The sequence below is a fragment of the Urocitellus parryii genome, chromosome 1 (genome assembly GCF_045843805.1).
Source record: "Urocitellus parryii isolate mUroPar1 chromosome 1, mUroPar1.hap1, whole genome shotgun sequence".
Taxonomy (NCBI): domain Eukaryota; kingdom Metazoa; phylum Chordata; class Mammalia; order Rodentia; family Sciuridae; genus Urocitellus; species Urocitellus parryii.
The window spans coordinates 144,753,144-144,825,232 of NC_135531.1; the positions used below are offsets into that span (position 1 = coordinate 144,753,144).

The 72,089-nt window shown below is 36.0% G+C and overlaps 1 protein-coding gene across 2 annotated transcripts; it reads right to left on the reverse strand.

Moving 5' to 3' along the window:
• Positions 1 to 17,712: 17,712 nt before the first annotated feature.
• On the reverse strand, positions 17,713 to 53,881 carry Sox30 (SRY-box transcription factor 30). Of its 2 annotated transcripts, XM_026388285.2 has the most exons (5): positions 52,873 to 53,881; positions 51,325 to 51,564; positions 49,945 to 50,124; positions 41,353 to 41,845; positions 17,713 to 18,150 (listed from the first exon to the last, which is right to left on the reverse strand). In XM_026388285.2, the coding sequence occupies exons 1-5, from the start codon at positions 53,879 to 53,881 to the stop codon at positions 17,769 to 17,771; spliced, it is 2,304 nt and encodes a 767-aa protein (XP_026244070.2). In that variant the 3' UTR covers positions 17,713 to 17,768. The 2 variants fall into 2 exon arrangements, with proteins under 2 accessions (XP_026244070.2, XP_026244072.1); XM_026388287.1 differs by lacking the exon at positions 41,353 to 41,845 and having other exon boundaries at positions 18,032 to 18,150.
• Positions 53,882 to 72,089: the final 18,208 nt, after the last annotated feature.

A 72,089-nucleotide genomic window follows, 5' to 3' on the forward strand; every position in this document is an offset into this window, starting at 1 on the left:
GCAGCCTGAACTTAGTTTATCCAGAGGATGCTTAGGGAAGTGGTGTTTGGGAGATCTGTGGTGCAAGCAGGCTTGAGGTGGCCAAAGTGTGATTTCCTGCTGTAGAGTTTGGAAATTATAGCAAACATTGCCATACTACCCTGAGAAGTGCCTAATAAGTGCCTGAGGGTGTACCTAGCAATTTTGTGAGTGAAACAGGAACAATGAAGATTGTACCCAGGGGAATTCAAGTCACAAGAACAAAGGGGAGCCCAATGTGCTTTTCCTTTCAGGCTGAAGTGGGCCAGAAATCTGAACAGGCAGGTGTGAATACACTCAGGGACTAAGCCCAGGGAAGGTTGTGTGCTCAGCAGCACAGCATGTGCAGAATGAGCTTCCCTGCCTGAGGAAGAATTCTTGGGAAGCTCCTGACAGAGATCTGCAACTGCGGGGCCCTAAGGAAAGGCTGATCTAATCTCTGCAGAGCAGATACAAGTCCCGTGAGGCCTGATTAGACCTAAGCTGGAGCTGCAGAACTCCCTTCATAGAACTACGCAGCAGTCCCACCCCAGGAGTGCAGGGATCTGGTCAGGCAAAGGTCCAGTTCTATCCTGTCTTATACTGGTGAGAAGGGTCACTGAGTGCTATTTCAACCAGCTTTGGTTTTAGGTCATTCCAACTGGCAGCTTAGTGAACCACACAAAAAGAAAAAGGGTTAACAACCCCCAACCCTGGCCTTTTCCCTCCCTCTTTTTCTATAACCCAGGAAGAAATGGAAAGGACAACTGGGTATAGGCAGTGACCATCCATTCTCATAGACTGTTTTGAATACTTCAGTGGAGATGATGCTTTGATTTTTCATTAAAAATATTTTTTCTGTGTGTGTGTGTGTGTGTGTGTTCTTGTTGTGATAATTGATTTGCAGATACACACACACATTGTCTCATATATATTTGTTTTTTGCTAATTTTTAGCATTTTTAAAAATAGTTATTTTTCCTTGCCTTGTCTTTTTAAGGGTTAAGGTTTTGAGTTTGTTATTTTTGTTTTGTTATTATTTACTCGTTTCTCGTTTTCTACTTTCTTCTCCTGCTAACAACCAAATCCTCCTGTTCTTATCTCTCCCTTTAATTTGTTCTTCCTATTTTTTCTCCTCTTTTATAACCATCACTTGCTACGTTTCTTCTGCATTCTCTCTGTGAACTTTTTGAACATTCTAAACTCTCTTCTACCTTCCTATCACATTTTCTTTTCTCTTAATAAACTGTATTTTTACCACCTATTTGATTTATGTAACTCCTACCCCCACCATACATGTTGTTGCATTTATTATTGCTGGGGATCATATAGTTGACATCTACTATTAGGTTTAATGCCAGACCTAGTTTGCAGTTATTTATTTGTTTTGCTGTTGGCAATTTTTGAACCCACCATTCCTCTCTTTGTGGTAATTGGTATTGTAAATATCATAGTAGGCACAGCACATTTAGTTTAATGCTGTATATTGTTTGCATCAGTTATTACTATTGGTTGTTTTCCCCTTTTCTGTAAGGTGCTGGGAATCTACTGGAACACTAAAGTCCACAGGGTAGAGATTCTGCTGCTGAACTAATCTCAATCACAAGATAGCACACTCTGTTACACACACACAAATTAACAACACTCAAACTTCAGCTATACTTTGAAACAAAGAATAGAAAGTACAAAAAGCCAAACTAATGAACAGGTCCCAACAGGAATGGCTAGGAGTACACCATCAGGTCCCACACACAGACATCCACTTCTATAACAAAAACAGAGATGATTAACACAAAGTCGTTGTATACCACACCTATGAGGGCATCTCAATTTAGATCACTTTAGGATTTAGATTACTTTGGCAAGAGAAGTTCATGCCCTAAAAAAAGACCCAAATATAAGAGTGGAAGAGAAATCCATTCTAACATATGCCAAAAAAACCAACAATAGAATACATAGAATATGAAAATACAAGGTAATGTGGCTAAGCCCAGTAGTGCATGCCTGTAATTCCAAAAACTCAGGAGGCAGAGGAGGGCAGTATTAGAAGTTCAAGGCCAGCCTGAACAACTTAGCAAGGCTAAGTTTAAAATTTTTTTTAATGTAAGCTAACAAGATTTTAAATTTTTTTTAATGTAAAATTTTTTTTAATGTAAGCTAACAAGATGCCTCTTAAAATTCACAATTCACCAGCAACTGATTCGAAAGATATTGAAGTGAATAAGATACCAGAAAAGAGTTAAAAAGTATAATTATAAAAATTATTATTAGGGGCTGAGGCTGTAGCTCAGTGGTTAAAGTACTTACCTCGTATGTGTGAGGCACTGGGTTAAATCCTCAGCACCACATAAAAATAAAAATAAAACATACTTTGTGCTTATCTACAACTAAATAAACATTTTTAAAATGATTATTAAAAAATTCCAAGAAAACACAGAAAAACAACTGAGTGAATGAGAAATTCAATAAGGAAATAGAGATATTGAAAAAGACCCAAACAGAAATCTTAGAAATGAAAGATACAATAAGTCAAGTAACAGATTCAATTGAACATCTCCAAGTAGATCATGATAAAGACAGAATCTCAGAGCTGGAAGACAAAGAGAACAGCCTTGACCATTCAGCCACTATTAAAATAAAATATCTAACCATAATCAGAACACATAAAAGCTCTGGGACAGTAAGAGAGCAAACTTAAGAATTATTGCAATTGAAGAGTGTTGTGAGATGAAAAGCTAATGGAATTGACAACCTCTTCAGGGAAATAATACCAAAAATTCCAAACCTTGAGAAGGAGCTGAACATCCAGATAACAGAAAACATTCAGAACCACCAATAGACAAGATCAAAAAAGAACCTCTCCATGACACATTAAATAAAATCCCTAACTTACAGAATAAGAATAGAATTTTAAAAGCCCCAAGAGAAAAATATCAGGTCACAATCAGAATTCTGATTTCTCAGTATAAACTCTAATAGCCAAAAGGGTTTTGAATAATGTGTTCCAAGACCTGAAAGAAATTAACTGTCAACCAAGATTGCTATATCCAGTGAAACTATCCTTCAAAACCAAAGAAATAAAAATCTTACAAGACAAGCAGAAGCTAAAAAGAACTCATGACTACTGATCTAACACTACAGAACTTACTTGAAGAAATACTCCACAGAGAAGAAATCAAAAACAAACCCCAGAGCTCACAAATGAACAAATCTCATCTGAATAATAGCTAAGCAAATGAGAAATAGGACCAAATTAAACATTAGAAATGAAACAAAATGGCAGAAATTAATAAACATCTCTCTATAGTAACATTGAATGTAAATGATCTCAACTCTTCAATTAAAAGACATAGGCTGGCAGAATGAATTAAGAAACAAGACACAACTATATGTTGTTTTGTAAAAGGCTCATCTTATATAGCCTCAGGCTGAACATGAAAGGGTGAAAATTGATACACCTTGAGACTAGATCCCTAAACAAGCAGGAGTAGCTACTCTCACATCCAACAAAGCAGATTTCAAGCCAAAGTTAATCGGAAGAGACAAAGAAGGTCACTTTATACTGGTACGAAGAAAAATCCAACAAAAAGATATAATGATAGTAAATATTTATGCCCCAAACATTGGTATACCTAATTACATAAAAGAAACAGTCCTGAAATTAAAGACTCAGAGAAACACCAGTATAATAATACTGGGTGATTTCTGCCACTTTCACCAATACAAGGTCATTCAGACATAAACTCAGCAAAGACTTTTGGAACCTGAAAAATATTGTAAGTCAATACAATTTCTTCTTAGCAGATCATGGAACCTTCTCCAAAATAGACCACCTTTAGGACACAAAGCAGCTCTTAGACAATATAAAAATTTGATATAATTCCTTTCATCTTATCATATTATACTGGAATGAAATGAGAAATTAACAAAAAACCCTACAGAAACTACATAAACACATGGAGATTAAACTATATTTTTGAATGATGAATGTCTTATAGAAGAAATCAGGGGAGAAATTTTAAAAATGTGTAGAATCAAATGAGAATAGTGATATGCCACTGAGACACTATGAAGGAAGTTCTAAGGGGAAAGTTTTGAACTGTAAGTGCCTTTATAAGAAAATCAGGAAGATCTCAAATAAGCAATCTAATGATGCATTTCAAAAACCAATTCCAAATCCAGTAGAAGAAAGAAAATAATCAAGATCAGAGCCTTATTTATTCTGTTTCATTACAAAAGATCAATAAAATTAAAAGTTTGCTCTTTGAAAAGATAAGCAGGATTGAAAAATGGAGCCAAACTAACAAAAAGAAAAAGAGAGAAGTCCCAAATTTATAAAACAAAAATGATTAAAAGGAGAAATCACCACAGACAACACAAAAATAGAGGATTGTTAGGAACTATTTTAAAAACTTATGCTCTGGGCTAGGGATGTGGCTCAAGCAGTAGTGCGCTCACCTGACATGCACGGGGCTCTGGGTTCGATCTTCAACACCACATAAAAATAAAAAATAAAGATATTGTGTCCACCTAAAAGAAAGTAAAAAATAAATATTAAAAAAACTTATGCTCCAAAATATTGGAAAACCTATAAGAAATAGATATGTTTCTGGACACAAACAACCTGCCAAAATAGAATCAAGAGTACATTGAATATTTAAACAGACCAATATGTAGTACTGAGATATGAGCAGTAATAAGAAGTCTTCCAACAAGGGAAATTCCTGGACCAGAAGGATTCTCACCTGAAGTCTACCAGATCTTTAAAGGATAAATAAAACTAATGCTTCTCAAATTATTTCATGGAATAGAAAAGGTTGGAACACTTCCAAATTTATTTTATGAAGCCAGTATACATCCATACCTAAACCAGATAAGGTCACATCAAGGAAAGAAAACTACAGACCAAAATCTCCCTCATGAACTTAGATGCAGAAATCCTCAATAAAATATTATCAAACCATATTCAACAGTGTATAAGAAGATTGTACATCATTACCAAGTTGTTTTTATATCAGGGTCACAAAGATGTTTTAACATATGCAAATCAATAAATGTAATCATCACATAAATAGAATTAAGGACAAAAATCACTTAGCTATCTCAATAGATGCAGAGAAAGCCTTTGACAAGATTCAGCACCCATTCATGGAAAAAACTAGGGATAAAACCTACTTCATAAGGGTTATATACAAAACATCCAAAGCCAACCTCATAGTGACTGGGGAAAAACTGAAAATGTTCCCCTTAAAATCTGGAACAAGGAGGCTGGGGTTGTGGCTCAGTAGTGAGGCATTCACCTAAGCACATGTGAGGCACTGGGTTCCATCCTCAGCACCTCAAAAATAAATTAATTAATTAATAAAGATATTGTGTCCAACTGCAACTAAAAAAAATTTAAATTCTGGAACAAGACAAGGATGTCTCACCACTGATATTTAGTATAGTAGTAGAAATTCTAGCCAGAGCTATTAGGCAAAAGAAGAAAGTAAAATAGATGAAAGTAGGAAGGAAGAAACCAAATCATCACTGTTAGCAGATGATATGATCCCATATGATCCCCACCAGGAGACTTATAGGGTGTTATGGGTTAGATGTGGTGCTCCCCAAAAGCTCACATATGAGACAATGCAAGAAGGCTTGGAGAAGAAATTATTGGGTTATAGCCTTAACCTAATCTGTGGTCAATTCCCAATGGGATTAACTGTGTGGTAACTGGAGGCAGGTGGGGTGTGGCTGGAGGAAGTGGTTAATTGAGGCCTGTCTTGGGGGTATATATTTGTGTCTGGCCAATGGAGTCAGCCTCCACCTCATCCCTGTCCCTCTGCTTTCTGATCACCATGTGAGCTGCTTCCCTCTGCCACACTCTTCTGCCACCATGTCCTGCCATACCTTGAGCCCCAAGGAATGGAGTCTGCTGTCTATGGGTTGAGACCTCTGAAACCATGAGCCCCCAAATAAATCTTTCCTACTCTACAGTTGTTCTGTCAGATTCTTTAGTCACAGCAGTGAAAAGGCTGACTAAAACATAGGGCTAATAATCAAATTCAGCAAAGCAGTTTACAAAATCAACAGGTTTCCTATATACCAACAATGAAACTGCTGAGAAGGAAATCAGGACAACAATTCTGTTCACAATAGGCTCAAAAAAAGAGAGAAAAAATGCTAGGAATAAACCTACCAAAGAGGTGAAACATCTCCACCATTAGAACTAAGGAACAAATGAAGAAGACATCAAAAGATGGAAAGATGACATTTGTCCATAAATAAGTAGAACTGGAGAATATCATGCTAAGTGAAATAAGCCAATCACAAAAAATAAAGTCCAAATGTTTTCTCTGATATTCTCTGATATTCTCCCTCCCTTCTTTTCATTCCCCTTTGTTTAATCCAAAGTACTGCTATTCTTCCATACTGACAGTTAGGGGGGCAGGTATGGAAGAATAGCAGTACTTTGGATTAAACAAAGGGGAATTAAAAGAAGGGAGGGAGAATGGGAATAGAAAAAATAGTAGAATAAATCAGACACTACTGACCTATGTGCATATATGATTACAACCAATGTAATTCTATATCATGTACAACCAGAAGAATGAGAAGTTATACTCTATATATGTATAATATGCCAAAATACCTTCTACTATCATGTATAACTAATAAGAACAAATTTTTAAAAAAGGTGTAAAGATCTTCCATATTCATGGATAGGCAGAATTAATATTGCTGAAATGGTCATACTACCAAAAGCAATACACAAATTCAATGCAATCCCCATCAAAATACCAATGACATTTTTCACAGAGCTAGAAAAAGAAATTCCTAAAATTCATTTGGAATAATGAAAGACCCAGAATAACCAAAGCAATTCTAATTAAAAAACAGCAATGCTGGAGACTTTAAAGTACACTCCAGAGGTATAGTAACAAAAACTGCATGGTACTGGCATAAAAGCAGACATATAGACCAGTGGTACAGAATAGAAGACAGAGACAAAGACACATGGATAACAGTCATCTGATCCTTAACAAAGGCACCAAAAACATCCATTAGAGGAAAGGGACAGCCTTTTAAACAAATAGTGATGGAAAAACTGTTATTCATATACAGAACAATAAGACTGGACTCTCCTCTCCCACCCTGAACAACAACAACAACAAAAATCAACTCAAAATAGATCATAGACTGAGGAATTAGACCAGAAGTTTTGCAACTTCTAGAAGAAAACAGAGTCAACACTCCAGCATGTGAGCAGAGGCAACAACTTTCTGAATAGGATCCGTAAAGCTTGGAAATAAAGCCAAGAATTAATGAGTGAGATGGCATCAAATTAAAAAGCTCTGCACACCAAAGGACGAAATTAATAACGTGAAGAGAGAACCTACACAATGGAAGAAAACCTTTGCTAGCTTCTCTTCTGACAGAGGTTTAATATCTAAAATATATTAAAAACCCCAAACACTTAACAACAACAACAAAAATGACCTGATTATTAAATGGGTAAATGCCATCTGAAAAGAAGAAATACAAATAGCCAATAAATATATGAAAAAATGTTCAACATCATTAGCAATTAGGGAAATACAAATCAAAACCCACTGAGACTTCATCTCACACTTGGAAAAGGGCAGTCATCAAAAATACAAACAATAATGAGTTAAGGAGAGAATATGGAGAAAAAGAAACACTTTTACTCTTTTGGTGGGGTTGTAAGTTAGTACAACTACTGTAAAAATAAGTATGGAGGTTCCTCAAAAGACTAGAAATGGAACCATTATAAGACTCAGTTATACTACTCCTCAGTATTTTTCCTAAAAAACTAAAGTCAGAATACTACGGTATATACATGTGTATCCATGTATAACAAGTCACAATAACCAGACTGTGAATCCAGCCATCCAGCCTAGGTGTCCATCAACACATGAACGGATAAATAAAATGTGATATATTTACACACACACATATATATAATGTAGTTTTATTAAGCCATAAACAAAATGAAATTATGTCATTTGTAGGAAAATGGATGGAACTTGAGACCAATATGTTAAGTGAAATAAGTCAGATTCAGAAGGCCAAGGCTCATCTGTTTTTCTCATATGTGGGAGCTAGAAGGGAAAAAGGAAAAGAAAGGGGGTGGTTTCATGAATATTGGAGAGAGATTAGTAGAGTAGAGGAAAGGTACCAGAAGAGAGGAGGTGAAGCAGAGAGGAGAGTGAAGGAAAAAGGAAATCCTGGGGAAGCTGCATTTGTTCTATTTTGTGCATGTAGGAATATGTAACAAAGAATCCCACAATTGTGTACAACTATAATGCACCAATTAAAAAATGAGAGAATCATTTTTCATGAGGAAAACAAAGTAGCCCCAGCCTACACACTTAGGAAAATCCTTGTGAAGGCTCTGACTGGCAGCACAGCCAGCCCTGAATCAGTGTGACCAGGGGCACTGTTGTGATCAGCTACACCAGAAATACCTGACTGCAAAGGATCCCCCAAAGGAACACATGGGGTGAGGGTGGTTGTCACAAGTAGATGGAAAACGTAGGAGGGCTCTGTCATATATGGCTGGAATTGGGAACATGGGGATGTTCCTTTCAACTTGGAGCTAGATTTGTGTTTTCCTCCATCCTAAGCTAGCTCAGGCTCTGGTCAGGATGCCCATACCTGACGGAAGAAAGGACTTCATCTGATTCAGTTTAAATGGATTTTACTCCAGGATTGTTTGTCAGTCATAGCGACGTGGTAGAGTAGGAAGAGCGCCAGGTTTGGAGGCAGACTGACTTGAGTTTGTTTCTCAGTGTTTCTATCACTTGTTGGGTGGCCTTGGATAAGTCGATTCATCCCTTAAAGTCTTCATTTTTTTTTCCTTTGTTAAACACAATACTTATTTAGAAGCTTGTTGGGAGGACTAAGTGAGATAATCACATGAAATAGCAGATATGGTAGTACCCAGTTGCTGAGACTAGCCTTGAATTTGTGATCTTCCTGTCTGCCTCCCGAGTCACTGGGATGACAGGTATATGCCACCACACCCAGCTCTCTCTGGTGGAACATAGTAGGTGCTCAGCAAAGTAGAGCATCTATCAATTAATTCAACAAATATTTTTATTGAGCATGTAACACACTGGCAGAAGCAGTACTAGGTGTTAGAGATAATGTATCAAGCAAGAGATGCAACATTCCTGTTCTCTTGGAGCTTCTAGCAGTGAGGTTTGTAGGAAGAAAATAAGCAAGTAAACTAACCATATATTTAAAGAAGGTAATAAGTGCTTTGAAAAAAGTAAAATTATTTCTATGTTTATATTTATTATTAGTGTAAAGCCCCTCTACCAGGGATTTTGAAACCTCCTTTTCAATCTTTCTCCACTTCTATGTGATGTGAACTGTCCTCAAGAGAGATCAACAGTTACCTCAAACTTGAGTGTAGTAAGACATTTAACCATTTTTCCTTAAGGTGCCACAGAGAAGATAGAGGAAAGGAAAATGGAATGTTGTCAGGAGGAAAATCCGGTGCTATCCCAGAGCTTGCTCAATGCCATTTTTATGAATCCTTGCCTGGTGGGTTTTCAGATCACTTGGGAAGTCTTTAAGAGTTAGATTCCCAGGTCCCATCTTCAAGTATTTAAATTCCAGCAGTCCAGAGTTTGTCTTTCTTTCCTTTCTTCCTTCTTTTATTTTTTTATTCTTTATTCTTCCTATCTTTCTTTTTTTTAAAAAAAAATTTCCTGGTAATTCTCAGGCAATCAGACATAGGAAGCTTGCCCACCAGTCTATGAATTGTTGTAGCCAGTGAGGCTGGTAATACAAACTGTTATTCTGTTGAACAACATATTTCTTTTTCTAGTTTATAGAATAAGACATTGATCTTGGCTGGTCACCAACGATCTTAAAATTGGCAGGAGATAAAAAAAAATAAGGGTGCTGTGGGAACAAGAAGCAGGAGCAATTAACTCAGTCTTCAAGGGTTAGAGAACACTTTCTAGAGGAGAAGAATCTAAATTTGGAATTTGATTCCTCTATATGTGATGGAGAATACAAAATTATTGTGGATTACTGTAGATAGATATATATTATATCTAATATAGTCTTAAGGAAAGCAATCCAGTCCTGATTTGGGGCTTCCCTCTTCTTTTCTACCATCTTCAGTGGAAGGTCTATGTGTTCCAAGATAGCTGCTCAGATTCCAGCCATCACTTTCATATTTCTGCCAATAGAAAAGATATAGGAGCAAAGAAGGGCTTAACCTCTCCATTTAAGAATTTTTTTTGAAAGTTGAACATGAAGTTTCCATTGTTATCTTACAGTCCAGAACTTAGGCATTTGGCCACACTTTTCTTTAAGAGACAAGTCTTTATTCAAAATAGCCATGTATGTAAGTAAAAATACAGGGTTCTGCTAAGAAAAAAAGGAAATAAAAGGTGCCATTGGGAGACAACTAGAAAATCTCTGCGATTTGGAAAATGATAGGCAATTAGACAAAAGACATCAGAAAAAGATTTTCCAGAAAGAACTGGTGTGGCCCTCGGTCAGAGGGACACATGTAGCACTCTTCTTTCCACTTACTCTCCTCATAATGCTTATTGTGGTCCGGAGCCCACCTGGCATGAGCCTGCTTGCCCTAGCTAGATCCAGAATGCCTTTAGCCCAACTCAAACAGCAAAATGCATCATAATCCCCAGAATGATGACTGCTTAGAGAAAACCCCTCCTTTTGGTCTGTCAGTATGAGAGCTCACTCGGAGCTCATTGTTGAAATTTGTTAGGATCGATTACTGACGCCAATTTAGAAGGCCCTATAATCTCAACTCTTCCAAATGACACATCTGTTAGAGAATAATATGCAAACATGAAAGGTGATCAATTTGAAGGCATAAAGTAGGATAAACAGCTCATAATGAAATAGATAAAATGAAAATTTGTGCATGTGTTGTGATTACAATCATGTGAAAATGTGTATGTGTGTGGACAAATATTAGAAAGAACATCAAAAAAATAGAAATAATTACTGAATTTGGATTAAAGGCTTTTTTTCTCCTCCAAAAATTCTCTTTAATGTAGCTATATTGTTTTCAAAACAAAATTTGAAAATATTACATGGTGTCACTGATAGACGTGCATGACAATCATGTGATGAGCTTAATATGCAGTTTACACACCTGTAATCCCTTAGCTGGGGAGGCTGAGGCAGGAGGATTTGAATTCAAAGCCAGCCTCAGAAAATTAGCAAGGCCCTAAGCAACTCAGCAAGACCCTGTCTCTAAATTTTAAAAAATACAAAAAGGGTTGGAATGTGGCTAATGTTGTAAAGCACCCCTGGGTTCAATCCCCGGTACCAAAAAAAAAAAAAAAAATGCAGTTTACCACTAAAGAAAGAGTGCAATTACCAGGCTCCAGTTCAAGAGATCAAGTGTACACATCGGAGAATGATTACTTTTTACATAAGCATCTGGGCTCAACTTGTTGGAGGTAGTTTACTGAAAAACACTTACATGATGTCTCACAGACACCTGAAAATGGGTGGGACAATATCTGTGCCAAAGTAACTCAGCTTTGAGTTGTGCTAAAGGCTCTAGACTCATATCCCTCTATAATTATTGGGGAAACTAAAAAAGTTCAAATCAAAGACTCCATGTTAATGAAAACACACCCTTCTCCCTGGTTTGGAAAGTGAAACGTCACTAAAAGGCACAGCTAGGATCATTTTTCTCTTAGTTTTCCAAGTAAACTTGAAATTGTCTGGTGAAAGCACCCTAGTATTAATTGTTATGAATCTCCACACATCCTGTGTCTTATCCCATATCTTTCTAATGGGCTCTCCTACAAGTTCAGCCATGATCTGCCTTCAAAAGTGAGACTTGCCAATTTCAAACTCCATGTGGGGTGGAATAATTTCGAAAGCCAGCTCTGTAGGTGATTCAATATTCATTTTACTCATTAGGGTGACCAATTCACCCTAGTTGACACAGAAGTTTCCCAATTTTAGCACTGAAAAGTCCGTTGTCCAGGAACCCTCTGCTCTTCAGTCCCTGGCATAGTGGGATCAGGAAGATTGGTAGTCTTATACCTTTTCATATCCTATAACCTGTGTACTTTCAAAAGCAGCTCAGACTTTCTTTGGCTTAGAAATAAACTCACTGACTGGGTAATTACTTGTAGCTTAAAAAAAAACATTCTACAGGAGGGATTGTCAGCCCCACAGTGCCCCAGGACACAGTCAAAACCAGCTTTCTAATGATCTTCCTTTGAAAAAGAATATGTGTTAGATGCAGGACATTCTTTTTAGAAAGAAGACATTTCCCTGAAGTGCTCTCAGAGGAGGAGATATAAAGGTGTAGAGCAAGAACCCTTCCCCATTTGCCAGCCCCCTTTCCCAATAACCATTCAGTAGTGAAATTTTTATTAAGCTTGATATGTTAAACTCATCACAAAGCAGAGGGATAAGGTTGGATCATGCAATCAGAACCCAAAACAAAGGGTGTGAAAGTTTTCAATTAAGTAGAATTAGATAAAAGGTGCTTTCTCCTTTTGTAATTATTTTTAGATAAGTATTGGGATGCCTTTGGAATTTCTCTTAAATCCATAAAACTTAAGATTAAGAAAGCTAAAAAAGGATGTGTTTCAGCAGAATCTGTTTTAAATGCAGAATTAAAACATTTCAGTTACTCTGCCCACATCAGAATTAGACTACTTGAAAATACTGCAAGCAGTTCACAGAATCCCCAGAAATTCACTTCAAAATCAGTTCCAAACTACAACTTTCAAAAGCAGCTCAGGCTTTCTTTGGCTCAGATATAAACCCATTGACAGCTGGTTGGCACTGTCAACCAGTGAAAAATATACTGTGTACGCATTTAGCACTTTTGCCTACTTGAATTCTTCGGTGCAATATCAACTTTCATTAAAAAGCCAGTTTAATAGCCAACAGCAACTGACAACAATTTTTAGTTTCAGTTCTTTAATCTCTTAAGATCATTACATACTTAATTTAAAAAAGTTTATTCAGCTACTGTTTTCTTTCAGTAAAGGATTTGAGGTAACCAATGCAGAAAACCATATGTAAAGTCAACAATTTTTAAAACAAAGCCACCATATATTACTTACTGTATTAGCATTTTCCAAAGTGTATTCCATGAGATGTTAGTAGGCATTGTTAAAAAGAAAACAAACAAGGGTGGGGGTCTCATGCACTGGGAAACACAGAGACAAGCAGAGGTCTTTACAGCTATACTTTTGAGACATTACAATGGAGATGAATGTTAACATTCTCCAAGGTAGCAGGGTATGGTATGAGTTTCCAAAACTTATTTGACCAGATTTTGTCAGAATATCTGAATGGCTTGGGTTCTAACTAACACACATGGAGAAACACATCTCTTGCCTTTCTAAGTCTGATAACTCAGCTCCTTGAAAGTTGGAACTAAACATATTTTCAATCTATTTGCTGTCAAACTGGTTATTTTTATTTGCAAATGACTAGAACAGTTATGTCAAAAGCATGGAACAGTTTGAGTGACATCCTAAACATATTGACATTGCAACATACTTTGAAAGGGAAACTATTCTTATAACAAATATCTTGAACTCCAATTCATAATAAGAACAAACAAGGCAATGAGACCTGTTACAATGTACTTGTGGCTTCCAGATCAGAACATTTTCCCTTTGATGACTTGGAGAGGCAGATCAATTATTGCCAAAGGGGCAGGGCTTTGTTTAGTCTGTAGTTCTTTAGTCAGTGATTTGAAGAGCTATAAGGTGCCGAAGCCAAGTGCCAATGACTCGGCTTGGCACAGAATCACGAGCCACCACACAGCTCTGTAGGTTCAAACAGCAATTCTTTATTCCGGATCTCACACCAGCCTCCACACACGTTCAGGGGCAGTCTCGTTCTGCCGCACACTTCACCTACTCCACGAGGCTTTTTCCAAAATCCCATTTGAATCTCACGAGAACTCAACGGGAACAAGCAACAGGAACACCCTAATCCCAGCAGCAATAATCTTCAACCTCAACTTCCCTAAAACCCATATTCTTAAACCGGGAAACGCCTTAAACCGGGAACACCCTAAGCCCAAGGACCGGGATACTTCCTCAAACCTGCAGGATACTTCCTCAAACCTGGATCCACCCTCGATCACCTTGAGCAGGGTCATCTTTCTCAAACACACAAGCAAGGTCGCAGCAAATTTCCAAGGCAAGTCCATTTAACATGGGGTACACTGGCAAGGATTACGATGCGTCAATACCTACTTGGTAATGGCCCTCAGCATCTCCCCCCTTCTGATTAATTAAACAACAAGCAATGTGGCTTAGGACCGTGCCTGGTAGGTTGTCCAATTCAACATGTGGTTCTTACCCGTCATGGGAGAGCTGACCTTTGGGCGTCAACTTCCTGTCTTAGGTTGAATCCACTGCAACCAGATCAACCCGTCACTGACTACCGGTCCAGCATTCAGCCATGCTTGTGGATAGGCCTAAGCACCAGTGGGGGGGTGAGGTTCTTGCCTCACCTCTGTTGGCCCCCAAATTTTAGACCATCACTAGTAGAAGGGAGGAAGACACAGAAATGCCAAGACACCAAGCCAATTGACGGCTCCTTTGGAAAAATTGCGTCACTGGTGACACCATCAGCAAAGATGCCAGTGTTACCACAATTAACATGGGGTGCGCTGGCAAGGAAATTGCATCACTGGTGACACCATCAGCAAAAATATGCCAGCAGTACCACAATTCGCTGCACCAGACGATAGTTCACAATGCATGCAACTGATATATAGTCCAGGCAAGTTCTGCAGGCAGTTCAAAGTGGAAGAGTCTATCAATATGTCCATTTCCTCCCAAAGTAAATCAAGTCCTTGATTGAGCATTACTTGTTGAGTTATATTCATTGATGCATCAGTTTATACAGTTTACTGTGATCATAGAAGCTGTAGTTTGGTTTTCTTAGTCTTCACAGGCACTGGGATGGAGATGGGAATTCTGGCAATGATGTTAAAGAGACATTATCCTGAACAGAATTATTAAATATAATGAAAAGGAAAAGTGAAAGTAAACAAACAGATCTGTTAATCACTTTTAAAAACAATAGCAAGCAAACAGATCTGTTAACCACCTTTGAAAACAATCATTAACAGCTGTTTACCTAATTTAGATTAAACCACTTAAATCACGTGAATAAAAAAAAAAATTCGGATCCATTTTTTCATGAGCGCTCCTCAAATAAAAATATGGACATACACACATACTGACATGCAACACAAAACAGTACACACATAACATACAACACATAAGACAATAATAAGTAAAGGCCTTGTAGCTATACCTAAGTGAAATCTCCATTGCAATGTTTAAAAACTCCACAGTCAAAAAATAAAACACAGTCAAAAAACAAAACTGATCAGAAAAACATTAACCTAGGTTTGTATGAGCTCAAAAAATAAAATAGAACTTTATGATGTGGGAAAAATGCAATAATAAAATAGATATTGAAAAAAAGCACCGTGGTTAATCACTGTCGCAGATGTAAGAATAGCCAAGCTGGAGCTCTGGATATCAGCTGTTATGGATTTCAGTCAAATCATCTTCTTTTTCTGTAGAAATTGTTTTGGTTAACCTCTCTGGAATCCAAATCGGCTGCTGTTCTCCCTGTGGGAACACACAAACGGAACCCCGACTCCAGACAATAACTGGGTCGGGACCTTTCCATTGTCCTGTTAGAATATCTTTCCAAAGTACCTTAGGCTTATGTACATTTTTCGGATACATATGTCTTTCCGCAGCACTAAGTCCTGATGAATCCAAATTTAGAAAGTTTAGAGTAAAAAGGGTTATTTTAATACCTACTTGGTAATGGCCCTCAGCAATAAGGGAGTAGATATGTAGTTATGCATGCTTATCTACAATTGGGCACTTTTCTAAATAAGAGATAAGCATATTTCCTAACCAAATTATACCATGGATCTATAAATATTCTAAATTCCTGACTTCTGATCCCAGCACTAAAGAAAAAGGAGAAGATTAAAAGAAATGTCCAGCCATTAAGAGAAAAGACTGGGGAAGACTACCCTGAAAACAGGTAGAAATACTGAACTATGCTCTATTATCATTCCACTACTTTACACAGTGATTCTCCCAACCAATTTTTCTGTAAGAATAAGGTCTATGATGAAGACCTAGTTTAATTACATAGGTGTTATTAAAATGAGATCTGGCAAAATGGGTCAAATTGTTGCATACATCACTCCTAAGGAATAGACATTAAATGTATATACAACCAATGTTGCTCTAGTTCGGATGTGAAATGATATAATGTTTAGTCTCTACCAAGCAAGAAATTCATGTTTTGCTCTTTAACCACATCAAAATGGCATTGGGTTGAGTGATAACAAAAATATAAAACATGAAAATAAAAAATTTTATTGGGAGTGAAAATGTTATGTACAGTCAGAATAGGGTTTGTTGAAATGTATTACATTAACAACCTTTGTTTAAGAAACAAATGCAGGTTTAATAAAGGAAGAAGTTGGAAGCTTAAAACAGTTTTCTATACACAATTTCCAACCAGTTTAAGTAACAAGACCTCAATTTACACAAATTATACAGATCACTGAGGGAAAAGTGTACTGATTTGTGGCAATTATCCATCATCAACTCACTTTGTGCCTTCTAGATCTGTCTTTTACCATGATCCCATCTCTGGTGGTCCTGATCCCATTCCAAAAGGTCTTTGTTATTTATAACTGGGCATTTGCCCATAGCAAGGGTTAATAAGTAGGGGCTTTTGTGTATTGTGGATTAAATAAATTCCATATGCTTTTGAGTAAACTCATGGTTTTCAAGACAGCTGCTTGAACCAAATCTGGAACCACTGCCCCTTCATAGGAGTGTTTAAGTTACATGTACACATGTGTAAACAGTTTTGAAATAATATAAGTATGTGCACATCTTTATTAATACAATATCAAGTCTCATGCAAGATAATGGGATTCTGTACAATTCTAAAAGCCATTAAACAAAAATAAATATCTGTATGTGGTATGAAAAGTAATCTTAAATGAACAATATTCATTATACTTATTTCTATCATCCAAACAGAAAACATCCATCAAGAACAATTTTATCTATGTTTATTTAATTATAACAAAAATACAACAATGCATACCAAATGGAAAAAAATATATTTTAAAATGATGATAAAAATGTTTAGGGACAGCAATGACTAAATATAGCTGAAAGAATTACCCAGGTGCCATTAAAACACATTTGCAACTTATAATTGGTTATTGGTGTAAATTAGTAACTGAGTCCCAATTCACTTCTAAAAGTTATCAAAATATTTTCAAAATGTTACATAAAAACTGACAATATAAGTATTATATAAACACCAAACAAAAATTATTTAAGAATATATATGTATCCTGAGATAAAATGCAAATCACACTTCTTATGCCAGATATATACTACCTTTCTCCTCACACGCAATTGTGAGGTTTCTGTATTTTGTACATGCCAACATAAAGTAATGATAACATGTTGGTGCAAATTTCAGCCATAAAAGTAATCTGCTTCATATTTTAAATATTCCTATGATGAAACATCAGGACTCCAGTTTCATTAATCAACATTTTATGAAGACATGAATAGAATTTGGTTTTGACTACTCCTCGAATCATGGCTGAAAACTCTCAGCAAAGGATTCTAGGCTTTTTTTCTCACACCAACTGACCCAGAGTATATTTTAAGAAATGTTTATTTTCTGTGCATATTTGTTTTAAAATTATAAATTCCTGAGCACTTTTTCTTCTTCCTCCTCATCGCTGTCAGTCACGTTGACTTGCTGGATACTAGAGGGAGTTGAGGTGGGAGCTGTGAAGACGTTCTCCAAAGCCCCAATGTCCAGCTGGGGCATGGGATTTAAGTATTCTTCCCCACTGTGGCTGTGGCTGTTATAATAAGAGGTCCCATCCAAGCTCTCACAACCCCGAGAATCTTCATTGTGTGTGCGCTCGTCTGGGTAGTCTCTGAAAGGGTAGTCTCTATTTAAAGCTGAAAACATAGCCTCGTGTTTTTGGTACCTGTCTTCATAATAACCAAGGCATTCTGGCATTGAGCTTGGAAAATTCCCATAGCCAAAGGGAGGCCGACTGTAAGGACATGTGCTGTGGCAGAAAGATACAAAAAAGGAATTAGATTAGATCTTGCCCGAATCTTTCCTTGCATACCAACTAATTGAGAAAGTTAACTGCATTCTCTTTGGGGCCTGGAAAGTTCCCAAGATCCTTTATGAAACCATTTCATATATTCATTTGCTCTTTCTCCACTGCCCAAGTCCCTACTCAAAATAAATAGCAAAGGAAGTCTGCAACTAGAATAACCACCAGTATTTATTTATTACTTGCTCCTGCCTTCTTACCTTTTGCTGACTTTGATAAAGAAAATTTGCTTATCCTGGCCTCTTAGGGTATTTCACATTATGAAAAGTTTTGAAAATGCAGGTACATGTTTTGTCAAGCTAACAAATGACATGGTAAATAATTCAACAATTGTTCTTACTGGTGTTTGAAAGAAAGCTCATAGTGGGTAGAAAATATATAAGTTAAAAGGGTTGAAATCAAGAGCTCCTAAACACTGAATTCCTGGAACAGAAGATGACAATTTTATTTTTTAATTAACATTCAATAACAGAGTAAATTAAAAACACTCTTACTATCACATACCATATACCATCAAGATTTAGAACTGAAATTTAACTGTGATCTTTAAAGTCTTTTGAAAACATTTTTTTGGAAAAGAAGAATGTGGGGGAAAAAAGACTTTTGCAAACCAAATAATTCTGCCATTCAAAATCATTTGCCAGTTTTTAAAAAAGTATTATTATCTCCTTCAAAAGTCAAGAACAGGAATAACAGGAAGAAGTATAGAAAAGGTCTACCACCGTGGGCTCGTGGACTCCATCTAGTGACAAATAATTTAAACATAATAACTATATGCATTAGGCAAAACCTGTGATGAGTTGGGTATTTCATTTTATGACCCCACGTTTGAAAGAAAGAAAGAAAAGAGAAGCCAGTCAGTCAATTTTGTTTACTTTTAAGAATATAAATATGACTGACATATTAGAATACTATCTCAAACTGTGAAACTAATTCCCACTTCCAAATCTTCAAATGCTAGGTTCCTTGTTCATGTTAAATATCACAAATGTGAGGCAAAGCTCCCCAAATTTTCAGCTTTCCATTCCTACTGCCACATCTTAGTTCCGGCTTTTTAAATGTAATACGTGTGCCCTGAATGCAATACATGTGCCCTCAATTTAAAAGGTCTGTTATGAGAAACAAGAGGATATGTATTAGTACTGAATACACTATCCTTCTAGCTACTATGATTTTGTTCACGCAACTTCCCAGCTACAGGTCTCTTGGTCCATTGTGTTTTATAGGGTCTCCAGAAGGAATATTAAATCTACCTGCTCCACAAAGTCCTCATTTCAGGTAGAAATAATTCACCCGGTAACTATCTTTTTCAAGATTCAGTGTAAGCAAGACACTATGCAAGGCCTGAAGGAGAAGTTTTTTTAACGACCTAATATCTCCATATATACTAGGTGTGCTAAAGTTTGTAATGCCAGTATTACAACAATTATATTGGTGCAGCAAAGACAGGTTAGTGTCATACTCAGAGAATGAAAAATTCAATTAAGACAAAGGTAATCCCAGATTACATGGATGAAAATAAATGACAATAAGAGCATTGTGATGGTAGTGGGGAAAGCATCAGTGAAAATGATTAGAATAATATTTTCTAGGCATTGGCTAAGGATTTTATGTTGTCTCAATTATTTCTCAGAACAATCCTATCAGATAGATACTATAAATATCTCTTCAGTGGAGGAAACTGAGCCTTAAAAGAGGTCAATATTACACAAACTCATAATTAGTAAGTGGCAGAACAGTACAGGGCACTCTGACTCCAGAGCTTGTTTTCTTAAATACCATGCCACACTATCTGGGCACTAGTTCTAGTTGTGCCACATACAAACCTGGTAAACTTAAGTAGCTCTTCAATCATCTGAGACTTGGGTCCTTAATAAAATAGTGATAACATTGCCTGTTCTGTCAATTTAAAAGGTCTGTTATGAGAAACAAGAGGATATGTATAAGTACTTTGGAAACTGGAAATACTATTTCAATGTGCGATTGGTAAGTCTCACAGGAAGTTATATTTAATAATGTGCTCATAAACACACATAAATGTACATTTTACTTTTACTTTGAAAAAGATCAAAAACTAAGCTAGGAAAAAATGTAAATAAAGATGGTTATCAATGGGGTAAAGAAGAAAGGAGAGAGGAGACAGGGATAGAAGCTAGATCTTTGTAAACATACAACTTGAATTATGGTTTGGACTTTGAAACCACATGAATATCACATCATTTTTAAATGAACTTATTTTTTTAAAAGTCAGTCACTAACCAGGCAAAGTGGTACACCTGTATTCCCAGTGACTTGGGAGACTGAGGCAGGAGGATCACAAGTTTGAGGCCAGCATAGTAATTTAGAAAGTCCCCCACCAACTTAGTTAAGACCCTATTCCAAAATAGAATAAAAAGGACTGGGAAAGTACCTTAGTCACTGTAAAGCACCCTAGATTCAATCCCTAGTAATTTAAATCTAGTATTTTTATTGTACCTTGCTGGTAACATATATCATAAAGATAAAATGAATCACAAATGAATCTTAAAATGTACTGAAGAATTTTATTGTTAGTGATATTGCTGATTTGAAACTATTGCTATCATTTTAAAATTATGCTCAGGAAAAAACATGTTTAGTATGATAAAGCAAATAATTATGTAATTATTATTGGAAATTAAAATTTTTAACTTGACTGAAAAGATACTATCTCATAAAAATCAAAGAAATCAAAACTCTGCAATATTGTATTTATTTGGGAAGTAGCAATAAACTTGTAATTTTTTCTCATTCAAAAATATACATATTCAAATAATTTCCACTGACAAGGCCTACATACTTTGTTAATTCAATAGTAGTGAGCATCCCATACTACTTTCACTAAAAGGAACTAGGGCTTCTGGGGAAAATGGCTGGTTCCAGGTCTCAAATAGATAACCATGAGATGAATGTGGAACATACTGTGCCAAAGAGCTAAAATCTTTGATAGACATATAAATGGTATATGAAAAACTGCTCAGCATCACTAGTCATCAGGAAATATAAATCCAAACCACAATGTGATATCATCTCCCTTAAGTTAGAATGACTATCATATTAAAAAGTAACAAATTCTGGCAAGGATTCTGTACACTGTTAGTGGTAATATAAATTAGTTTCACCATTATGGAAAATAGTATGGAGATTCTTCAAAAAACTAAAACTATAAATACCATATGATCCAGCAATTCCACTACTGGGTATATATATTGAATCATTATACCAAAAAGATATTTTCACTCTCATATTTATTGCACTGTTAATAATAGCCAAAATAAAGAGTCAACCAGTTGCCCTCCAGTGGATGAATGGATAAAGAAAATATGGTATTATCTATATAACAGAATATTATTCAGTCACATAAAGAATGAAAGCCTGTCATTTGCAGGAATTTGAAGTCATAATGTTGAGCAAAATACATCAGACATGGAAAGACGAGTATCAAATGTTCTCAACTCATTTGTGGAAACTAAAAAGTTGATCTTGTAGAAGAATAGAATGGAATAGGGGTCACTAGAGAATGAGACAGGCAGGTTGAGGATATTTTATCCAAAATGCTTGGGACCAGAAATGTTTTTGATTTCAGAGTTTTTTGGATTTTTGCATAGTTACAGAGACAATACCAATTGAGCATCTCTAATCCCAAAACCTGAAATCTGAAATGCTCCCAAATCTGAAATTTTTTGAGCACTGATAAGACACATGAAGTTTTGGACTTTGGAGCATTATGGATTTTGGAATTAGGGATTTCAACCTGTATTGATGTATTTGTAGATGAAATTATATGTCTGCGATTTGCTTTAAAATATTTAAGATCTCTTCCTTCAAAAAAGTCATAGGAAATAGGATAAACGAGAAAAGCAAAAATGTTAATTGTTGAAGATGGGTGATGGGTTCATGGAGATTCTACTATTGAAGGAGAGAATATTTTTAATGACCTAATATCTCGATATGTACTAGATGTGCTAAAGTTTGTAATGCCAGCATCACGACATATTGGTGCAGAAATGAAAGGTTAGTGTCATACTCAGAGAACGAAAAATTCAATTAAGACAATGGTAATCCCAGATTACATGAATGAAAATAAATGACAATAAAAGCATTGTGATAGTAGTGGAGAAAGCATCATTGAAAATGATTAGAATAATATTTTCTAGGCATTGGCTAAAGATTTTATGTTGTTTTCAATTATTCCTCAAACTACTATTCTGTTTTACAAATGAAATTTTCTATAAAATCTTATAAATAAAATATACCATTCATGAGGAATTGAAAGCAAGTTTTCCCTCTATTACTGAAGGAAACAAGAGTTTCTTCTAGTCTTTAGCACATTCTATCAAGGATTCAACCTTCGTGCTTACTGCCCTGAAAAAAACCCTCTACTGTGGCTTACTGTGGCTGGCATTGTGGGTAGTTTTTAGTCCCAGTAGAGGGGCTAAAGACATTAGGACTTACTCTTGGTGTTATAAATTCTATAGATTTTAGCAAATGTATAACGGCATAAATCTACCATTAAAGTGTCATACAGACACTGATTCACCACCCTGAAAATCTTCTGTGCTCTGCTTTTCTCCTTTGAGAATGCCCAGGAACTAGAGTAAGACACATGCAAAATGACAATTCATGGATCTGTACATTCCTTCTTCCACTTGCATTAACCTCAAGTGCTCAACTATAGATTGAATGTACTGTGTTGTTTAAATTCATTCCAAAATAAAATGCATGATCCATGGAATAAAGTCACTGGGTTGGCAAGCAATTCAGGGAATGAAATCAACAACTTTGAAACTTGGTGAGTTGCTATATATAGTCCATTGAATATGTACCATGAGTAAGTGCTAGATGTATCTCCAACTATAAAAATAACAAAGTATAGTATGTTAAAGATCTATGCTTCTAAAACCCTCTTTAAACATAATCTATAAATAGAAATGCAAATAACTATGGATTGCAAAGGACCTGATATGAAACAAGGATGCTGTGGCAGGCTGAATAAAAGTCCCCCAAAGACACCCCTGGAACCTGTGAGTACATAACTTTAATAACAAAAAGGACTCTGCTCATAAACCAGGGATTTTGAGATGGAAAGATAATCCCAGATTATCCAGGTAAGGCTCCATGTAACCAGGAGCATCAGAATGAGAAGAGATGTGACAATAGAAGCAGAGGTTAGAGTCATTTGAGGACAGAACCAGGAGTAAAGGGTACACAGGTGGTATGTAGAAGCTGAAAAGAGAAGGAAACTTTCTCCCCTAGAGACTCTGAGAAAAGTACAGCCCTGCCCCCATTTTTTTAGCCCACATAGTGGATTGAATAGTGTCCCCCCAAATTCATATTTACCCTGAATCTCAGAATGTGACCTTATTTGGAAACAGGATATTTTCAGATACAATTAAATTGAGATTATACTTGGTTAGGGTAGAACTAATTCCAATGACTGGTGTCCTTATAAAAAGATGACACACAGAGACATACATACACACACAGAAAAGAGGCCAGGTGATGATAAAGAAAGAGATTAGAATGATGCAAACAGAAAGTAAAGGGGAGCCACCAGAAGTTGGGAAGAGGCTTGGAAGAATTCTTCCCCAGAATCTTTGGAGGTAGATGGCCCTGTTGACAACTTAATTTTAGACTTCTGTCCTCCAGAATTATGAAAAAATAATTATTATTTCTTTAAGTCACTAAGTTTGTGGTAATTTGTTATGTTAGCCCTAAGAATCTAATGCAGCCCAGAAGCACATTTCAGACTTCTGACTTCCAGAAATTTATATTGTTTAAGCCACTATGTTTGTAATAATTTGCTGTAGCAGCAACAGTAAACTAACTCTAGTTCAATTCAAATTTCAGCTTGATATCAATCCTAAAATAAACTATATCTAATTTACAGTCTGAATTGCTTAAAATGATAAATTCCATTCAGTAACCACAGCTGCTCTTTATTTCTTCCATCTATTCATATGGTTTCTGTAATGACAAGTGTTTGAGTATACAATTCTCTTTGGTATATATACCTAAATGTAGACTCATTGCTAATTCTATATTTAGTATTTTTGAGAAACTACCATTTTTCTAAAATGTCTATACCATTTTTCATTCCCACCGGCAATATATGAGCCTTTCAGTTCTCCACACAGTTATCCAAAATGTTTTTAAAAATTTTTTTTAAATATTTTTAAAAATTCCAGCCATATTAATGGTGTGACATGGTAAATCATTGTCCTTTTGATTTGCTCTTCCCTAATGACTAATTCTGAAAGTCTTTTTTTTTTTTTTTGGTACTGGGAATTGAACCCAGGGCACTTAACCCCTTAGTCACATCCTTAGCTGGTTTTATATTTTATTTAGAAACAGGGTTTTGTTAAGTTGTTGAGGCTGGTTTTGAACTTGGAATCCTCTTGCCTCAGCCTTCTGAGCCACTGGGGCCACTGAATATCTTTACATGTACTTTTTGGCCATAAGGATAGCTTCTCTGAAGAAATGTCTATTCAGATTTTCTGCCCATTTTTTTTCATTCTTTTTATTTAGTTGTGAGTTCTTTGTTTTTCTGGATAAAAGTCCCTTATTATGCATGATTTGAAAATATTTTTATTCTGTAGGTTATCTATTTACTTTCTGATAGTATCTTTTGATGCAAAAATGTTTTTAATTTTGAAAAAGTCCGGTTATCTATTTTTCTTTGGTTGCTTGTGTTTCTAATATCTATAAAACCATTCTCAAATCCAAGGTCAAAAAGTTTCTTCAATTCACTCAATTTTTGTATGTAGTGTGAGGTAAGAATCCAACTTCATTCTCTTGCATGTGGATATCCAGTTGTTGAAGACATTATTCTTTCCCCATTAAATGGTCTTGGCACCCCTGTTGAAAATCAATTGACCACAGATATATGTATTTATTTCTATACCTCTCAATTCTATTCAATTGATCTAAATATATCTCTATCCTTATGCCAGTACCATAGTTTTAAAAAAATATGGTATATATTTTTAAAAAATATACTTTATCTCTTAGAAAAATTTTAGGCGCATGACAAAATGGAGCAGAAGTACAGGTATCTCCCATATAATCCACCCCCCCACACACACACAATGGACAACATCCTCTCTATTAGCATATCCCATATAAAAGTGGAACATTTATTAAAACTGAAGAACCTGCACCGACACATCATTATCACCCAAGGTTCACAGTTGACATTAGGACTTACTCTTGGTGTTATAAATTATACATTTTAGCAAATGTATAATGGCATAAATCTACCATTATAAATTATAGATTTTAGCAAATGTATAATGGCATAAATCTACCATTAAATTGTCATACAGAAGTTTCACCACCCTGAAAATCTTCTGTGCTCAGCTGATGCATCCCTTCCTTACAAGGAACCTTGGCAATTCTTCTATCATGTCCGAGGTTTTATCTTTTCCAGAAGGTAACATAGTTGGAATCTTACACTATGTAGTCTTTTCATATTGGCTTCTTTCACTTAGCAAGATTCATTTAAGTTTCCTCCATGTCTTTTCATGGCTTAATAGTTCTTTTTTTTTTTTTTTTTCTAGCACTGAATAATATTCATTGTTTGGGTGTCCCACAGTTTATCCATTCACCTACTGAAGGGCATTCTCAATTGCTTCCAAGTTTTGGAAATTATGAATAAAGCCTCTGTAAACATCCATATACAGGTTTTTGAGTGGACACAAAATTCAATTTCTTTGGGTAAACACAATTACTGGATCATGATTAGTTTTATAAGAAATTGCCAATCTGTTTTCCAAAGTAGCTGTGTCATTTTGCATTTCCATCAACAATAAATGAGAGTTCTTATTGCTCCACGTACTCATCCAGCAATGCTTTGTGTTTAACATTCAAATATGTGTAGTGGTATCTTGCTGTTTTAATTTGCAATTCCCCAAAGATGTGATATTTCTCATTGTTTCCTTCAAAATAGCTTCGTTAGTGAGGTTTATTCAGGTCTTTTGTTCATTTTTTAATTATAAGCTTCTTGTTTTCTTATTGTTGAATCTTCAGAGTTTTTGGTGCATTTTGGATAAGTTGTTTTATCAGGTATGTCTTTTGCAAATATTTTAAACCAGTGTGTGGCTTATCTTCTCATTCTCTTGTGCCACATCAAAATAGATATTGTTTTACAGTAAGTTTTGAGATCAGGACTTATGAGTCCTTCAAAGCTTTGCTCTTTTCAAGACTGTTCTGGCTATCTTAAGTTCAGTTAAAATTTCACATGAATTTTAAGATATTTTCCACTTCTGGAAAAAAAATTAGGATTTTTAGAGGGATTGCAATAACTCTGTAAATTGCTTTGGAATCTTTACAATATTAAATTTTCCAATCCACAAACACAGATGTCTTTCAATTTATCTATATCTTCTCTAATTTCCTTTAGCAACATTTTGCAGTTTTCAGTTTACAATTCTTATGTCTCCTTGATTAAATTTATTCCTATTTTATTCTTTTTGATGCTTTTATAAATGAAATTGCTTTCCTAATTTTCACTATTATGCCATGAAATTACTTCATTTGTTTATTAACTCTAATGTCTTTTTTGTGAACTCTTAAGATTATTTTTCTACATACAGAATTACATCAATGAGAATTGAGGTAGTTTTACTTCCTTTTCATTGTGGAATCTTTTTATTATTTTTTCTTCTTGCCTAATTGATCTAGATTGAACTTCCAATGTTAAATAGAAGTAATGACATCCTTTTCTTATTCCTGACCTGACAGGGAAAGTTTTCCATCCTTCATTATTGAGTATGATGTTAGTTGTGTATTTTTGATAAATTTCTTTATTATATTGAGGAAATTCCTTTCTCTTCCTAGTTTGATGAGTAAGTTTTGAAATTAGGAATTAATTTTTCTCAATAAAAGTATATTAGGTTTTGTAAAATACTTTTCTAAATCAGTTGAGATGATATGTAGTTTCACTACTAATCAACTTTCAGAGACTGAACCATGCTTTCATTCCTGGAATAAATCCTGCATGCTATTGCTTATATGCTGCTACATCAATCTTCTAGTTTGTGTTTGTTTGTGGCATTGGGGATTGAATCCAAAGCTTAACACATGCTAGACAAGCACTCAGTCATTGAGCTACATTCCCAGTCAATTTTATTTTTTATTTTGAGACAGGGTCTCACTAAATTGCTGAAGTTGAACTTCAACTTGTGGTCTTCCTGCCTCAGCCTCCCAAGAAGCTAGGATTAGGTATATGTCACTATGACTGGCTGCTAATATTTTGTTGAATATATTTTGTATCTACATTCATAAAGTATATGTAATTTTATTTTCCCTGGATGTCTGCCTTTAGTAATAGGGTAACATGACCTTAAAAGTGTTCCCCTCTCTCCTATATTGTGGAAGAGTTTGTGAAGGGCTGGTGTTAATACCTCTTTCAGTGTCTGGTAGAGTTCACCAGTGATGCTATCTGGTCCACAGCTTTTCTTTGGGGGGAGGTTTTAAATTATTGATTATAACCTATAGTTCTGTTTAGATTTTTCTTTCTTCTTGAGTCATTTTTGGTAATTTATGTATTTCTAAGAATTTTTCCACTTCATCTAGGTTATCTAATTTATAGAGTACAATTGTATACAGTATACTCTAATAATCATTGTTAATTCTGTAAGGATGATAGTAATATCCCCAATATCATTTCTGATTTTAGTGATTTATCTTTTTTTTCATAGTGTAGCTACATGTTTTTCAATTTTATTGATTGGTTTTCTACTATTTTATCTATATGTATTTTGATATCTACTTTCTCTCTTGTACTTTAGCTTTGGTCTGCTCTTCTTTTTACAGCTTTTAAAATGTAAAGTTGAGTTTTTGATTTGAGATTTTTCTTTTTAAATGTAGACCATCCATTAAGGCTATAAATTTAAATCTGACCACTGCTTTCAATACAGAAACACATATGTTTTAGTATGTTGGATTTTCATTTTCTTTCATCACAAAGTTATTTGTCTCTTGTTTCTTTTTCTTTCTTTTTCTTTCTTCATGTGTGTGTGTGTGTGTGTGTGTGTGTGTGTGTGTGTGTGTTTGGTCCAAGGGATTAAAACCAAGGGTGCTTTACCAATGAGCTAAACAAATTCCCCAGTTCTTTTCATTTTTTATTTTTGAGACAGGGGCTCACTAAGTTACAAAGGCTGGCCTCAGACATATGATCATCCTGATTCAACCTTCCTAGTTATTGGAATCACAGGTGTGAGCTACCACACATGACTCAAAATATTTTTCTTATTTCTTTTATAACGTCTTCTTTGACCCACTGGTTGTTTAAAAGTGTGTTAATGCCCATATATTTGTGACTTTTTCAGTTTTCCTTCTATTATTTTTTTAATATCATTCCATTATAGAAAAGACACCTTATATAATTTCATATTTTTAAAATTTATTGAGACATTTTTGTGATCTAAAACTGATCTACTTTAGAATGTTCCCTGTACATGTGAGAAGTCTGTATATAATTGTTAGGTAGAATGGGTGTTTATGTGTATCTTAGGTCTAGCTGGTTTATAGTGTTTTCAGTCCTTTATTTCCTTATTGATCTCCATTATTGGATATATTTTGGATCATCTATCTATTACAGTGGGGTATTGAAGTCTTGTAGTTCTGTTGTTGTTGTTGTTGTTGTGTGTGTGTGTGTGTGTGTGTGTGTGTATATATATAATTGCTTTATTAATGTTTTGATGCTTAGGCCAATATGCAACATCCTTGTGTTAGTAAGCTCCTCATTGCCATCCAAAACACCTGACAACTTATAAGAGGGAAAGTCTATATTGGCTGACAGTTTCAGAGGTTCAGTCCATGGTGGGCCAACTCCACTGCCTCTGAGCCTAACGTGAGGCAGAACAGCATGATAGAAGGGCATGGAGGAAGGAAACTGTTCACATCATGGCAGACAGGAAGGAGAGAGGGTGGAACGAGAAGGGCCTGCAGAGAAGATGAATCCTTCCAGAGCATGCCCCCAGAGACCTACCTCTTCCAGCCCACACCCCATCTGCTTACAGTTATCACTCAGTTAGTCCATTTGAACTAGAATGTACTGATTATAGTACTCATGATTTAATCATTTCACCTCTGAATATTCCTGTATTAACTCAAGAGCTTTTGGGGGCACCTTATATCATAACCATAATAGTCCCTGTTTCTTGTAATAATTTTTTACTTACAATCTACTTTGTCTGATATTATAGCCACCCTACCTCTCTTTTAGTTATTGTGTGAGTCAGCTTTCCATGGCTATACAAACACCTGAAATAAATCAACTTATAAAGAGGAAAGGTTTATTTCAGCCTGCCATTTCAGAAGTTTCAGTCCATGGTTGATGGGCACTGTTGCTTTTGGTTTGTAATGACACAGTACATCATGGTTGGAGCTTGTGGTGTGTGGCAGATAGAGAAGGCCTGTTCACCTCATAGCAGCCAAAAATCAAAGAAAGATGGGTAGAAGCCAGAATCCCAATATCCCCTTCAAGGGTCATGATCCCAACCACAACTTTCTTGCTCTAGGTCTCAACTCCTAAAAATTGGACCACCTTCTAAGAGCACCTCAGGCTGGGTTCCAAGTCTTCAACACACAGGCTTTTCAGGACCTTCAAGATCCAAACAGTAGCAGTTACTATTTACACACAATACCTTTTCCAATTTCACTTTACACGTATTTATAGCCTACTTCAAAACTAGCCTCTTGCAGATAAGCTACAGCTTAACATTTTTGTGATCTCTTTCTCATTCTACTGATCTCTTTCTTTTAACTGGAGATTTAAATTCATTTACACTTAGAGTGATTACTGATAAGGAAAGTCTTACTCTGTTTTGCTATTTGTTTTCTATATATCTTACATCTTTTTTGTTCCTTAATTCCTCTATTATTGCCTTATTTTTTGTTTAAAGAATTTTTCTCATATATCATTTTGATTCCCTCATTTCCTTTTCATACATTTTAAACTATTTTCTTAATGGTTACCATGGAGATTTCAATTAAACATTTTCAATTTATAATCTAGTTTTAATTGACACAAACTTCAGTAGCATACAAAAATCTCTGCTCATATGTGGTTTTACCCTCTTTATGTTATTATTCTCATTAATTACATCTTTAAACATTTTGTGCCTAATAACACGAATTCTAATAATTATTTTATACATTGTCCTTTTAAATAATTTGGGGAACAAAGAGTTATTACCAAAAATATAATGTCATTTACATCTACCTCTATATGATCTTTACCAGTGTTCTCCATTTCTTTATAAGGTTTTTATACACTTTCTCAAGTCATTTCATGCCAACCAAAAGTACTCTCTCTAGGATTTATTGTAGGAGCTAGGCAAGGTACTGCATGGCTATAATCCCCGCTACTAAGGAGGCTGATATAAGGCAATTGTGAGGTTCAAGGCAACATAGCAAGACTCTATCTCAAAATATTATAGGGCAGTTCTACTAGTGGCAAACTTTCCCAACTTTTATCCAGGAATATAAGTTTCTTTCTCATTTTTGAAGGATTGTTTTGCTATAAAATTCTTAGTTGCTATTTTTTAAATGTCTTCCTTTCAAATTTAGAGGTTATCAATAAGGTAGTATTAAGAGGTGAGGCCTTCAGGTGAGGCCTTAATATGATTAACCATATATGGGCTTCTCCCTCATAAATGGGATTAGGAGCCCTTATAAAGGTGAGTTGGTTCAGCAATCTGTATATGGGGTAAAAATGGGAGTTCATAACCCTTTTGAATCAAACTGTGAAATATGATATATCAAGTTAGATGTAATGTTTTGAACGACCAACAATAAAAAAAAAATAAATAAATAAAGGTGAGTTGGTTCTTCTTGCCATTTTTCCTTACAAAATGTAAGGACACAGCAAGAAGACCTCACCAGGTACTGGCACCATGATCATGGGTCTTCCCAGTTACCAGAACTGAGGTAATTTTCTGTCCTTCATAAATTATCAATCTTGGGTATTCTGTTATAACAGTACAAACTAGATAAGGCATTGTTTGATTCTTTCTCCTTTCTGGCTTGCATGGTTTCTGAGGAGAACTTTACTGTTGACCTTTTTGAAAATTCCCTGTACATCATGAGGCACTTCTGTCTTGTGGCTTTTCAAATTCTCTTTTCATCTCTTCTGTCTTTTGGTATCTTGATTATATGTATATTGGTGTAGATTTCTTTAGATTATCTAACTTGTTTTTTGTTCATTTGAACTTCTTGTATCTATGGTGTGTTAAATTAGCTTTTTGTAGCTGTGACCAAAATACTTGATGAGGACAACTTAAAGAAGGGAAAGTATATTTTGGCTCAATTCAGAAATTTGGTCTATGGTGGTCCAGCTTCACTGCTCTGGGCCTTAGATGAGGCAGAACATCATGGCAAAAGGGCATGGAGGGGGCAAGCTGCTCACAGACATTCAGAACAGAGAGAGAAGGAGAAGGAGGTAAAGAGTAGAATTCTTCCAGGGCATGCCCCCAGTGACCCACCTCCCCCAGCAACACCCCACCTACCTACAATGATCACCCAGTTGGATCCATTCAGCTAGGATGGGTTGATTAGGTTATAGCTCTCATGATCCCATAATTTCAGCTCTGAACATTTCTGAATTAAAACAGAAGCTTTGGGGGGACATTCTCACATCCACACCATAGCATGTAGATTCACATCTTTCCTCAAATTTTTCGAAGTTTTGGGGCCATTATTTCTTTAAACATTCTTTCAGTACCTTCCTCTACTTTTGGTACACTTAATAATATACTAAAGGTACCTTAGGTTATATTCACTTTTTTCATTTTTTTTCCTATTTCCTAAAATGGATATTTTCAATTGACCTATATTCAGTTTCACTGGTTCTTTCCTCTGCCTTCTCAAATATGCTTCAGAACCCTTCTAATGAATACCTTTTTTCTTTCTGGTAGTGCTGGGGACAGAACCCAAGACCTCACACATGCTAGGCAAGTTCCTACTACTGAGCTGCACCCAGCCCTAAGGAATTTTTCATTTCTGTTATTTTAATTTTATATTTTACTCCATTTTATTTCCACCTCTTCATTCATATTATCTGTTTGGTAAAACACCCTTCTTGTTTTCTTTAGTTTTTTCTTTTTAATCATTTTATTATTGATGCATTATAATTTTTCATAACGGTGAGATTTGTTGTTACATACACATACACACAATATAACAATATAACTTGGCCAATATCATTCCCAAGTATTTCCTCTTTCTCTCCCTTCCTCCTCCCCCTTTTGTCCATGGAGCATATTTAAGACTATTGATTTATATAAGTCCAATGTTTTGTTTTCTTAGGAAAATCAAAGAGTTGCTGTTTTTTTTTCCCTGTAAATGTCATACTTTCCTTTGATATCTTCTGATTTTTAAAAAACTGCACATTTTTAATAGTATGTTCATTTGTTAATATACATATTATGAATACTGAAACAAAATTTTCCTCCACCCACAATTTGCTGATGGTATTTGTTTTGGGGTAGTAGATGGTTGGTGACTTTTCTGTGGGCGGTACTAGGGACTGAACTCAGAGACACTCAACCACTGAGCCACATCCCCAGCTCTATTTTGTATTTTATTTAAAGATAGGGTCTCACTGAGTTGCTTAGGGCCTTGCTAAGTCGCTGAAGCTGGCTTTGAACTCTTGATCCTCCTGCCTCAACCTCCCAAACTCCTGGGATTACAGGCATGCGCCACCTGGTGGTTGGTAACTTTTCAAAACGTATTTTTTGGCAATCATGATCATTGAAGTGTTTGTTCTCTTGGCTTAGTGTTCAGCTGCTGATGTGACAGAAATTTCCTTAATTACCTAGACACAAAAGCAAAACAAAAATATTCCCCTTGATCTTTGGAGAATGTATCTGGGTTCAGGCATTGCTTCAATTCTTAGCCAGGGTGTGGCTCAGTGGTAGAGCGTTTGCCTAGCATGTGTGAGGCACTGGGTTTAATTCTCAGCACTGAATATAATAAATAAAATAAAGAACTATTGACAACTTAAAAAAAATTCTTGGGTCATTTTCAACTCTGACTTAGCCTTCACTTCCTGCTTAAACAGAGCCTAATAATTGACCAGAAGTGGAATTTCAGGGTCTTTTCAGATAATTTCTGAGCATGTATATAGCTCTGGGCATGAGGGGAACATTTTGGATTCCCTGCTATATGTGGGTGCTTCACAAATTCTCCCATGTGTCTCCTTTTGCAGTCTCTTCTAAGCTTCTTATCTGTCTGCCACTTGCTTTGTCTGTTGTTCCTTTCTCCAGGCAACAGCAAATAATCAATACCTTTAAATATTTTCTACCATCACTCTGGGAAACAACTCCAGCCCTGACAGAGTTCTGAGGAGGTACGGGTAAAACAAAGACAAGTCTCTAAGCCATTCCTCAAAGAGCAGACTGATACAGCAAAATGCACAATCAAAGTTCTTTTGAGAATGAGGTCTGCATAGCCTTCGCTAATAGCAACAAGCTTCAAGAGGAAACTGGGCCATGCTGAGCAGGAAAGCAGAGAATTGTAGGTGGATAAACAAATTGCCAGAACCCCCTCTTGCCAAAATTTAAAAGCTTTATCCTTCATTAAGCATTTCCTAGAGTTGTTCTGTTTTTGATTAAACTCCAGAGTTCAAAAAACGTTGATCCTGTTCTTACCAGCTTGTTACTTTGTTAGAAAGATTGCTGGAGTTCCCTTATTCTACAATTCTCAATGACATCCTTCCTCAGCAGAGTTTTATAGTTTTCAGAGTATAAGTTTCACACTTCTTCTGTTAAATTCACTTCTAAGATTTTTCCATTATTTTGATGCTATTATAAAAGAAGTTGGTTTCTCAATTTCATTTTCTGTTTTTTCATTGCTTTTATGTAGAAATGCAATTGATTTTTGCATATTGGTATTATATTATATAAACTTACTTTTTTACTAAAATAATAGTTTTTTTGTAAATTCCTTTAGATTCTGTCTCAGATCACATCATTTATAAATACAGATTTATAAAATTTCTTCTTTTACAATCTAAATGCCTTTTATATATTTTTCAAGTCTAAATTGTCCTGGGATAAACCTTTAATAAAATGTTGGATAGAAGTGACAGAAACAGACAACTTTGTCTTGTCCCTGATTTTAGAAAGTATTTAGTCTTTCACTACTAAATATGTTAGCTATGGCTTTTTTGTAAATGTTCTTTGTCTAATTTTCCTTTATTCTTAGTCTGTTAGAACACTTCATGTTCAACAAAACTGAATTTTGTCAAATGCTTATTTTTGTCTATTGAGATGACCGTGTGATTTTTGTTCTTATTTTATTGATGTGATATAATACAATAATTGATTTACAAATGTAAAGCCAACACCCTGTATTACTGAGATAAGTCTAACTTGGTTATGATATATCATCCTTTAAATATGCTGTTGGATTCAGTTTGCTATTTTTTGAGGATGTTTGTGTTCATACTCATAAGAAATATTGGCCAATAATTTCTTTTTCTTGTGTCTGGTTTTGTTATCAGGACATTACTTGTCTTCGATTTTTTGGAAGAGTTTGAATTTAAAGAATATCTCCTATAGAGAGCATATAATTGGGTCTTGATTTTTTTTAATCCAAGACAACAATATCTACCTTTAACCCATTCATATTTAATGACATTATTGATATAGTTAGATTTAAATTTTTTCTTTTGTGTGTGTGTGTGTAGTGCTGAGACCTTGTACATGCATATGCTCAACCACAGAGCCGTATTCCCAGCCCTTATAGTTAGGTCCATATCTGCCATTTTTAATTTTTTGTTTTCTACTTATGTCATGGTTTCCATTTAGTCTTCTATTGGTTACTTAATGCTTTATTCTGCTTTAAATGAATACTTACTAGTATAGCATTTTAGTTCCTTTAACAATTTTTTCACAATTATTTTTAGTTATTTTCTTAGTAGTTGGCTCTATGACTTGTCATATCTATCTGAACTGAGCAGAATCTATTTTGGACCTATATTAATAATTCCAGTAAAATATAGAAATGTTGCTCTGTTTCCTTCTCCACTTTATGTGCTCTTATTGATACAAAACCATATCAATATATGTTACAAATCCAAAAATATATTGAAATAATTATTACTTTATATAATTGTAGGTCCATTAAATAAATTGAGAAAAGATAAGAAGTATATGTTTATAGAGTATGCTCATTAATATTCTTATTTACCATTTCTAGTTCTCTTCATTTATTTCTGTGATTTAAAATTATCCTCTGGCATGTTCTTACTCCAAAACAACTTTGATTCTACTCATTATTTTGCACTGTTATTCTCGACTAAATAACATTTCAGTATGTTACAGAATCCCTTCCCCCAAACAATAATTACATGTTGTTTTATGTAATTACTTTTAAAAATCAATTAAAAGACAGAGAAAATATAAATATAGAATTTGTTTCTCTAATTACATGATTACTTTTACTGGTATTCTTTGTTTTCTTGTTTGGATTCCAGTTACTATTAGCCATCACTTAGCTTCAGCCTAAAGAACTTCCTTTAATATTTCTTTTGCAATGCAAATTTAATAGCAATAGATTATTTCCATTTTTGATGAACTAAGAATGTCTTTATTTTTCCTTCATTTTTGAAAGATAGCTTCAGTGAATATAAGATTTTTGGTAGAAAGGTCTTTCCCACACTTTGAAATATGAATTGTGACCTCCACTGTAGTGAGTTGTTAATTTTATTGGGGTTACTTTGTGTATGATGATTTTGTGTATGTGTGTATCACTAGAGATTGAACCCAGGGGTGTACTATTGCCAAGCTACATCCCAAGCACTTTTTAATATTACTTTTTTTAGACAAGGTCTTGCTATGTTTTTGAGGCTGACTTCAAAATTTCAATTCTCCTGCCTCAGTCTCTTGAGAAACTATGATTCCAGGTCTGTACCTCTGGACCCAGCTGGTAATGATGTATTTTTCTCATGCTGCTTTTAAGATTTCCTTTGTCTTTGTCTTCTAGCATTTCACTATGATATGTTTAGGTATAATCTCTTTGCATTTAACTACTTAGAGTTCAGTAAGCTTCTTGAATATGTAGGCTGTTTGGAAAGTTTTCAGCCTTTTTATCTTCAAATAGTTTTTATGCTTCTTTCTCTCGGGTATTCCTATTAGGTATAATTTATTGTGTTTAATAGTGGCTCCATTCTGAAGTGGTGGTTCTGAGGCTCTACTAATTTTTCTTCAGTCTTTTTTCTCTCTGTTCTTCAGATTGCATAATATCTATCAGTCTACTTTCAAATTTAATTCTACCAGTTGAATTCTACCCTTAATCTCCTCTCTATTGGATTTTTCATTTTGGCTACTGTTCAGATCAACTACAGAATTTCTATTTGCTTCTTCTTTACAATTTCTGTATCCTTGTAAATATTCTCTATTTGCTGAAACATCATCATCATCATCATTTTCTTTGTCTTTTAGCATGATTTCCTTTAGCTATTTGAACATGTTTATAATGGCCTTGAAATCTTTATCAAATCCAATACTGAAACCACTCAAAAGCAGTTCCTGTTGCCCTCCACACACACTTTAAATGGGTCACATTTTCTAGTTTCTTTGTATGTCTTTTTTTTTTATTGAAAACTATATCTTTTTTGCCAAGTGGGGTGATTCAGGAAGCTGAAACAGGAGATCACAAGTTTGAGGTCACCCTGGGTTACTGAGACACTATCTCAAAAACAGAAAAAAAAAAAAAAGTATATGGTGAGGGGTGATGTAGCTCAGAGGTAGAGCACCATTGGATTCAATCCCAAGTTAAAAAAAAAAACTACAAATTTTGGGTAATATATTGTGACAACTCTGAATAATGAGTCCTACTCCCTTCTCTGGAGGGCTTGATTCATTAGTTTCCTATCTCTAATGGAGCCACTGCCCTTCATTTCCTGATGTTCAATATCTTGAAAACCATATCTTCATATATTTTGTGTAGTTTTTATATTGTTTCAGAGAGAGGTGTATCCAATTCATATTTCTGCAATTCAACTGGAACAGAGGTCTTATTTAATGATTTGACATATTGATTTTGTTTTTTTCTGGTTTTCAGTTATCTCAAATTCTTGGGCTACTAAGATCTACAATAATTAATCCTTTTACAATATTCTGACAATTTTCCCCTTTGAAAGCTCCAAATGACCTGAATGATGCAAGTCTTTTGCTAAAGTAGTGTCCAGGTAATTGCCAGCCCAGATCTAATTTCTCAGCTTAGACATTTCTATATCAAGTGAATAGGGTGATTTTAGATTCCATATGTGTGAAAGACACCTTGGGGTTTTGACTTCTAGTGGAAATCACATAGAACCCTGGGTAAAAACAAGTTTCTCGGGGCTGGAATTGTGGCTCAGTGACTTGAGTGCCTGCCTTGTACATGTGAGGCCCTGGGTTCAATCCTTAGCATCACATAAAAAAAAAAAGAAAAAGAAAAAATAAAAATAATGCCCTCATTTGCTATTCCCCCTTTCAAGACTTAAACCTTTCTTATAAAAAAGTTTCTCTTTGTACTTTATCTGAGTCAACAATAAAAATATTCTATTTTTTTTTTAATCAAGGTTAAAAAGCCCTTCTAGGGTTCTGGCTTATGAAGACGTTTAGTACTTAATCCTGCCTTGAACAGATTCAATACTGCACCTCTTCTTACTCAAGTAGTAAAATCCAAGTTTACAAAAACTTAGATAAATTATGAATTTGAAAACATTTCCAGGACTACTATAAAGAGTTTTAGCTTATTGGTCACTTTGGCTCATGGAGACTTCTTTTCCTTTCCATGGGTTCACCTAGGCATTAAATTGCTCATATTTAAATTCAATGTTAAGTACAACAGAAGGAATTGCATGGAAAATTTATCATATTTGGGGACCATAAATTTCCTTCTCCCATAAAAATTCAGGTAAAAATTTATATATGTATGTGTATGTCCATTATTACAGGGAGAGTCTAAAATTTCAATCAAATTCTTAGATGAGTCTGTGACCTAAACAAAGGTTAAAGATAATTGTTTTTCACCTTGTGTACCTTTTGCCTAAAATTTTACAATTAGGGTGCTATCTATTCCTACAAATTCAGGAATTCTTTGACCCATCTTCTCTATCACATTTACATATCTGAGTATATTTTCTATATATTTCAAGTTAACAGCTCCCCATTTGTCTTTTGTATCTTTCAATATCTCTAATTTCAATAGGTTTGTAACACTTTTTTTTTTCTCAGTAATCAATAGAATCAGAATTCTACATGTCTCTCTTGAATATGAAAATAAAAATGCACTGCAAGGGCTGGGACTATGGCTCAGTGGTAGAGTGCTTGCCTCACTCGTGTGGGGCCCTGGGTTTGATCCTCAGCACCTCATAAAAGTAAATAAAAAGGTATTGTGTCCATTTACAACTAAAAATATTTTTTTAAATGTGCTATAAGAGGAGGAAAAAGGAGGGGTAGAGAGAAAAGAAGAACTATTCTACAGAATCAAATTAGTATACAGAAAAAGAGGGTTCAAAAGGCACAGAATGAAGATGGTTAAGATTTAAAGGCATAATGATATTAGCCCTCAGAGAGGGATCAGCACGTCTGAGTGTTCATCTGTTTTACAAAATAACTCCTTGATTATACCACCTAACCTACTTGATTTTTATTCTAGATACACAGGGGGGAAATAGCAGTTCAGCAAAAATATTAAAATAATATATAAAATACATATATACACCCAAAAATCTTTATATCTACGTCTCAAATATCCATTATAATTATGGTGTTCAAATAGTTGAATAATTCCACACATAAATAGATTAAGGAAGAATTATTCTTTGTAGAAGACTTCATTGTCAATTCAGAAAAAAGAAAACAGAGAGAATCAATTTTGTCATTTACTCATACTACATTTTACCAAAATATACTAGCTAGGCAAGCATAAATAATTAGATTATCCATTTCCTGGTGAAAATTGTCAGACTCAGATGAAAGTCAGAAAAGTACTTTAAAAGTATTTTAAGTAATAATTTATAAGACTTGCCTTCTGTTTTGGAAAGCTATTTGACATCTGATCAATTTATTTATTAGATAAATGGGAGTATTAAACCCAAGTCACATGATTGTTGTGAGAATTACACATAAAAATGTCCGTCTCTCAAAACACCGAAAAAGGAAGAAAAATACAGTGAACAAAAAACAATAGCAGCTAGAGTAAGACTGTAGGACTTTCTGATTCATTTTCTACTTTCCTGTGAATAAACTGTCCAAGACTTTCCTCTATTAGAAAATGAATTATGTAACAAATAGAATTTCTGCAACTTTAGATATGGCCCCTCAAGGTTCTAATTGAGGCCAAGTATCCCCAAATCTACTCATTTATTAAATTCCATTATGTTCCTAATACTTTTCTTTTATCTAGGAAACATTTAAAACAGTTTCTCTTCTTCTCCCATTTAATTTGTTGTTGTTGGTGGTGGTGCTATTTTGTTTTGTAGTTATGGAGATCAAACCTCAGAGATACAACCCACCCGCAACCCTCCTATAGGAAACATTTCATAAAATTCTCCAAAAGTCCTATAAAAATCCCAGATCCTGGCAGATAGCAAGGAGAAAAGATTATCAATTCCTGACTTTAGTAGTCTCTTGATATTTGATCCCTTGAACTAAAATACTCCTGTAAGTTCCTAAAAGATAAAAAGAGTATATACGAGGGGGGGAAAAAAGCAAAGTTCAGATAGCAAAAATCTCCTTTCTCCTATTCTAATCCCCTTTAGTTCCACTTTCTTCCAGTTCTGACCTAAGTATTTGAAAGCAAGAAATCCTATTATGAATTGAAGCAATACAATATATCCTCAAAAGCTGTTTCTTTTGAGAAGTGAGTATACCCAAGTGGGGAGTAGCTTTGCTTTCTAATAACAATATATGATTAATGTTAAATGTCTAACACTCCAATGTCAACAAAATATATCTCTGACCAAGCATGGTGGCACATACCTATAATCCCAGCATCTGGGGAAGCTGAGGCAGGCAGATCACAAGTTCTAAGCCAGCCTCAGTAACTTCACAAGATCCTAAGCAACTTAATGAGACCCTTGTCAAAATAAAAATAAAAAGGACTAAGGATGTGGCGTAGTGGTTAAGCACTCCCTGGGTTCAATACCTGATTTAAAAAAAGAAAATCTCTATCCATATAACAGCAATTAAAAAACAGAGGTTGTTACCAGTCTATCAGGATACTTTTAAGGACATTAAATTCTATCACTCCAAAAATAAAAAGTTATATATTTGTTTCCCCTAGACATTTCCCTATGAAAATCAATTCCTTCATTGTTAAATTACATGGGAAATTTTCTGGTTTGATAAAAAGGCACTGAGAAGAAAAGTAACTTTGACCTACTCATTTAAAATTTCTTAGATGGAAAGCTTTCCTCTTTACCTTGCTATTCAAAATGTGGTTCACAAACCAGCAGAACTGGCATCATTTGGGAACTTATTAGAAATGCAGAATATCACTGAGTGCAGTGGCACATGCTCATAGTTCTAGCTACTTTGGAGACTGAGGTTTATAGGTTCAAGGTCAGCTTCAGTAACTTAATGAGACCCTGTTTCAAACTCACTTTTAAAAATAAAAAGGGCTGGAGATACAGCTCAGTGATAGAGTTCCTGGGTTCAATCCCCAATGCCACAATAATAAATAAATAAATAAATACAGACTATCAAGCATACTATACTCCAGCAGGATACTACTATATCCCAGATCTAATAAATCAGGATCAGCATTTTAAGAAGATGCCCATAATTTACGCACACATTAAAATTTAGAAAGCATACAGTAAGGAGATCTTAAGGTCCTTACAGTTGTTTCCTATGAAAAAAATCATCTGACAATATTGAAGCCTATATTTTCATGTGAAAAGACCTGGACAGGGCTGAGTAAGAGCTATTCTGTTAGGCAAGCCATGCACTCTTTCTAGCTCCCCCAAGCCTCACCTGCAATCCCCATCCATTTGTGAAAATTGCTTGGCTCCTATTCAGTCTCTAAACTGAGGAAGTTCCCTTTTTAATAAAAAAGATATGCCTTCAGAAGAATAATTCATTAGCTACATTTTTAAGTGAAAGGAAAAAAAAACTGTTCATTTACCTTGATGGGAAGTAGTGAGGTCCAGGTAGGAAGTAAGGGTGATGGAAAGAGAATTGTGGAGGTGTCCCAAACAGTGTGGCTGGATGGCCAAGGGGAGGAGGCTGGTAGACATGTGAGTGTGGAAGGGGAGGAGCCTGGGGGATTGGAGCACTTCTGGGACAAGTGGAAACGCTGGAATACTCCTTGGGAGGTTGGATGGTTGAGGTTGCAAATCTGGCATGGGCTGTACTTGCACTAGTTGGAATCCTGCTGGTGCTCTCCAGAGAGACAGGAGTAGGTCTCTTCACAGAGCGATTGGCTCCGGAAGGTAGCGGATGAGTGTCAGTTTGGGAAGGCCCAGCAAAGCGTTGAGGTGGGAGTGCTGGGCGGAGTGGCAGACTTGGAGCCTGGACGGCTACCTGGGCAGTACTGGAGACGCTGGGCTGGAAAAGTGTGATGGGGCTTGGGCGCTGGACTGCAGGTGTGGGCAGTTGGATGGCAGGTGGGGCTTCACCTTTAGAAATAAAAAGAGCATAGGTCAAGCATTAATTGGATCATGACATGTTTTTCCTTTTCCAGTAAAATTAAATGAATTGTTAAGAGGCCTTCATAATTACCTTACCTAACAGCATTATCATACCAAACCACTATATTTCATTTATAGCATTTTGAACAAACTGAAAGACACCATAATTTGTTTATTCATATTTCCAAAAAAATCTATTTCCCAAACTCAAAGCCCCCAAAAAAGAGAGACTTTTTCTGTTTTGTTCATTACTGCACTCTGAGGCAGAGTTCTGCAAGGCACAGATTAAGTCCCCAACAAATTGTTTTGGATGAATAAATAAATTGATAAAACTACTTATTCATAAGTTGAAAGCAGGAATATATACAAATGCTGGTAGGCATATATAATTTTTTCTAACAAATAATATAACTATCTGAAAGGTCATCTAGGAAAGGGAACAGGGCAGTTGAACAGTAGGAAAAGCTAGACTTTGATTTGGTATTATGTGAATTTTATAATTGAAATATATTAATTTTATTTTTAATATTAATAGAGTTTCAGAGTAGTAGTATGGGTCATTTTTCTTTTATATACTTCTGTATATTAAACTAAATTATAAATGACAATTTTGTTGGAAAAAAGTTAAGTGATAAACAACATTGTTTCACTTCATTGCATTCAACATGAATCCATAAGGAAATTTCCCAACAAAGTAAACTTAGCAAAGATCAACCATTTGTGACATATATTAAAGGAAATGCTATTTAGAGCAGGGCACAATGGGGATTATGGCAGAATTTTTAAAGTCAGGTAAACCAATTTTGAATTTTATCTTTCTGTTCCTGAAGACAGGATGCTGATTGATTTGCCTTTTATCCAAATGACATACCTATCCTTAATGTAACTAAATATTCCTAATGAAATACTGACAGAAGTCATAGAAATAGAGTAATACACAGTATATTCCAATGCAGCTAGCTGTCTGCATTGGAAAGAAAAAAAAGTGCAGTTCAAGAACAGACTGAAGTTAGGAATGTCTCTGTCAAGACCAAAAAATTATAGATCAGTCTTTCAACCATATCCAGATAACACCACCCTTTCTTTATTTCAGTTAATGCAGATAATTCCTCTCCTCATCCTGGAAATAGGGAATGAAGGGACACATGCATCTGTTTCAAGATGGCATCTGACCCAGTGAAGTAACAATAAAGTATGAATGAAGCTATCCTGATGCTCAGTTGATGAGGTAGCATGGATTAGTCCTCTCACCTGTGAGGCACAGGCTTTCGTCAGGCCTTTCCTGGTTTATCAAGCACAATTTCTTTCCTAATCCCCATTGTGCCCTGCTATAAATACCATTCCTCAAAACCTTACAAATCTATAACTATCACAAAACAGTGTAAATATTTTTATGTCCACCACCCCTACCACAATCACCAAGCTGGGCACTTGAGAGTGTATCCTCAGAATCTGGTTAATTAAAAAAAAAAAAAAAAAAAGAAGAAGGATTGGAGTGGATAAAAGAAGAAACTAACAAATCAGCCTAAAGATATAAACCTCCTCTGAAGTCGGGCTCTAACTTTCAAAATCTCTCAAGATTTTATAAATTGCATTATTTTTGTGCTCAAAACATTTACCAAAAATCTACCTCTGGTGCAGATTTCTTTTTCCTATAACCAGTACAAAAAGCTCTTAGTTTTCCGTAAAGAAGTAAACAAAAAGTAAATTATAAGAGCTGTACAGAACTATCAATAAAGTTTCAGTCACTGAGGAAGGGAGGGTTGTGTCTTTTACCAAATGTTCTTTTCTATCAAAAGTATTTATATAAAAGAAGAGGTGAAAATGAGGCATGGCACTATAATTATGCATTCATTTGATTCAAGTATTCATTAAGCAACTAAAATGTTCCAGGCACTTTTTGCTCTATGGTCATAAATTAGGTAGATAAGGAGTTATATGAAAGCATAGCATCATGTCAAAATTCAAGTCACATGAGTTCATGCATGCCTTTAATCCAAGAGACGTGGGAGGCTGAGACAGAAGGACTGCAAATTCAAGGTCAGCCTCAGGAACTTAGTGAGGCCCTAAGCAACTTAGCCTGACCCTGTCTCAAAATAAAAAATAAAAAGAGCTGGGATGTGACTCAGTGGTTAATTACCCCTGGGTTCAATCATTGATATTCCACCCACCAAAATCAAGGATGTTAAATAGGAGATTAAAGTCTGCAACATACAGTCACCACTGTTAAAACTGCCAATGAACAAGGAAGGTTTGTGAAAAAGACAGACCTCTAACCTATCAAACAACTATATATAGTAGAAATTAGCCAGTCAGAAACTAGTCAGTGCCTTGTTTACTCTTCTTCTAGGTTATATTTGCCAGCCTCCCTTGCAGTTAAGAGTGCCATGTAGATAAGGGCTACCTGGTAGAATGTAAACAGAAGCTATGTCCATCTCTTCTAGGACTGGCCCATGAAAGACTCTCACTCATGACCATCCATGTTCTTTTCCCTTCTGCAGGTCCAGGCACAACAGTACAGAGGCCTTAGATGCCATATATTAAAGATGGCAGAACCACAAATCAGGATCAGCTTGTCTATAAATTACCTTTTGGAAGAGAGCCACTTACCAATCAAAAATACCCCTTTTGGACTTTATATGCATAAAAAAATAAGCTTTGTGTTTAAACTGTTTTAAGAGCAAAAACCTATTGCACATGTTCAATGAAAGAAAGGTACAATCAATTTTTTGCTGTATGATTGGGATGAACAGTGAAGCAACAGAGTCGTGGCAGAAACTGACAGACCAATTTTTTTCTATAAGAGGTAATAATAAGAAGAGAACATGTATGGCATGTAGCTGGGGACAGACAGATGGGAAATGGAGAACTGAGAATAGTTAGACAATGCTAAGAAAAGTAGAGCTTAGGAAAAGACAAAGGTAATAAGGAGCAAAAGAAGACTTTGCAGATGACACACACCTGTAATCCCAGTGGCTCAGGAGGCTGAGACAGGAGGATTACAAATTCAAAGCCAGCCTCAGTAATTTAACAAGGTCCTAAACAACTCAGGGAGACCCCGTCTCTAAATAAAATATATAAAAGGGCTAGAGATGTGGCTTAGTGGTTAAATCTTCCTGGGCTCAATCCCTGGAACCAAAAAAAAATAGAAGACAACCAAGTGATTCCTCCTTCCCCACTTTACAAGAAAACTTACAAGAATTACATCACTTTTCAAGGAATGTTTTCGATACATTTGAGTTTCTTATGGACATAAAACTTTTCTGGAATGGATCTTAAGGCCTTGACAAGGACAAGTAGACCATCTTTTAAAAAAATGATATCAGAATTTTAACAATTATATCAGAATACAATTATATGATAATATAATCCTAACAGCATCAGAATCATGAAAATTTGTTTTCTTTTGTTCTGTTTTGTTTAAGCAAGAAATAGGTAAGCTAAAAATTCCATGCATTTACTATGAAAATATTAAATATTAGAAGTAGTAAACTTCTAAATTAAAAAGTTAGAGAAAACATATGAAAAATTTAGAGAAAACATTTTCTGAAGAGGAAAATGTCAACTAAGATTTAGTACAGGGGCTGGGGATGTGGCTCAAGCAGTAGCATGCTCGCCTGGTATGTGTGCAGCCCGGGTTCGATCCTCAGCACCACATACATAGAAAGATGTTGTGTCAAAGAAAGATGTTGTGTCTGCCGAAAACTAAAAAATAATATTAAAATTTCTCTCTCTCTCTCTCTCTCTCAAAAAAAAAAAAAGATTTAGTACAGAAAACCAATTTCAGGCTTGACAAATGAAATGCAGAAGACACAATAATATAATAAGAAAATTCATACAAGTGCAAAGTGACATTTAAAAATAAACTAAAATATGGTTTCTAAGAAGTTCTAAATCCTTTAACTACATTTGAATACTAATACTAATATAAAATGAAGATGCTGGCATAACTAGCAAAGACATTTGATAAAATACACCCACAGAGAATTCTGGACTATCATGCTATAAAGCACTTTCAGTTATTAAAAACAGGAAAAGATCTTGGAATATAGCATTAAATGTGAGAGGCAGAGAAAATAATGCCTTGGATTTAAAAATAATACCAGACAAGAAAGTTACTATAAATTGTATCAAAGATATAGTAAAATTAGTTTAATTTGTATCTACCTTTTCCACAACTACCTCATGAACACTTTGATTCCACAGAAACTATAAAAATCATCTTTATATTTTGTTCAAAACACAGATCTACAATAGTTACTTAATAAATATAAGGCAGCAGAAAGGACAGATAGGCAGGCAAACAAATATGGTTTTAGAATTTATTCAGAAAACATCTGAGATAGCAAAATTCACCAAAATAGGGAGAATATCAAATTACACTTCCAATCTTCAAATAGATTGAAGAGCCAAAAGGGATAAAAATATGCTAGGAAGACCTGCACAAATTATTGCTTATTAGAACAGGGTTAGTAGAATACACAATAAAATGTAATAAGCTTGATTAGGTGTCAATAATAGAGAAAGATACTAAAAAGCCAATGAATTCAGTGGGTTAAATATGGTGCAGTAGTAATCATAGCATTTCTAAATTCAAATTCCTCAGTAATAAGAAAAAAAATTCACCCTGGGATTATTTCCTTTTGGAACTCAAATGTTCAATAAGGTGAGAAGACTGATAAGGCTAACTAAAACGAAAGGTTAAAGAAAGTTGAGGGTTATTTTATATGATAAATGCTAAAAACACAGAAGAAAAAAATATGTACTCCCAGATCAGCAGCTGCCATGACTAACTGTCCAAAATCAAATCGATCCCATTAAAAGCTTGTCCTAATGTGCAAAACAAATAAATTCAAATATTGTAAGTTATATTCAAATAAAAATTAGCACTAAGGAAAGCTTAAGTAACCAGGTCTGAGAGATCTCAAAGTCAATATGAATTGACTTTCTAAATATTTTAACAGAAAGAAGAAAATCAATGGAATCATTTAGTCATTATAATACAAAAGACGAGAGAGACTCAATAAACTCCTTCCTACTGAAGACCTTACAAAGATTTCTAAATCCTAATTAACTTTGACAGCAGCTAGTTGAAGAATATTAGGTTAACTACAGTAAGATGGCAAGTTCACAAAATGTTTTAATCCAAGAGAACAGAATGAATAAAAATAATCTTAGGTAGTAATCATCTAAGAATTATAGTAAAATTTAAAGGCAAAACTGATAAAATATTAGATAAAGTGAATACAAAATGGCCTCTTCCAAAAGCATTTTTGGAAAGTCAACAAAACTTCTGGCTATTGAAAATGCTGGCCTTGAGTACTCTAGCTTGGTAAGTCTATTTTCTACACCCAAAACCTGATCAAATCAATACACTATCAAGTTAGAATACAAAACTTGCTAGAAAAAAAAAATAGAATATAAATTGTTTTTTTAAGAGAAGAGTCACACTACTCTGAATCTCTCTTCCATGGAAATAAAACAAATGTGCTTAAAAAATGAAATTTCCATGACTTTATATTTAGAATATAAAAGTAGTTGAAAGAAACAACAAAAGAGGGAGGTATAAAAATTATCATCTGTAGATGACGAGAAAGTAAAACTGATTCCTCAAAAGATCTGTGCTACAATTTGTTATTAACAGTTTTACAAATTACTTAGAATTTGAAATATTTCAGTGAAATTTGCAAGTTATACTAACTCCTCTAAGTAATATAACACGCTGATGAGAACAGCTTTCAGATAACATATTTAAAATCTGTATGATTAGACAGCATAGTAGCATATAAATATTTATTATTAAGATAGGTATCTGGGAAAATAATTCTCAAACTATGTTTATAAAATAAAATTCTCTAATTGTTATTTGAGATCCAAGAATGGAATATTTACTGATATTAGTTCCCACCATAAAAAAGGCTATTGTTAAAAATAAATCATTACCTTGTCTTTGGTTATTATTGTGTATGATTATAAATTTCTTCCTATAATTCTGTCTACCAATCTTATATATAACATCACAGATGAAAGAACCTGGGCAACATTAGAAGAAAACCTCCCAGTTTTCTCATAACTTTGTATGGAATAAAATTAATATAGTATATTATTAATTTCTATTGCTTCAAATAAGAACATTGATAAAAACGTTTTTTAGAAAGCATACAGTATTTAAGGAGGCTGAGGCAGGAGGATCTTGAGTTCAAAGCCAGCCTCAGCAATGACAAGATGACTAAGCAACTCAGTGAGACTCTGTCTTTAAATAAAATACAAATTGGGGCTAGGGATGTGGCTCAGGAGTTGAGTGACACTGAGTTCAATCCCTGGTACCCACCACCTCAAAAAAAAAAAAAAAGAAAGAAAGAAAGAAAGAAAACAAAAAGATAGTATTTAACAGTGGATGCAGCAGATCTAAATGAAGTCTTAGGAATAAAATGGAGAAACATGTATTATGAAAATAGAAATCACAAATAACATAGCATGCTGGGCATAGTGGCACGTTCCTATAGTCCCAGCTATATAAGAAGCTGAGGCAGGAAGATTGCAAGTCCTCAAAAATAAAAAATAAAGGGCTGGAAGTGAAATAAGCCAGACTCAGAAAGTCAATGATCATATGTTCTCACATGTGGAAACTGGAGAGAAAAAAAGGGAAAATAAGTGGGAAGATGCCATGAAAATATAAAGGAGACCAGTAGACAAAGGGGACTAGAAGGAGGGAGGAGAAAAGGGTAAACAGAGTTACTTCTGGGAATGAAACTGACCAAATCATTTTAAATGCATGTAACTTAACAAAAAAAAAATCCCACTATTACATATAATTATAATGTACCAATAAAATAAATAGATAAATATCTGGGACAGTTGTAGATTGCCCAAGTTCAATCCCCAATATCACAAAAAGAAAAAAAAAAGCATGAAAACAAAGAAAATAAAGACAGACATAAATAAGCCTATTTTAAAATACAAGATTAAAGGCAATACTACCAAACGGTAAAGAGTAAGAGTACCTGACTATGCTGGGAGGGGAAAAAGATTACAAGATTAACTTTCTGAATCTTTTTCTTGAGTGTAGGCATCTTGGATATGGCTTTATTGCTACTGATTGCTAAAATGATACAGTAAAAGAAACATTGGAAATGCTTAAAATGCTAATAAGTTAATTTCCAAGATATCTATACCTCTCATAGGGGTAGATTTGTCATCAGGAAGACGTTAACAAGTGATAGCAAACAGTCAATGGATAAAGCTCTTCCTAAGAGCTTTTTTATATGGTTATTTTACATGGTTAAAATGAGTTCAGGATGATGGATAGCCTAATACAAGTTATTAAGATACAAGGTACTCAATTTTGAGCTCCTACAATCAGTAGATAGACATGTTATAAAGAACTGATAATAGAGCCAGGCACTGTGGTACACACCTGTAATCTCAACTACTCAGGAGTCTGAGGCAGGAGGATCAAAAGTTCAAGGTCAGCCTCAGCAACTTAGTGAGACCCTGTCTCAAAATAAATAAAAAGGACTGGTGATGTAGCTCAGTAGTTGAGTACCCCTGTATTCAATCCCCAATACCACAAATAAATAAACTGATAATAGAGAATAAATTTAGAGAGAAAGAATACAATAACCCAAACAAATATTTTACAGAAAATGAATAACTTCCACTGCATTTCTAGGGCATCAAGAGAATGGTCTTTAACAGATCAGTGTTATTACTAAGTTCCAGAACAGGATGCCTCATACCCCATTAGTGAGATTTTCTTTTATGCTAAGAGTGAAAAGACACTCCTACTTCCTACTAAATTACGCCAGTCATTTCCTGCATTATCTGACTAATCTAAGGGCTCATCCTGACTTGCTTAAAAGGTGAGGTTTTACACATTTGCTACTCTGGCAAACCAAGTATTTTGTGGTCTACTGAAATTTTTCCATCTCCTATTTAATGTTCTTTTTTTTGATTCCCCTCCCTTAATATTGTTGTTCTAAATTCTAAGCCTAATATCTACACCTCTCAGAAACAAAATTTCAACTTGAGCTAAAATTTTCATGCAGCTATTTAAAAAATAGTAATCTACAATAAAACCAACTCACCAACTGGATGAGTGATGGTGTTCTGTAGGCTGGGAATTACCACAGAGTAGGTAGGTGAGCGATAAGAATAAATTGTTGTAGGATTTGTAGAGATAATATTCTGTGTGGTACCAGAAAATACATTGGAAACACTTAGAGGGAAGCGTTTTCGCTTCCCTGGACGAGGCTGATAAACCCAACCTATAGAAGAAGATAGACTGTTTTTAATATAAAAGTACAGACTAATTAGCCTTTAAATAATTCTTTTTTGTTAAATTAGAAATGTAATATAATTCAAAGTTTTTAAAAGCATATTTTCCAGTTCTATAATAAAATTTCTGTGAATGACTCCTCCATTGTGCAAGTTAACATATATATGCACATAGCTTCTAACTAGTTGTCACTTTTGTAACCCATAGCTGAAAGTCAAATGTCTTATATATAGTGACACACTGAATTGTAGCAGAATCTACCTCAAAGCCATTGAGTTTAAATCCAAAAGCCATTCCTCTCCTATTTTTATTTTTCCTAAAGCAATGTCTCCCCATAAGACTTTATTCATTTCCTCCTGTTTCTTCCCTTTCCATAAGATAAAATTGTCTATAATAGACATTAATAACTAGTCACTATTTTTATGCTTAAAAAAGAGTCACTCTTCTAAACCTAGCAATTTCCTTCCAAAGTCAGAAGAATAACATTAGGGCAATTGTAGCTAATGCATAACTAGAAGAATCACTGATTCTCTGTAGTTACTACCTCTGATCTTCCCTCCTAAGACGCCTCGCTCATATTTTGAGGGAAAAAAACTAATTCTTTTGAATTCTGTGTAGTTATGTTAGCCATATACTGTGTAATTACTTAAGCTTAATCTCAACATCATTGCTGCTGGGAAATAATCAGATTCATTTAATTATAACATGAAGGGAATAAGTGTATCAATCAAAAGACAGGATGATGTTCTGATAACCATATAATATGGTATTAGTCCTTGCTTTTTCACTATCTTTTAAGTACATACTGTACAATTTCTGCTGCCATGATTTTAATATATCCAGTATACCCCAGAAATGTAGATATTTATTGTCATTAAATTTATGCCATTATCTATATATGTTTCTGTCTAGGTTTAATCAAAACTACAGTAAAACTGTATGTCCCCTGGTTTGCATTAGTTGGTAAATATGAGACCACTCAGATATCCCCCACTTATTTCCATTTAAGAAAACTTATGCTTTGTATATCAATCATTACTATAATAATGGTCACTATTCCCTTTCTTGCACATTATCAGATTAGGAAAAAATTACACATTTTTGTCCTTCCATCTCAACCTAATTTAGTCTGTATTTAAATAAATTTAAAATAAGTTAGAAAGAGACTTTGTTTATTTCATTTGATTACCAGGAAATTCCTCTCTGTGCTTTTCTTTAATCTTTTGTGCTTCATCATAATAAGGTTTCTTTTGTTCTTCACTAAGTTTGTTCCACTCTAACCCGAGCTGGACACTGATTTCTGCATTGTTGGCCGCTGGGTTAGCTTTGGCTAGTGCTGGCCGGTGAATTCTTGCCCAAACCATAAATGCATTCATGGGTCGCTTCACGTGACCATTTCTGTCCTTACTGAAGGGAGTATCTGGTATTCCTACATGACAAAAATTAAGAGACTAAATTAATGTGACACACATACAACCATAAAGTGAAGTGTACCTTCATCTATACTTATTAAGTATCCAAAGAAATTATACACTTCAATACAGCCAAAGAATCACTAATATTCCAGAATTCCTTATAATCCCTGAACTCAGCATTCAAAACTACAGCTTAGAAGGACTCTTTTGATGAAATAATAATGTTGAAGACACAGTAAATTGCTGGTTTATTATTCCTTTGAGCTTTATTAAAACCTCTAACAATAATTAACATTTATTTACCACTAAAAAACACTCCATCATTAGAGGAGAAAAACTATGACTTATTGAGGACTATAAGTCTACCATTAAGTAGATGTTATCTATATGTCTAAAGGAACTAATTTACATGGTGCTATAATGTCCTTTGAAGCAAAAATACTTATAATAATACTATATTAATTGTATTTCACTGTGATGGTGAAGCTCCTGTCCAACTAAACTATGTTCTACAAGATAAACAGGAAAAAATAAAAAGAGTCACAGCTTGTTCAAATAAAGAAAATTGGCTAGCTTCACATTTCTATGCAGTTCATAAAAATACTGTCTGTAAACTTCCTATATTTTTCTCTTTATTTTTCTTTACTTTATTATTAAAGTAAAGGATAGAAATGTAGTGTAAAGATAACTATTCTATTATTTCTTTTAGACAATGAAAGCAAAGTCAAAACTAGGGAAGATAAAAACAAGCAAATAAGGTGGGTAGGTGAAATCAATAAAGTAAAAACAAACAATAAACATAAAAGTGTTTAGAAAACACAATAAAAATAGAAAGTGTCCTGAAAGTTTTTAGACTAGTTACATTTAATCATTTGTTTTCTCCTAGAAAAACGTTTATTGTTCATTTTTGAAGAAGATAACCTCCAAAATGGGTATAAACACTGTTTCTTCTATTTCTTAATACTTAGTATTGACCTACTATAATAGGATATATTTAATGTTGATTTTTTGTAGCATATAAACTGAAGGCTTTGCCACTGTCTAGCAAGAATATTTCTATTTTTCTTTTGTGTGTACAAAAATTAGCTAAATCTTATTGCTTACTGGTCCTTAAAACATTCTTTAAAACTATGTGGGACTCTTGAATGTGTTAAGTGTATTTTACTGGTATACGTACAAGTCAATCAGAAGTGATACCTGTGCAGACTAAGAATCAGTTCCATGATTTTATTTTTCTAGTTTAGGCTTCTGAACTGCTGACATGTCTGCTATGGGGCAACATAGGCGAAGTTTGAAAACCAGATTCCCCTGCCGTCTAATACCTGCATCTGAGGGAAGCACGGTGAGCGGGACATCTTTGGTTTCAATTTTTACAGAAGGCTCCAATAAGGATTGCATTTTAATAGGCACTGGTGTCAGGGGAACCTTGGTCAACCTTATCAGCTCAGAAGGTGGAGGTCCCTGAAATTGGATCCGGGCCCCCGGGGAGACAGTGTGGAGAGTCAAAGGGATCCTGAGGTCCTGCTGGTGCGGCCCAAAAGCACTAGACGGCTGGGCTAGGATGACCTCCTTGCTGCCATGGCCCAAGCCATTGGAGGCCGGTTCCGCGCCCAGCCTGCAGTCCTCCAAGAGTCTCTCGGGCTCCTCAGTTTTGATGACTCCTTCTCCGACAGCTGTCAGGCTTTTGCCTTCCCTGCCTTTTGCTGCATCCATCAAGACCTCCTCGGCCTCCAGCTTGCCCTTCTTCTCGTCTCCTCTGCGGCTGTCGAGGGCCAGCCCGGTGCCTTCCACTTTGGCCGCTCTGCAAGCTCTAGGGCCCGCCTCGACCGCCCTCCGAGGGCCGGTAGACGGGTCCAAGGCGGGTCCCAGCTCCTGCTTCTCCGCCTTGATCTGCAGCGCCCGCGGCTGCACCGGACGCAGCTCGGGCCTGCAGGGGGCGCCCTCGGACGCGGGAGGAGGCGGCAACAGCAGCAGCTCCGACCTCAGCTGCAGCAGCCGCGCCTGCGCGGGCGAGACGGCGGCGCCTTCGTCCTGGGCCTGAGGCAGTAGTGGCCCCGGCGGTAGCAATAACACCTGCTCCGGCTTCACCTGAAGCAGCCGCCTTGCGGTGGACTGGACGCTCGACGCCGGGGCCTCTCCGCACGACGAGGCCACCGTCGCAATGGCGGCCCCGCACGGGGCCGGCGGCGACGGAGGAGGCTCGGCGGCCGCCGCCCGAAAGGCAGTGCCCTCGACCGGCAGCGGGGGCGGAGCGGGGCGCAACCGGCGAGGTGGGGTCGCCCGTGGCAGTTGGCGCGGCTGAGGCGGCGGCTCCGGCCTGGCTCTCTCCATAGGGGGGAGGGGGGCGCCCCGGCCTGCGCCCGGCCGGGATTGTGAGCTCAGCCGTTTGTTGGCGACCTTCCCCCTCCCCCTTTCGGTTAAGACCCTTCCAAGGCCTTTGCTACCCAGAACTCTACGCGGTTCAAAATGCAGCCTCCGTCTCAGCCTCGTCCAATCGGAAGCGTCCCGCCGCCCCGGGCACACCAATCGCAGGCACGTTCTTTGGCTCCTCCCGCCTTTCGCTCTTGCCTCGTGCAGAAGCCTCGAATCACCCGAGATAGCCGGAGCAGCAGCACGTGTTCCCCATTTTCCCCCTCTGACTCTCCCTCTCTCTTCCGGAGTTCTCTTCCGGCCGTTGTCCTTAGTTACCCCTCCCCCGCCGGGAGCACCGACAATGGCGTTGCCCTGGAGACGGAGCTGTTCCAAGCTACTGACCTCCAGGGATAAAGCCGTGAACCTCCTACGTGGGCTGGGAACGAGGCCTTGTGCCTGCGCTTTGCAAGGACGACGGTGAACATCGACAGGACGTCGGGATCCTCATCGAGGAGGTGTGGGGGGAATTTCCAACTTCTCAGTAACCCTATTTGTTGAAAGCTTGGGGATGACATTCAATTTACTGTGGTTATTGTGTTATGAAACTTTCAATTGCCAGGTCTTTTGGGCCCTATTTCCCGAATACACACCAAAGTCATCCGTTTCTTTGGGGCTTCATGGCTGTTACCCCATTTTAAGCTTCCACCATCTTTCACCCAGATCCTTCCATAGTCCTATAAATAGTCTTGCTTTTCACTCTTGTCCCACTACAGCTGCCAAAGTCCTTTAAAAGTACAAATCTAGTCAGTCACATCATTTCCCTATCTGTAGCTTCCCACTGTCCACGTGTCCAAATTCCTTGGCAAAACCTTTTAAGTGTCCAAATGTCTTGGGCTTTACCTCCTATTATTGTTCATCACTCCAGCTCTGTGTGCTTCAGCCATATCCTCCCCTGCCCCCTTATCATTGTTACATACCACAGGTCCTTTTTACATACCCAGGATGCTGTTCCTCCCTTGGTATCTTGGTATCTTGGTAGCTCAGTCGAATTTCCTTTATGTACTCATACCTCCATCACTTCCTTTAAAGGGCTTATCACAATTGGTAATTATATATTTCTTTATGTGACTGTACTGCCTCCCCCACTTGGCTATAAAACTTCCTTAGGGCAGAACTGCTCATCTTTTGTGCAGCATTGAATCCTCAGTGATTACCATTAAGCCTGGAATACAGTAAGCATTCAGTAAATACTCGATGAACAAATGAGAACTTCCTTTATTAAGGTCTTCCTTTTTCTATGGGCACTATTTCAGTCATTTCTATGTTTATTCCTTCTTTTAGGATTGCATTTATATTTCCATTACACATCAAGAGAAAGAGAAATCTGGCATTAACATTTGCTACATTTCTCAACTAAAAGCTACAGATTTATTTTGCAGTAGATGATTTTTGCAACCATGATATTTCTCAAAGAAGACCAACTCTAATTCTCTATAGTCCTCTATTGCTAAATATGGTGAACAGAAGTTTTTAACACCTACAGGCAGACAAGGGCAATGGTTTTTTTTGAGCATTTTAATCTCAGGAACCCTTTACACCCATATAAACTGTTGAAAATCCCAAATGTTTTTTTTTTTTTTTTGGTGTGGATTTTATCTGTCAATATTACCATATTATGAAAGGAAAAAAATTAAAGTTAGCAGCTCATTTAAAATATCAATCCTTTACGTGTTAACATAACACATTTTCATGAGGGGAAAAGTCCAATTTTTTCACAGAATAGCATTGTGGATCTAATGTATGGCTTTTAAAAATAGTTGGATTCCCACATCTTCTGCATTCGTTTTCTTATGATTCCCATCATAGATCATTTAGGCTTTGGGAAACTTTATTGTACACTCATGAGATGATGAAGAAAAAATAACAAATATTATCAGAACTATTATGCGAATAGTCAATCTAGCAAACTCTCTGAAAGGGTCAGTCCCTATGGCACTTTGAGAACTACCCAACTAAAGTTTAAATGAAAAAATGGGTTGTGGGCATAAGCAGAGGTTGACAAGAGAGGCAAATAAATCAAGTTACTTTGGATTTTCTTCAATGTTGTAGTTTATATTCCAATCTGATTTGCTGAAAATAGGTTGACAATGCATGCATGGATTGATTTCTGAACTCTATTCTGTTCCTTCCTTCTATATGCCTATCTTTATTCCAGTACCACAGTCTTTATTACTGTAGCTTTATGGTAAATTTTGAAATTAGGTTATTTAAGTTCTTGAACTTTGTTTTCAAAATTACATTGGCTTGGGCTGGGGTTGTGGCTCAGCGGTAGAGGGCTCACCTCGCATGTGGGAGGCCCTGGGTTCAATCCTCAGCACCACATAAAATAAATAAATAAGTGAAATAAAGGTATAAAAAAAGATAAGCTTTAAAAACATTTCATTGGCTTTTCTCAGTCCTTAACATTTAAAATGTAAACATTAGGATTCTTTTATCAATTTAGTCTGGTATTTAAATAGGAATTGTATTGAATCTGTGGATCAATTTTAGGGAAGCTGTCAACTGAAAAATATTGAATTTTCTGATTTGCAAAAGTGGAACCTGTCTTCATTTATTTAGTTCTTTATTTTTTTAAAAGAGAGAGAGAGAAAGAGAATTTTTTAATATTTATTTTTTAATTTTTGGTGGACACAACATCTTTTTTATTTTATTTTTATGTGGTGCTACCGCTTGAGCCACATCCCCAGCCCAAGTTCTTTACTGACAATGTTTGATAATTTTCAGTGTACATTTCCACACTTGCTTTCATTAAATATATTCTTTTATTCTTAATTATTTTGGATGCTCTTACAAATGTAATTATTTGCTTATTTTCATTTCTTATTTATTTTATATTGATTTGGGGGGCAGGTATTGGGGATTGACCTCAGGTACACTTTACCTACTGAGTTACACCCAGCCCTTTTTATTTTTAATTTTGAGACAGAGTCTCATTAAGTTGCTGATGGTCTCACTGAATTGCTGAGGCTGGCCTCAAACTTTGTGATCTTCCTGCCTCAGCCTCCTGAATTGCTGGGATATATTGATTTTTGATTTTTATTTTCTTGCCTTATAGCACTAGCTGGAACCTCCAGTCTAATGTTGAACAAAATTGATGAGAGTAAACATCCTTGCCTGTTACGAGCCACAGCAAAAATATTGATACAGGCACTTTTGGATTTTATGACTGCCAGCCAGCAATTCACATTCATATGGTAATTGGACTCATGCTGTCTAGCTGGGCCCATTTTCAGGACTCAGGTTACTCATGTCACTCTTGTAATGGGAGAGTTCCCATTGGTTGGGAAAGGATGGTAGGAGGGTGTTCCGGGGGAAGGGGAAACCCCCCGGCTCAGGTAGAACACACACGTGGCGGACCCACCTGTTAGGGGACGCACATGGCCTCTCTCTAAATAAAACTTTGTCTCAGTTTGACTGGCTTGTGTTTTTGTGCCCAACCGGGTTGCAAGATTGCAAGCCCGCGTGCACTGACAGCTCAGCAGGGAATCGCTCAGCAGGGGTGCCGCAGGCAGTGCTCGGCAGCAGGAGCGGGACTCAGCCGGCCCGGGGCCGGGCAGTTTGCGACATTTTGGTGGCCCTGTACCGGGAACGCCCAAAATTTAAAGGTGAGTAATATCGCTCGCCCCTAAGGAAAGGCGACAGAATGGGTATTTCTGTTTTGATTTATTCTGCTCTTATTTCAGGCTCTCTAGCCTTACAATTTTTTCAGACGAGTTGGGATAAATGGTTAACTCAAGGTTTGAAGTTATTCGGCCCTGAGAGAGAGAAAATTGACATAATCATTTTCCTCCTCTCCGTTTCTGTTTCATTCTGTTTTGGCTTTCTTCTATCCTATCTTATTGGGTTACGTTACCTTTATAGTAGATTAGAATCTAGTAAAAAACAAACCGAAAAACTGTTAAGTAAATTGTTAGAGGTCCAAGCCATGGCAGAAAACATATTAGGTCAAGCAAAACAAAAGGTCTCTCAAGCTAGTCAGATAGAAGAAAATTTGAACAAGGCAAGCTCAGGGAAAAAATGGTCGTCAGATAGGGAGGCTGCTACTAACTCCGTTCCACCACCAGAGGGCATAGTTCAACCAACAGCTTTACCTGCCTCCATAGATGATGAACGGAATCCTGAGGCGGGACCCCAAAAACTAGCATGCCCTGTAGTTGAGCAGGGAGAAGAAAAAGAACGAGTTTACCGTGCCTTAGATTTCAAAATAATAAAGCAATTAAAGGAAGCTGTAGCAGCCTACGGCCCGGCCGCTCCCTTCACAGTCAGTATGGTCGAATCTATTACCGGCTGGAACTTAACACCAGCAGATTGGGCTAACGTGTGTAATTCTGTGCTAAATAGAGGACAGTATTTATTATGGAAAATTGCCAATGAGGAATTTTGCAAGGAGACAGCTAGGCGAAATGCAGAAGCAGGTTACCCTGAACGAGACCTGAAAATGTTACTGGGAAAAGAGGAATTTCAAGAGCAAATGCAACAGCTCAGATATGATCCTGGCGTATACGCTCAGGTCGCTATAAATGCAATTAAGGCATGGAAAACTTTAAAGGGACAAGGGGATTTTCAAGGTCAACTATCTAAGATAATACAAGGAGTTAATGAGCCCTACGCTGACTTTGTAGCTAGACTTATTGAAGCAGCCTCTGAGACATTTGAAAATACAGAACAGGCAATGCCATTTATAAAACAGCTGGCTTACGATCAAGCAAATCGTTGCTGCAAAGAGGTCATTAGACCATGGAAACAGGAAGATTTAAACACATATATTAAATTATGTAGAGACATTAATGAACAAGGACAAGTCATGGCAGCTGAAGTAAAACAGGCTTTAAGTACCAAGCCAAAAACATGCTATAATTGCAATCAAGAAGGGCATTTTAAAAGAAATTGCCCCATAGGAGGAGGGTTTAACAAAGCTAGGTATCAAAAGAGTAGAATCCCGGGTATTTGCCCACGATGCCATAGAGGGAGACATTGGGCTAATGAATGCCATTCTCAAACCACCATAGAGGGTATTCCGTTATCAAAAAATGGACAAAGACCAAGTGTCTACCCACGATATCGTGGAGAAAGGCATCAGGCCCCGTTGTCAAAAAACGAATTGGAGGGCCCAATGCCCCGGGGCCCAAAACCACAAATATACGGGGCAATGGAGGAACCCAGCAGCACCATCAAGGTGGTGCCCAGGACGCATTATCCATCAGATCCCTCATCAGACAGACTAGAGGGAGCGCAGGGTTGGACATCTGTGCCTCTGCCAGAGCAGTATTAACTCCAGAGATGGGAGTTCAAATCATTCCCACAGGAATAAAAGGACCTCTTCCCCAGGGAACAGTAGGCTTATTATTAGGACGCAGTTCTTCTACACTTAAAGGACTTATGATAAGTCCTGGGGTAATTGATCCCGATTATGAGGGTGAAATAAAAATCATAGCTAGTTCTCCAAGAGGTATATCAGTAATTTCATCAGGAGATAGAATAGCACAGTTATTAATAATACCAAGCCTACATGATAAATTTTCCAGTTGTAATGTAGAAAGAGGTTCCAAGGGATTAGGCTCCACAGGTGTAGATTGGGCTATGCTATCTTTAAATTTAGATTCTCGCTCTATGCTAAAATTAAATATTCAAGGGCATGATTTTAATGGACTGCTGGACACAGGCGCTGACCTCAGCATCATATCTCGCCAGGAATGGCCTAAACATTGGCCATTACAGCAAGCAACCCAAACGCTTAGAGGCCTAGGAGTGGCAACTAATCCCCATAGAAGTGCAATGGTATTAGATTGGAGGGATCCTGAAGGATGTGAAGGAACTATACAGCCCTATGTATTGGACCATCTCCCCATAAATTTATGGGGACGAGACGTCCTAGATCAATTAGGATTGACATTAACAAATAACGTCAATCCTAACGCGCCCACTACTAGGGCAAAACAAGGCTTTAGAAAAGAAAAGAGATTAAGAAATCAAGAACAAGATATAACAGCACCAATTCAAGTAGATCAAGAGATAGATAAACATGGATTGGGTTTTCAAAAAGGGCCACTGAGACAATCAAAATTACTTGGAAATCAGAAAGACCAGTGTGGGTTCCTCAGTGGCCCCTAACTAAAGAAAAGATACAAGTAGCCCATGATCTGGTCAAACAGCAATTAGCGGAAGGACATATACAACCTTCCGTATCTCCCCATAATACTCCCATTTTTGTTATTAAAAAGAAATCTGGTAAATGGAGATTATTACAAGATTTAAGAGCCATTAATAATGAGATGGTTATTATGGGACCTGCTCAATCAGGGATTCCCCAACTGTCTGCTTTACCAAAAACGTGGCATGTTCTAGCTATAGATATTAAAGATTGTTTCTTCTCAATTCCAATTCACCCCGAGGATAGTCCACATTTTGCATTTACTATCCCTGCACTGAATCATGAAGGTCCTGATCAGAGATATGAATGGAAAGTACTCCCTCAAGGGATGGCTAACAGCCCAACTTTGTGCCAAATTTAATGTTGATAAAGCAATCCAGCCACTTAGAAATCAAAACCCTGAACTACAGATATTTCACTATATGGATGATGTGTTAATGGCACATAAAGATAAAAACACATTGCTAGAATGTTATGCCACGCTTACAAACTTATTAAAAAATTATAATCTAGAGATAGCAATAGATAAAGTACAATTAAATCTTCCAATTAATTATTTAGGAGTTCTATTATCCTCAACCATGGTCCGTCCACCAAAAATTCAAATACGAGTAGATCAACTCAAATCACTTAATGACTTTCAAAAGTTATTGGGAGATATAAATTGGATAAGGCCTTATCTAGGCATACCAACAGGAGAATTAGGACCTTTATTTGATATTTTAAAAGGTCCATCAGATCCAAATTCACCCCGCATGTTAACGCCTGAAGCTAGAAAGGCATTAAAAATCATTGAAACATATATGGAAAATATGCATTTGGATAGAATTGATATAAGTTTGCCTTTATTATTTATTGTATTACCGACAAAAAATATTCCTACAGGGGTATTTTGGCAAGAAGGTCCATTATTATGGATACATTTATCTTATTCTCCTAATACTATTCTTACTAGATATCCTGAGGCTGTAGGGCAATTAATACTCAAAGGAATAAAAGCAGCAAAAGGAGTGTTTGGGATTTCTCCCAATAAAATTATTACTCCATATACTATGGATCAAATTGATGAGTTAGCTAATGAGTTAAATACTTGGGCAATAATCATGTGTAAATCTAGTGTTGCATTTGATAATCACTTGCCATCTAATCCTTTGTTGTCCTTTTGGTCTAAGCATCCTGTAGTTTTTCCAAAAATGACAAGAAAAACCCCTATCATAAATGCTCCAAATATATTCACTGATGGGTCAAATAATGGTACAGCAGCAGTAGTTACTCCTGATCAAACTTTTACATTTTTAGTACCCAAACAATCAGCTCAAAAGGTAGAGCTCAATGCAGTATTGCAAGCTTTTATGATGTTCAAAGATTCTACATTTAATTTATTTTCTGATAGTCAGTATGTAGTTAATGCTATCGTATCTCTTGAAGATGCTGGTAGGATTTCTCCTTCCTCTACTGTTTTCTCTTTGTTTTCTGCTATACAAAGTCTAATCTGGGATAGAAAGGATCCATTCTTTATAGGACATATCAGAGCACATACAGGATTGCCTGGAGCCCTTAGTTTGGGTAATGAACTAGCAGATAAATCTACACATGACATACATATTTTCTCCACAATAGAAGAAGCTATAAATTTTCATAAAAGGTTCCATGTCAATGCTAATACTTTACAAAAACGTTTTAAAATAACTAAAGAACAAGCCAGACATATAATAAAACAATGTCAAAATTGTGTGACATTTTTGCCACAAGTTAATCTTGGAGTCAATCCTAGAGGACTGATACCTAACCATATTTGGCAGATGGACGTCACACACTTGCCAGAATTTGGAAAATTAAAATATTTACATGTTACAGTTGATACTTCTTCTGGATTTTTGATGGGCTCCCTTCATCCCGGAGAAAAAACTAAAGATGTTATAGCTCATTGCTTACAAAATTTTGCCACTGTGGGTGTTCCTAAACAGTTAAAAACCGATAACGGTCCTGGTTACATCTCCAAGTCTTTTAAACAATTTTGCTCATCATTTGGCATTACTCATATAACAGGAATCCCATACAACCCACAGGGACAAGGCATAGTTGAAAGAGCTCATCAAACTATAAAAATGTACTTATTAAAGCAAAGGGAGGGAATTAGTAAGGGGTATATATCCCCCAAAGATAAACTTAAAATAACCCTTTTTACTCTAAACTTTCTAAATTTGGATTCATCAGGACTTAGTGCTGCGGAAAGACATATGTATCCGAAAAATGTACATAAGCCTAAGGTACTTTGAAAAGATATTCTAACAGGACAATGGAAAGGTCCGGACCCAGTAATAGTCTGGAGTCGGGGCTCCGTCTGTGTTTTTCCACAGGAGGAACAGCAACCAATTTGGATTCCAGAGAGATTAACTAAAACAATTTCTACAGAAAAAGAAGATGATTTGACTCAAATCCATAACAGCTGATATCCAGAGTTCCAGCCTGGCTATTCTTGCATCTGCGACAGTGATTTACCACGGTGCCTTTTTCAATATCTATTTTATTATTTGCATTTTTCCCACATCATAAAGTTCTATTTTATTTTATTTTATTTTATTTTACCTTATTTTTTAAGCTCATACAAACCTAGGTTAATGTTTTTCTGATCAGTTTTATTTTTTTGACTGTGTTTTATTTATTTATTTTTTTTAACTGTAAAGTTTTTAAACATTGCAATGGAGATTTCACCTAGCTATAGCTACAAGGCCTTTATTTACTATTGTCTTATATGTTCTATGTTATGTATGCTGTTTTGTGTTGTATGTCTGTATGTGTGTATGTCCATATTTCATTTATAAGGAGCGCTCATGTATATATAGATACAAGTATTCAAAAAAAAAAAATTTAGTCACGTGACTTATATGGTTTAATTTACTTTAGGTAAACAGCTGTTATTAAATTTTGTTTTTAAAGGTGGTTAACAGATATGTTTGTTTACTTTCACCTTTCCTTTTCATTATATTTCATAATTCTGTTCAGGATAATGTCTCTTTAGCAACATGGCCATAATTCCCATCTCCATCCCAGTGCCGGTGAAGACTAAGACCAAACTACAACTTTTATGATAGCTATCACTATAAACTGTATAAATTGATACATCAATCAAAATAACTCAATAAGACTGCTCAATCAAGGACTTAATTTACTTTGGGAGGAAATGGACATATTGATAGACTCCTCCAATTTGAACTGCTCAATCAAGGACTTAATTTACCTTGGGAGGAAATGGACATATTGATAGACTCCTCCACTTTGAACTGCTTACACAACTTGCCTGGACTATGTATCACCTGTATGCATTGTGCTCTATTTGTTGATACAGCGAACTGGTAGTGCTATATCTTAGCCGATGTGTCACCAGTGTTTCCAAAGGAGCCGTCAATTGGCTTGGTGTCGTGGCAATTCTGCGTCTTTCTCCCTTCTGCTAGTGATGGTCTGATTTTGGGGGCCAACAGAGGTGAGGCAAGAACCTCACCCCCCCACTGGCACCAAGGTTAAATTTGGGGGCCAACAGAGGTGAGGCAAGAACCTCACCCCCCCACTGGTGCATAGGCCTATTACACAGGTATGGCTATATACTGGACCGGTAGTCAGTGACGGGTATGATTCGGTTACAGTGGTATCAACCTAAGCCAGGAGACTGACGCAATAAGGTCAGTTTTCCCATGACGGGTAAGAACCATATGTGAATTGGACATACCTAACAGGCACGGTCCCTAGCCACATTTGCCTGTTGTTTATTTAAACAGAAGGGGGCAGATGTTAGGAGCCACAGCAAAAATATTGATACAGGCACCTTTGGATTTTATGACTGCCAGCCAGCAATTCACATTCATATGGTAATTGGACTCATGCTGTCTAGCTGGGCCCATTTTCAGGACTCAGGTTACTCATGTCACTCTTGTAATGGGAGAGTTCCCATTGGTTGGGAAAGGATGGTAGGAGGGTGTTCCGGGGGAAGGGGAAACCCCCCGGCTCAGGTAGAACACACACGTGGCGGACCCACCTGTTAGGGGACGCACATGGCCTCTCTCTAAATAAAACTTTGTCTCAGTTTGACTGGCTTGTGTTTTTGTGCCCAACCGGGTTGCAAGATTGCAAGCCCGCGTGCACTGACAGCTCAGCAGGGAATCGCTCAGCAGGGGTGCCGCAGGCAGTGCTCGGCAGCAGGAGCGGGACTCAGCCGGCCCGGGGCCGGGCAGTTTGCGGCACTTGCCTTGTACCCAATTTTAGGGAGAAATCATTCAATCATTCACCTTTACGCTTGTTGTTAGTTGTAGGTGTATGTAGCTACCTTTCATCAGGTTAAGGAAGTTTCCTTCTATTCCTGCTTCATTGAGAGCTTTATCATGAAGTTTGACTTTATCAAATTCTTTCACATCTACTGATATGATCATATATCTTTCTCCTTTGTTCTAGGGGTCAGCAAAATTTTTTCTAAAAAGCTGTATAGTAAATATTTTTTACTCTGAATTTAAGTTATCTGATCTCTGTTGTAACCAGTCAACTCTGCATTTGAAGGATGAAAGCAATCATAGAAGGTCTATAAATGAATACGCATTGCAGTATTCTAATAAAACTATACAGAAGGCATGCCTAATTTAGTCTATAAGTCATTCTATTAGTAAGTAAATGTATTATATTACTATTTAGATGATAAGCTAATATGAATTCTTGGGAGAGGGGAAATAATCCACTTGGTTATAAGTTGTTATGAGTGTAATTCATTTTATATATTACTGAATATGCCATATTCATACATGCATATAACATAATTCAATCTCATCCTTCAGTACTTTGCTTTTTCTCCCCTCTTACCTTCCCTATCTGCTTTCTCTATTCACTAAAAGAATTTTAGCATTTATATTTATGAAAGGTACTGTCTATAGTTTCTTTGGATATTTTTTGTATAAGGTGTTGGCAGCAGTATAAAATGAACAAGAACATGTCTCCTTCTACTTTCTTTTTTTTTGCAATTTTTTTTAAGAGAGAGTGAGAGAGAAAATATTTTTAATATTTATTTTTTAGGTTTTTTTGGTGGACACAACATCTTTGTTTGTATGTGGTGCTGAGGATCGAACCCGGGCCGCACGCATGCAAGGCGAGCGTGCTACCACTTGAGCCACATCCCCAGCCCCGCCTTCTACTTTCAAAAAGACTTTTTTTGGATTGATCTTGTTAATTCATTAAATATTAATAGAATTTACCAGGAAAGTCATCTAGACCTGGATTTTCCTTTGTAGAAAGAGCTTTTAAATAACTTAATTAAATATTAGTACCTTTACTTGAAATAGAACTATTCTGATTTTATATTTCTTTATGAATCCACTTTTATCATTTCTAACTATAAATTTGCCTATTTCATCTAAATTGTCAAATTGCTGATATAATATTCCTTTATAATTCTTTTACTTTCTGAAGGGTTCAGAATGTTACTGTTTTTATTCCTAATGTTGAATAATTGTCATCTCTTACTTTATTGGTTACTTTACTAAAATTTTTACTTATTTCAGATATTTTCAAAAATCAATCAACTAGAAAGTTTCATTGGTTTTATGTATTGTTTTGCTGTTTTCTTTTTACTGTTTACAGCTGTGACTTTCATTATTCCCTTCATTCTGCTTACTTTGGCTCTTTTTTTTTTTTTAGTTTAAGGTAGAAGCTTAGTTATTATGTTTTTAATTAATGATTTTTAAATCTTTCTTTGTAATCTTTTAAAACTGTAGATTTCCTTCTACATACTGCTTTGCCTACATTATGTTAATTTTTATATGTTGTGATTTTATGCTTATTTAGTGGAAGATATTTTATAATTTCCCTGGTGATTTTTTTTCTTTGACCCATCAGTTATTTAGAAACATATGGTTTAGTTTCTGACTATGTGAGGATTTTCTAGATTTTCTTCTGCTGTTGATTTCTAATTTAATTTCATTGTGATCAGAGAACATTATATTATTTCCATCCTTATGAATGAAATGTGACTTGATTTATGACCTTGCCTATTGTCCACTATGAAGAATGTTTCACTTGTACTTTAAAAGAATATATTCTACTGGTGTTGGATGAATTATTCTACTTGATTGATAGTGTTGCTCAAGTATTCCATACCCTTTCTGACTTACTTTCCAGTCATGTTATCAATTAGTGAGAGTGAGAAACATCCTTGGCCCATTTATTGATTGGGTTATTATTATTTTTTTTTTTTGGTGCTTAGCTTTTTGAGTTCTTTATATACCCTTGAGATTAGTGCTCTATCTGATATGTGAGGGGTAAAAATTTGCTCCCAAAATGTAGGTTCTCTATTCACCTCACAGATTGTTTCTTTTGCTGAGAAGAAACTTTTTAGTTTGAGTCCATCCCATTTATTGATTTGTGGTTTTAATTCTTGCACTATAGGAGTCTTATTAAAGAAGTTGGGGCCTAATCCCACACGATAAAGATTAGGGCCTACTTTTTCTTCTAATAGACACAGAGTCTTTGGTTTAATTCCTAGGTCCTTGATCCACTTTGAGTTGAGTTTTGTGCATGTAGAGAGATAAGGGTTTAATTTTATTTTGTTGCATATGGATTTCCAGTTTTCCCAGCACCGTTTGTTGAAGAGGCTATCTTCTCCAATGCATGTTTTTGGCACTTTTGTCTAATATAAGATAATTATAATTTTGTGAGTTAGTCTCTGTGTCCTCTATTTTGTACCATTGGTCTACCAGTCTGTTTTGGTGCCAATACCATGCTGTTTTTGTTACTATTGCTCTGGTATAGTGATGCTACCTGATTCACTCTTCCTGCTAAGGTCTGCTTTAGCTATTCTGGGTCTCTTATTTTTCCAGATGAATTTTATGATTGCTTTTTCTATTTCTATGAGGAATGCCATTGGGATTTTGATTGTATTTGCATTAAATCTGTATAGTGCTTTTGGTAGTATAGTCATTTTGATAACATTAATCCTGCCTATCCAAGAGCAAGGTAGATCTTTCCAATCAATTAATGGGCCAAAGACCTGAACAGACACTTCTCATAAGAGGATATACAATCAATCAACAAGTATATGAAAAATTTTCATCATCTCTAGCAATTAAAGAAATGCAAATAAAACCTACTCTAAAATATCATCTCACTCCAGTCAGAACGGCAGCTATCAAGAATACAAACAATAATAAATGTTGGCGAGGATGTAGGGAAAAAGGCACACTCATACATTGCTGGTGGGACTGCACATTGGTGCAGCCAATATGGAAAAGTAGTATGGAGATTCCTTGGAAAACTGGGAATGAAACCACCATTTGACCCAGCTATTCCTCTCCTTGGTCTATACCCAAAGGACTTAAAAACAGCATACTACAGGGACACAGCACATCAATGTTTATAGCAGCAGAATTCACAATAGCTTAACTGTGGAATCAAGCTAGATGCCCTTCAGTAGATGAATGAATTTTAAAAATGTGACCTATATACACAATGGAATATTACTCAGCAATAAAAGAGAATAAAATCACGGCATTTGCAGGTAAATGGATGGAGTTGGAGAAGATAATGCTAAGTGAAGTTAGCCAACCCCCCCCCCCAAAAAAAATTGCCGAATGTTTTCTCTGGTATAAGGTGACTGACTCATAATGGGGTAGGAGGGGGAGCATGGGAGGAATAGATGAACTCTAGATAGGGCAGAGGGGTAGAAGGGGTAGGGAAGGGGGCAGGGGTTAGCAATGATGGTGGAATGTGATGGACATCATTATCCAATATACATGTATGAAGACATGAATTGGTGTGAACATGCTTTATATACAAAGATATAAAAAATTTTGCTCTATATGTGTAATAAGAATTGTAATGCATTCCACTGTCATGTATTTTAAAAATAAAATCAATAAAATTTTAGTAAGAAATACTAAAATAGCCTAATTCCTGAATAGACTTTCATTCTGTTAGTTTTTGCTTCAGAAGTATATTTATAATTACTTTAACTTTTTGATGAATTAGCTGTTTAATCATTATGAAATAGTCCTGTTAGTCTCTAGTAACATATATTAAAATGCATTTTAACATAGGTTTTCTAAAATTTTCATGGCTACTCTTTGCTTCACACATGATTTCCCATCCTATTGCTTTTAATCTATTGTATTTTAAATATTAACTGTTTCTTTTACATACATAATATTATTTTTATAAAGTGACTATTTTTGCCTATTGGTTGGAGATTTTTAGTCAAGTAAAATTTAATGTAATTATTGATAGATTTATGTCTGCCATTTTTTTTTTGTTCCTTTGTTTCTTCTATACTGCTTTTTATTCTCTTTTGGTTATATAAATTTTTAGTATAGCTTTTAAAAAGCCATTTTTTCGTATTAGTTATATGTGCAGCTTTAATGTATCACAGTTAATACAGGTTAACACTTAATTCTTGTCACATATAAATACATTTCACCAGAACTCCATTTTCATCTTCTCCCTTTATGCTATTTTACGTGTGTGTGTGCATGCACACACATATATCTTATAAATTTACAAACCAGATAACATAGTAAAATATTTACTACTTTCAAAAAAATTGTGATTTTTTAGAGAAATTGAGAGAAAATCTATAGTGCTTTACATTAGCCATATATTAACTATTCCCCCATGCTATTCTTTCTTTCATGAATATCCAACTTATTATCCAGCATCAGTATCTGGTTTTTCTTGGAATACAGGTCTGCTAGCAATAAAATCTGTTTTTGTTTATCTGCAAATACCTTTATTTCACCTTCAAACTTCTTTATCTCTCTCTTTCTCTGTCTTTTTCTTTCTTTCTATTTTTTTTTTAAGTGATCTGAGGGGTGTTCTACCACTGACTTAAATCCCTAGCCCTTTTTATTTTTTGAGGCAAGGTCTTGCTAAGTGGCCCATGCTGATCTTGAACCTGTGCTGTGTTTACAGACATATGCTACTACACCTGGCCATCTTTAAAGGGCTAGTTTTGGGGGAGCGGGGGAGGCAAGATGGCAGGTTAGAGAAAGGCAACATTTCTCCTAGCTTGGCTACCTAGAACTCAAGCAGTGGGAATACTGCTTCTCTCTGAGGCTTAGAGTGAAAAATCCTGAGACTGCTGTAGTCAAATCAGACTGTTAGACTCATTAAAGTGATCTTAAAAAAATAAAAATTTAAAAAAAACCCTACAGCCCTGTGTTTATTAGTTCCATCCAGGAACCATCTTGGGACTGCAGAGGAGCCAGAAGAAACTGAGTTTGCTGCCAGATGGTAGGCCTGAAGGAGCCTAGCAAGGACTGGGCTGGGCTTAGCAAATCCACGGAAATTCAAAAACTGGGAGCATTTCACCCAGGGGAACACAGGCCACCTGGGCAACCCAGACATGGCCAGCCACTTCACCACCCTTCTACAACCAATCTTGCTCAGCATGCTACTTTGCTGCCAGGCCCATCCAACCCAGTCAGCTGCTTTGACACCTGGCAGGCAGCCTGGCCCATCTGCACCAATCTCTAAAGAAGCAAAGTTGGGAAGTCTTAAACCCCAACCTTCAACTTGGTGAATAACACAATAAAGAAGGAAGGACTATAAGTCTGTACTCTTCGACCCCCTCCAAGAGTCAGAACAAATCTTTTGTAGACCACAAGTAAAACATATCAAATCATTAATCAAAAGTGATTGTTACTATGATTTAATTCCATAAACAAAGGTCATGAGGTCTACAAGTCATAAGCAGAAGGGGAAGTGGGTCAAAATGACCCTGGTTGAGTACACTTTAAAGAATAGTAACTAATATTTAAACAAACACTAATATTCTATGTAGCTAGGGTATATTGACCAAGAAAAATGGGAACCAAAGAGAAAACAATTTTACATTATATGAAACTTGCCATTTTGTGTTGCCAAACATGCCTTGCTAAGCAACTTCTGATGAGTACAGAGGTGAGGTGTTACCATGGGAGAAGCTTTTCCTACAGTCAGAGAGTCTCAAAGCAAAATGGAGTCTGTTTGGTCATTGCCCATATAGCCTGGCCCATAATACAATAAACACTAGATAGCAAAATAGGAACTAAGGACCTAGTCTACTGCTATATATTTTTTGTGTAAGTTGTTGCTATCATTGGACTCCCCCTCCTAATCTGTGAGGTACTAGTAATATTGAGGGACACTATAAACTCAAAGGTAGAAACTCTACAGCATCAGATCCATCCAGATAGATGGATAGAAACACAAACACAATGAAAAAGCAAGGGAACAAAGCCATTCCAACACAAAATACTGCAACAATATGCTCCCTTGACACCACAGTGGAGGAAATGTCAGATGGAATTCAGAAAGTTCATGGTTAAACTGATCTGTGAGGTAAAAGATGACATAAGAAGTGAAATCAAAGAGAAATCAAATAGAAGATGTGAAATATCATTACAATAAGAAGATAAGGATCCTGAAGAAGAATCACTTGGAAATTCTCAAAATGTAGAAATCATAAACCAAATTAAAAATTCACTGGAAAGTATAACCAGCAGACTAGACCACTTGAAAGACGGTTTCAGGCAATGAAGACAAAATATATGATCTTGAACATAAATTGGCCATGGAGAAAAGATGTTAAGATACGTGATAACATGAAAATATGTGATAACATGAAAAGACCAACCATAAAATTTATTGGGTTGGATTAAGGCTCAGAGATACAAACCAAAGGAATGCACAATCTTTTCAATGAAATAATATCAGAAAGTTTTCCAAACCTTAAGAATAAAATGAAAAATACAGAAGGCTTACAGTACTCCAGACATGCAAAATTACAACAAACCCACACCAAGGCACATTATTATGAACATGCCTAACATCCAAAATAAGGATAGAATTTTAAAGACTGCCAGAAAAAAGTGTCAGGTCACAGTGGGAAACCAATCCAGATCATGGCTGATTTCTCAACACAGACCTTCAAAGGTTAGGAGGGCTTGAAATAATGTATACCAAGCTCCAAAAGAAAATGGATGCCAGACAAAAATACTATACCTAGCCATATAAAGCTTCAGAATTGATGATGAAATAAAAACCTTCCATAATAAAAGTGAAACAAATTCACAACTAGAAAGCTGGCATTACAAAACATTGAATAAATTATTTCATGAAGAAGAAATGAAAAATGAAAGAGAAAACCAGCAAAGAGGGGAACTACACTAGAAGAAAAATCAAAGGAGAAACAAACTCAAATTAAAAACCAGAAATAAATCAAAATGATAATATTGAACGTGAATGACCTAAACTCATCAATCAAAAGACATAGATTGGCAGATTGGATTAAAAATGAGACCCACCAATATGCTGTCTCCAAGACACTGACCTCGTAAGCAAAGACATCCACAGATTGAAGATAAAAGGAGGGGAAAAACATATCATTCACATGGATCTTGTAAATTAGCAGGAGTATTTATCCTCACATCAGATAAATTGGACTTCAAACCAAAGTTAATCACAATGGACCAAGAAGGTCATCTCATAGTGTTTATACATTAACAAGGCATAACAATCATAAATATTTATGCCCCAAACAGTTGAACACCTATGTATATCAAATAAACCCTTCTCAATTTCAAGAATCAAACAGACCACAATACAATAATACTGGGTGACTTTAACATGTCTCTCATTACTGAAGAAGCTATAGAATTAATACAATAATTTACACTTAACAGATGTTGTGGTTTGGATGAGAGGTGTCCCCCTAAAGCTCATGTGTGAGACAATGCAAGAAGGTTCAAAGGAGAAATTATTGGGTTGTGACAGTCTTGACCCAATCAGTAAATTAATCCCCTGGTAGGGATTAACTGAGTGGTAACTGAAGTGGTAGGGTGTGGCTGGAGGTGGGAATTGGAGAGTGGAGTCTCCTCTGCCTCTTGATTATGATATGAGCTGCTTCTCTCTGCCATACTCTCCTGCTCTGATGTTCAGACTCACCTTGAGCCCCAAGGAATGGAACCA

Excerpts from the sequence above, each read along its gene's own strand:
- Sox30 (XM_026388285.2), bottom strand. The coding sequence starts at position 53,881 with ATGGAGAGAGCCAGGCCGGAGCCGCCGCCTCAGCCGCGCCAACTGCCA. Across the intron at positions 50,125-51,324 it reads GCACAGAGAGGAATTTCCTG|GTTGGGTTTATCAGCCTCGT; the intron begins GTAATCAAATGA and ends CTTCTTCTATAG. Across the intron at positions 18,151-41,352 it reads CCTCACTACTTCCCATCAAG|CACATGTCCTTACAGTCGGC; the intron begins GTAAATGAACAG and ends TTTCTGCCACAG.